The 72089-nt window shown below is 44.0% G+C and overlaps 1 protein-coding gene across 1 annotated transcript; it reads right to left on the bottom strand.

Annotated features, from left to right (window-relative positions):
• Positions 1-58240: 58240 nt before the first annotated feature.
• LOC100274226 (BTB/POZ and MATH domain-containing protein 3) lies at positions 58241-65669 on the bottom strand. The gene is given in 4 exon segments (NM_001148597.1): positions 58241-58851; positions 60749-61025; positions 61380-61728; positions 65260-65669. Coding segments are annotated over 4 exon segments (1200 nt in total). The 5' UTR covers positions 65646-65669; the 3' UTR covers positions 58241-58663.
• Between the last annotated feature and the right edge of the window lie 6420 nt (positions 65670-72089).

Raw genomic sequence — 72089 nt, 5'->3', positions numbered from 1 at the left:
ATTTGTGCTAACCTTGTAGGACCCAACATGAGTTGGGTACCTAAAACCCAAGCCTAAATTTGCCTTGCAGGTTTATGCATCCGGGGGTTCAAGCTGGATTATTGACAGCGGATGCACAAACCATATGACGGGGGAGAAGAAGATGTTCACATCCTACGTCAAGAATAAGGATTCCCAAGATTCAATCATATTCGGTGATGGGAATCAAGGCAAGGTAAAAGGGTTAGGTAAAATTGCAATTTCTAATGAGCATTCTATCTCTAATGTGTTTTTAGTAGAGTCTCTAGGATATAATTTACTATCTGTTAGTCAATTATGCAATATGGGATATAACTGTCTATTTACAAATGTAGATGTGTCTGTCTTTAGAAGAAGTGATGGTTCACTAGCTTTTAAGGGTGTATTAGACGGCAAACTTTATTTAGTTGATTTTGCAAAAGAAGAAGCCGGTCTAGATGCATGCTTAATAGCTAAGACTAGCATGGGCTGGCTGTGGCATCGCCGCTTAGCACATGTGGGGATGAAGAACCTTCACAAGCTTCTAAAGGGAGAACACGTGATAGGTTTAACTAACGTACAATTCGAAAAAGATAGACCTTGTGCAGCTTGTCAGGCAGGTAAACAGGTGGGAGGAACACATCACAGCAAGAATGTGATGACCACATCAAGACCCCTGGAGCTGCTACATATGGATCTCTTCGGACCCGTCGCCTATCTAAGCATAGGGGGAAGTAAGTATGGTTTAGTTATTGTTGATGACTTTTCCCGCTTCACTTGGGTGTTCTTCTTGCAGGATAAGTCTGAAACCCAAGGGACCCTCAAGCGCTTCCTCAGGAGAGCTCAAAATGAGTTTGAGCTCAAGGTGAAGAAGATAAGGAGCGACAACGGGTCCGAGTTCAAGAACCTTCAAGTGGAGGAGTTCCTTGAAGAGGAAGGGATCAAGCACGAGTTCTCCGCTCCCTACACACCACAGCAAAATGGTGTGGTAGAGAGGAAGAACAGGACGCTCATCGACATGGCGAGGACGATGCTAGGAGAGTTCAAGACCCCCGAGTACTTTTGGACGGAAGCCGTGAATACGGCTTGCCACGCCATCAACAGGGTCTACCTTCATCGCCTCCTCAAGAAGACGTCGTATGAGCTACTAACCGGTAACAAACCCAATGTATTTTACTTTCGTGTATTTGGGAGCAAGTGCTACATTCTAGTGAAGAAAGGTAGAAATTCTACGTTTGCTCCCAAAGCTGTAGAAGGGTTTTTATTAGGTTATGACTCAAATACAAAGGCGTATAGAGTCTTCAACAAATCATCGGGTTTGGTTGAAGTCTCTAGCGACGTTGTATTTGATGAGACTAATGGCTCTCCAAGAGAGCAAGTTGTTGATCTTGATGATGTAGATGAAGAAGATGTTCCAACGGCCGCTATGCGCACCATGGCGATTGGTGATGTGCGACCACAGGAACACTTGGGGCAAGATCAACCTTCTTCCTCAACAATGGTGCATCCCCCAACTCAAGACGATGAACAAGGTCATAAACAGGAGGCGTGTGATCAAGGGGGAGCACAAGATGATCATGTGATGGAGGAAGAAGCGCAACCGGCACCTCCAACCCAAGTTCGAGCGATGATTCAAAGGGATCATCCCGTCGACCAAATTCTGGGTGACATTAGCAAGGGAGTAACTACTCGATCTCGATTAGCTAATTTTTGTGAGCATTACTCCTTTGTCTCTTCTATTGAGCCTTTCAGGGTAGAGGAGGCCTTGCTAGATCCGGACTGGGTGTTGGCCATGCAGGAGGAACTCAACAACTTCAAGCGCAATGAAGTTTGGACACTGGTGCCTCGTCCGAAGCAAAATGTTGTGGGAACCAAGTGGGTGTTCCGCAACAAACAGGACGAGCACGGGGTGGTGACGAGGAACAAGGCTCGACTTGTGGCAAAAGGTTATGCCCAAGTCGCAGGTTTGGACTTTGAGGAGACTTTCGCTCCTATGGCTAGGCTAGAGTCCATTCGTATCTTGCTAGCATATGCCGCTCACCATTCTTTCAGGTTGTACCAAATGGATGTGAAGAGCGCTTTCCTCAACGGGCCAATCAAGGAGGAGGTGTACGTGGAGCAACCCCCTGGCTTCGAGGATGAACGGTACCCCGACCACGTGTGTAAGCTCTCTAAGGCGCTCTATGGACTTAAGCAAGCCCCAAGAGCATGGTATGAATGCCTTAGAGACTTTCTAATTGCTAATGCTTTCAAGGTTGGGAAAGCCGATCCAACTCTTTTTACAAAGACATGTGATGGTGATTTGTTTGTGTGCCAAATTTATGTCGATGACATAATATTTGGTTCTACTAACCAAAAGTCTTGTGAAGAGTTTAGCAGAGTGATGACGCAGAAATTCGAGATGTCGATGATGGGCGAGTTGAACTACTTCCTTGGGTTCCAAGTGAAGCAACTCAAGGACGGCACCTTCATCTCCCAAACGAAGTACACGCAAGATCTGCTAAAGCGGTTTGGGATGAAGGACGCCAAGCCCGCAAAGACTCCAATGGGGACCGACGGACACACCGACCTCAACAAAGGAGGTAAGTCCGTTGATCAAAAAGCATACCGGTCAATGATAGGTTCTTTGCTTTACTTATGTGCTAGTAGACCGGATATTATGCTTAGCGTATGCATGTGTGCTAGATTTCAATCCGATCCTAAGGAGTGTCACTTAGTGGCGGTGAAGCGAATTCTTAGATATTTGGTTGCTACGCCTTGCTTCGGGCTCTGGTATCCAAAGGGGTCTACCTTTGACTTAGTTGGATACTCAGACTCCGACTATGCCGGATGTAAGGTCGATAGGAAGAGTACATCGGGGACGTGCCAATTCTTAGGAAGGTCCCTGGTGTCATGGAACTCTAAGAAACAAACCTCCGTTGCCCTATCCACCGCTGAGGCCGAGTACGTTGCCGCAGGTCAGTGTTGCGCGCAACTACTTTGGATGAGGCAAACCCTCCGGGACTTTGGCTACAATCTGAGCAAAGTCCCACTCCTATGTGATAATGAGAGTGCTATCCGCATGGCGGAAAATCCTGTTGAGCACAGCCGCACAAAGCACATAGACATCCGGCATCACTTTTTGAGAGACCACCAGCAAAAGGGGGATATCGAAGTGTTTCATGTTAGCACCGAGAACCAGCTAGCCGATATCTTTACCAAACCTCTAGATGAGAAGACTTTTTGCAGGCTGCGTAGTGAGCTAAATGTCTTAGATTCACGGAACTTGGATTGAATTGTAGCATACATGTGTTTATGCCTTTGATCATGTTCATTCTGCATTTTGTTGCTTATAGTGGTGCTCAAGTTGTACAAACACTCCCTGGACCTCACAAGTCCGTTGCAAAGTGATGCACAGTTTTAGGGGGAGATGTGTTACAACTTGACCCTTTGAGACTAACCATATGCTTGAGTTTGTTTGACTTAGTCTCGAAGGAGAATTGAAAGGGAAAAGGTGGACTTGGACCATGAAAGACTTCCACTGCACTCCAATGAGAGGGTAACTATTTCCAAGTTCATCTCATAAACTCTTATTGCCATTTGATCTTAATTGAAGACTTTGGAGAGGCAATGGGGTTAAGGGGCCAAGATTGATCCTGTTTTGGTGCTTGATGCCAAAGGGGGAGAAAATAAAGGCCAAAGCAATAAATGGATCAGCTACCACTTGAGAGATTTGAAAATAGTAGGGTAGAGCTTTTGTTTTGTCAAAACTCTTATTGTCTCTTTTGTGAAAAGTTGGCTTCTTGTGGGGAGAAGTAGTAATTATGGGAAAAAGGGGGAGTTTTTGAAATCCTTGATCAATCTCTTTTGGAATGACTCTCTTTATGCTTCAACATGTGTGTTTGACTTAGAGATAGAGATTTGAGTTCGATTTGCAAAAACAAACCAAGTGGTGGCAAAGGATGATCCATATATGCCAAAATTGAATCAAAATTAATTTGAGTTTTATTTGAAGTGATTTTGCACTTGTTCTAGTTGCTTTATGTTGTGTTGGCATAAATCACCAAAAAGGGGGAGATTGAAAGGGAAATGTGCCCTTGGGCCATTTCTAAGTATTTTGGTGATTAAGTGCCAACACAAGTGCTTAAATGTGAATCTATACCCATGGATGAACAAAGTGCAAATCTAGAGCAAAGGTATGTTTCTAAGCCTTAGTACATTGGTTTTGTGTACTAATATATTTGTCTAAGTGTTAGAAATAGAAAGAAGAAGAGAAGAGAAGACTTGGCTGTGTACAGCCAAGAGGCTGTTTCGGTCTGGGGCACCGGACTGTCCGGTGGTGCACCGGACAGTGTCCGGTGGTGCACCGGACAGTGTCCGGTGCGCCAGGCTGCCTCGGCCGAAGAGGCCGCTCTCGGGAATTTGCTGACGGCGTACGGCTAAAATTCACCGGACTGTCCGGTGTGCACCGGACTGTCCGGTGAGCCAACGGTCGGCCGGGCCAACAGTCGGCCGCGCGATCTGCGCGGGACACGTGGCCAAGCCAACGGTCGGAAGGGGGCACCGGACATGTCCGGTGCGCCATTGGCTCCCAGATCTCCAACGGTCTGCAACGGTCGACTGCGCTGTTAAGGAAAGAAATCGGGCACCGGACAGTGTCCGGTGTGCACCGGACTGTCCGGTGCACCCGACGACAGAAGGCAGGGATGGCCTTCCAGATTTGTTCTCAACGGCTCCGAGCTGCCTTGGGGCTATAAAAGGGACCCCTAGGCGCATGGAGGAGAAAACCAAGCATTCCTTGAGCACTCTTGATCACTCACACATCAATCTTGCGCACTTGTTCGACATTCTAGTGATTTGAGCTCCGTTCTAGTGTGCTAGTCTCTTGAGCTCAAGTCTGGGTCTTGTGTGTGCGTATTTGCTGTGATCTTTTGTCGTGTGTGAGTTGCTAATCCCTCCCTTGCTCCGTGATTCTCTGTGAACATCTTTTTGTAAGGGCGAGAGGCTCCAAGTTGTGGAGATTCCTCGCAAACGGGATTGAGAAAAGAAAAGCAAGAACACCGTGGTATTCAAGTTGATCATTGGATCACTTGAGAGGAGTTGAGTGCAACTCTCGTCCGTTGGGACGCCACAACGTGGAGTAGGCAAGTTTTGTACTTGGCCGAACCACGGGATAACCACCGTGTCATCTCTGTGATTGATTTCTTGTGGTTATTGTGTTTTGACTCCTCTCTAGCCACTTGGCCATAATTGTGCTAACACTTAATAAGTTTTTGTGGCTTAAGTTTTGAAGTTTTACAGGATCACCTATTCACCCCCCCTCTAGGTGCTCTCAACTTGATCTTTGAAGTCTTGAGTTGATGCTTATCTTTCTTTGACGTGGTTGGTCTCCTTTGGCCTTTATTTCTTGGAGTTGTCATCCGAGTTAAGGACATATGGCTAGGACATATGTGAGTAGGATGGATTGTATGGTGTAGGTAGGTTAGAATCTCTTGCTAGGTTAAAATTGTGGGGTTATGCAACTATTGGATGGTTAAGGTAGTTGCATATGGCCAAGTCGATCTGTCATTCTTAATTTAGTGCAGGGTGAACTAAGTTAAGACCCGTTCTATAGGAGTAGAGTCTAATCTATTTCATCAGTATTATCTAACATGTTTGATAAGTCACTTTAGATTAGATCAGATCTAGGTTAGATTGGTGTGACTAGTTTGACTAGATAAGATCTTATTTATTTTAGGCTAGATCATGGTTGTTACACTAGCGTGGGATAAATATGCTTATTGGGGTAAGGTGAATCCATAAGGATAAGGTAGAATCTTTTGAGGTCAGATAGATCTATTAGGATAAGATAAATCTTTTCAAGATAAGATGAGAATCTTTTTTTTAGGATAAGATGGATCTATGAGTGTAGGATAGACTTTTTCAAGATAAGATGGATTTTGCTAGGCTAGATTCTTTGATGAGGGATAACCTAGTTCATTTAGATATTTTTATAACCGTTTTTTTCTATATGTATATGCAGATGTGATTGTGGACATTACTCCACAACTAATCACACTCAATCAAAGATCCAAATCAAACAAGTATCATAAGAACAAACATTCAAGCATACAAATACCTATAAAAATAGTTTTGTTTTTGTTCCTAAGAATAGGTCTCCTATTCCTAAAGGTCACTTTAGGTACAGGATTTCAAAGTGTGAAATCCACATTTGTCTTTAGAATGAAAAGGTAAGAATAATCAGAGTAAAGCGGAAATAGATGAGAAAAGATTAAGAAAAGTTTAGAAAAGAATCAGAGTAGCAAGGGTAAGTAAAGAATGGTTGTCCAGTTCTATCTAGATTTCGTCCTACAGTCAACATTCCTCTGATACCACTTCTGTCACACCCGGATTTTAGGGTCCAAAACCCGGGCGCGAACATAATCACCAGGTGTGCTGGGACCAAGCCTCACACATATGATGAATCATGGCACATGATCGAATGGCACATCTTTACTACATAACAGGAGTTCTGTACAAAATAAATAAATAATTACATTATAAGGAGACAACGGTCCAGCAACCAAAAGTTGACTGGGAGACGACGACCTAGACCTCTCACGAACTCGCCACAGCATCCTCCATGCGCCTCATCCTGTGGTACCTGTTCTTGACCTGTGGGGGGGGTGTGAGACAGCAAGAGTGAGCTCACATACGTTCATCGCTCAACAAGTTGTGGGGAACAATGTGCATGAACTCGCCAAAGGTGGGAGCTCACGTGAAGTGTAAGGCTTACCAAAGAGGATGGTTAGAGCTGAGCATTGCTTTTAAATTTGGTCAAAATTTTATTAGCAATTACTAAGTATAAGTAAATACCAGCCCAATTAAGTAGTAGAACAAAAGTAACAACCTCACCTGCGATGCAATGCATATGACAAATTGAGTTTAAGTTCCATAATTTAATCATGTGAGTGTCCGAGCCGCTCATGACCGTGAGCACGGCTAGTATACCAGTTTTACACTCTGCAGAGGTTGCGCATCTTTACCCACAAGTCGTGTTACCCATTTGCCACGGAGTTGATCAGACTCCATACACCTCTACCAAGGAAGCTAGGCAGGGTACCACTACGAGGCCTTTACAAAGTTCCACTAGCTTCAGACTACCCGCTACAGTTTATAGGAAGCTCCAGTGCAGGGTTCTTGTCTGACCGCCATCGCAGCAAAATCAACCCAAGGACCTCCCTACACTGACCACTCCCCTACTGCCCTTGCCCCTTTCGGGTAAGGTAGCCATCCAATAGCTTTCCTAGTTAATCAGCCAAGGGCGTCCCATAAACCCTTGTGGTAGCACTGTTTTCTCGGGTGGTTCTCCATGTTCCAATTAACATAATGATCTTATCATGAACAGTAAATAACAACTGATAATAAAAGTATAATCATGAATAAAATGTATCTCCATACCCATAACCACATAAAGCAATAGCAGGTACTACCCAGAAAGTTCAGTGGTAAACAAGGTATAAAGATAGACAAACTAGGGTATCCTATTGGGTCCCATCAAAATTAATCTATGCAGATCATTATGATTAATTAGAACATGAGTGGGTAAAAGAAGTGATCAAGGGCACAACTTGCCTTCAACGAGCTCCTGCTCAGCTATCTCTACTTGTTGAACCTCAGATTCCACAATGGCTTGCTCGTCTACTCGCATCAACACAATATATACATAGTATAGCATAAATTAAAATCACAACAAACATAATAATACACTGCGTAAAAATAATCTATGCGTTGCTACGAGACTAACGGAACTTGAACGGATCAAATCGGAGTTAAAACGAAGGAGATACGAATTTCCTAGGGTTTATGTATTTGGTACGAGATTAATTAAGAGATAAATTTTTAATACCATTTTCATGTTTAAAACAGAGACACAGGGTGATAAACAACATTATTACAAAATTATAGGAATTGGAATGGATCAATTTGGAGTTCATATGAATTTTCTAGGGTTTAAACAAGTTTCTGCAATTATTTATATACTAAAAATACATTTCTGGTTTATTTTCTCTGGTTTTATAATTCCCTGGAGTGGGTGTCAATTTCTGGTAAGCGCAGGGGCCAACGTGCAAGAGTACCTATGACTCAATGCACTGCACAGGGTGGATTGCGAGTTCTATTCTTCAGAACCCCGAGGGTTCATATGCAAAAGAGCACTGCGAAGCGGTATCGGCCACGATGGGCCGTTGGATCAGACGTGGATGTCTCAGATTGAATCTAAGTCTTTATGAAATCCAACGCGCGCTAAGTCGTTGGATCACCGGTGAACGGCCCGGATTTAATGAGTTGCGAATCAACTCCGCGCCATTGGATCTCGCATCTACTGTCTCAGTTCGATCGAGTGAAGGGGTATGCTTGATCTAATCGGTACCGTCCATAGAGGATCGGACGGCGATGATTTCGTCTTTCCCCCAACGGAGCACGCCGGCGAGGCTGCCAATCGCCCGTTCCCGAGCGCCAAACCTAAATTGGATCGAGCTACGCGTAGAGGAGGTCAAGGCGAATCAGTTGGTGGGCGCATTACCTCGGTATGAAGCGGTGACGGCCCTGCCCACACGTTCAGGCGGCTCGGCGGTAACCCTCGGACTCTGGTGAGCAATTTCCCACACCCCACGACCATCTTCTCTTTCCCGGGGACACGAGCGTCTTCCCAATGTCTCAGCGATGCACTCAGGAAGCAAACCAGGGACGCGGCGTGGGCGAGGTAAGGGTTCCACCGCCGGCGGCCGCGAGGGGCAATCTCCCCCACTCTCTGTTTCGCTCTCGACTCTATCTCCACTACGGTGGCGGTCGCAAGAGTAGGAAGGCAAGAGGGAGAGGTAAGCCCGGTCCTGCTACCTATAAGGGCGCGGACGTGGCCGGGATGCCACAACGGATTGCGCGAAATCCGCGCGCCCGCCATGCTTGGACGTACGTTGACGGAGATGGAGCTGACACAGGGGGGTCCACCAGCCAGCGGCAGAAGGCGCGAGTCCGCGTTTCATGTGAGGGAGACGGAGCGAGCGCGGGTGGTGATCGGCCAGTGGGCCCAGTGAGCCAGGTGCCGGGTCCGAGCGCGTTTGTCTGCCCGGTGGGGCCCTAATGTCGGCGCGCGCGGGATGTAAAAATGGGCCGCGCAGATCAGCTTTGAGAGTGGGCCGAATTGGGTGTTTTCAGCCCAGTTAGGTTCTTTTCCCATTTTCTTTTGTTTTTATTTTTCTGTTTTCTTTTATTTACAATTCTTTTGAATCCCAATTTTGAATGCAATCTCAAATGCAAATTTAAACTCCTTTGAATTAAGCATATTGGTCATACCAAATTATGAGGGTTTTATTTAATTATCATATTATTTTATATTGGATATTACTTCCTTCTTTCCTCTAATCCTCTTCTCGTTATTATTTTATTTTTGTTCATATTATTATGGTTTTAAATGCACAAACAAAGATCCAATATGATGCAAAGGTTTATTTTAGGTGTTATTAATTATTCAATCCCCCTTTTGATGGTGTTTATTCACATGTGATATTAACTAGAGATGGTACACACATATAGATAAAGGAAATATTCTCTCTTCATATGAGTTACAAATTTAGGTATTACATAATTTCAGCAGTGCTAATAGCAAGAGCCCGGAGCTCGGCTTCAGCACTAGAACGAGATATGACCGCTTGCTTCTTAGATTTTCAGGCAATAGGTGAGGATCCAAGAAGAATACAATAACCTGTAGTAGAAGAACGGTCAACATGATCACTTGCCCATGTGGCATCGGAATATGCATGAAGCTGAAGTGGGCTATCAGGGGCATAGAGTAAAATCTTGATCTTGTCCCCCGTAAGTATCTAAGCACACGAAGCAAATGACCATAATGAACTGAGGTCGGTGTGGATACAAATTAGCTCAAAATATGAACGACATGAGCAATATCAGGTCTGGTGATGGTGAGATAAACAAGGCTACCCACAATATGGCGATATCGAGTTGGGTCTGCTAGTGGTGTACCATCCTTTGGACGAAGTTGTAAATGAATATCCATTGGTGTCGCAACTGTGCGTGTATCAGTAAGTCCAGAGCGATCAAGAAGATCTTGTATATATTTGGACTGAATAGCTAAGAGGACCCAAATCAGACATCTGAAATTCCTTACTAAGATGCTTCTTGACATGAGAAATATGGTCTGAGTTGTCACCTGTAATCACTATATCATCCACATATAATAGAAGTAAAGTGCGGCCTTTTGGAGAGACATGAACAAACAATACAGGATCATGTTCACTCGAAGAAAAACCAGCAGCTGTGATGACAGAGATGAATCTCTGAAACCAAGCACGAGGAGCTTGTTTCAGACCATACAATGCGCGACGAAGACGACAAACATGCCATGAGGGGGTATTAACCCCCGGAGGGGGATGCATATAAACTTCTTCATGTAGATCACCATTGAGAAAAGCATTCTTGACATCCATCTGGGAGATAGTCCAAGAAGATGAGGCTGCAACTGCAATCAAGGTTCGTACAGTGGTCATATGGGCAACTGGTGCAAAAGTCTCATCATAGTCAAGTCCTTGAGTCTGTTGGAAACCACGAGCCACAAGACGAGCTTTATACCTCTCAATAGAACCATCTGATTTTTTCTTAACTTTGAAGACCCATTTACAAGTGATAGGAACAACATGCGAGGGTAAAGGAACTATATCCCATGTGCCAGTGCGTTCAAGAGCAGCCAATTCATCAATCATAGCAAGCTGCCACTCAAGAATCCCAGAAGCTTCCTGATAAGTAGTTGGTTCAACAATTGCCACACTAGCTCGTGGAAAACCATAGCGATCTGGAGGTTCAATGGTACCACGGTCACGAAGACGATATCCCTGATTAAAAACATCATTAGACTCAGTATTGTTAGTACAAGAATTAGGTACAGGATCAGTATCAGGAATAGCTGTAGGAATAGAGCAGGAACGACGAATGCAGGTTTGGGTGATAGGTGGTTTGGAAGAGTAAGATGACGTGGAGATGAAGGTGGTGTTATGAGAATAAGAACATCAGATGTGGATGTGAAAGATGATGGTTTAGATGAAAAATCAGGAATGGAAGGAAGACACATGAAAGAAGTGGATTCTGTGGGATAATGAGGGGTGAGTGGACTTGTTGTAAAAAAAGGGCGATTTTCATTGAAACTCACATCTCTAGAAATTCGAATACGACGAGTAGATGGATCATAACAAAGATAGCCTTTGTGTTCAACACTCTATCCAAGAAAGACACACTCAACAGATTGAGCAGTCAATTTAGTCTGTTCACGTGGTGGTAACAGGACATAACATAGACAGCCAAACACACGAAGATGGTCATATAGTGGAGATGTACCAAAAAGAACTTCCCGGTATTTTGCCAGAAAGTTTTGAGGATGGTTGTCTATTAATGAGATACACGGCAGTGGAAATAGCTTCACTCCAAAAATGTGAAGGAACAAAAGAAGATATCAAAAGAGTACGAGCACTCTCAATAATATGACGGTGTTTGCGTTCAGCAACACCATTTTGGGCATGAGCACCAGGACAAGAAAGTTGAACTAAAGTGCCCTCTAAGGTCAATATCTAGCGAAAATTATCAGATAAAAATTCACCACCAGAATCAGAACGAAAAATTTTAATAGTGGCAGAAAACTGGGTGTGAATCATGCGAGAAAAAGACTTGTAAATAGAAGGCAATTCTGAGCGGCGTTTCATGAAGTAAATCCAAGTATAACGAGAATGATCATCAATAAAAATGACATAATATTTATGACCACCATTGGAAACAAAAGGAGCTGGACCCCAAACATCAGAGTGAATAAGATCAAAAGGTTTAGCAGAATGAGAATCACTAGTAAAGTATGAAAGTTGTACTTGTTTGCCAAGATGACAACCTTTATAATGAAAACTAGACTCAACATGTGTAGGACCTAAACATCCTGACTTTATTAGAGTAGACAGACGAGACCCACATAAATGACCAAGACGATGATGCCACTGGGCAAACGACAGTGTGGGATCGGAAGCGGCAAGCACACGAGCTGTAGAGGCATGGTGGGAAGGGAGACACAATGTGTCCAAGATGTAGAGGCGAGGCGAAGATTTACGGCGACGGCCAGTCCCAATCACATCCCCTGTGAGTCGATCCTGTATAAAACAAGATGAGTCATCAAATCCAACAAAGCAATTGTGATCAGTAATTTGACCAACTGATAAAAGATCCATAGATAATTCAGGTAATATTTGGGACAATAAAGTTTGAATTGGAAAGAGAACCCTTGTGGGTGACATGACATAATGTACCATCAGCAGTCTGAATAGAAGTACCCTCGGTGACAGGTGCAGTAGAAGCCAGGCGTGACTGAGAGCACCTAGAGGGGGGGGTGAATAGGTGATCCTGTAGAACTTAGAAGTTAACACCACAAAGTTGATTAAGAGTTAGAATAATAAAATCAAGTGAGTAGAGAGGAGAACTCTTGTGAAGCACAATAGACACAATAAAGACAAGCACAAGAGACACGAGGATTTATCCCGTGGTTCGGCCAAGTACAAAACTTGCCTACTCCACGTTGTGGCGTCCCAACGGACGAGAGTTGCACTCAACTCCTCTCAAGTGATCCAAAGATCAACTTGAATACCACGGTGTTCTTCTTTACTTTGCTCTTTTCCCGTTTGCGAGGAATCTCCACAACTTGGAGTCTCTCGCCCTTACAATAAGAATCAATATGAAGCACAAGAGTAAGGGAGGGAAGCAACACACGCAAATCCACAGCAAATGCGCACACACAAGACCAAGATTTGAGCTCAAGACAATATCTCGAGGTTCTCACTAGAACAGAGCTCAAATCACTAAGAATGTCGAACAAGTGCGCAAGAATGAAGTGTGAGTGATCAACAAGGCTCAAAGGTTGCTTGGTGTTCTCCTCCATGCGCCTAGGGGTCCCTTTTATAGCCCCAAGGCAGCTAGGAGCCGTTGAGAGCATTCTGGGAAGGCAATTCTTGCCTTCTGTCGCTGGCGCACCGGACAGTCCGGTGCACCACCGGACACTGTCCGGTGCGGATTTCTTTCCTTCTTTGGCGAAGCCAACCGTTGGCGCTTTGGAGCCGTTGGCGCACCGGACACTGTCTGGTGCCCCTTCTGACCGTTGGCTCTTGCCACGCGTCGCGTGCGGATTCTGCGGCCGACCGTTGGCCCGGCTGACTGTTGGCTCACCGGATAGTCCAGTGATTTATAGCCGTACGCCGTTAATTGCTTTCCGAGAGCAGCCAGTTGACAGCCACTAGCCTGGCGCACCGGACACTGTCCGGTGCACCCAGACCGAGCTGTCTTTGGCTGAACAGAGCCATCTCTTTTCCAACTTGATTTCTCCTGTTTCCAGCACTTAGACACAATACATTAGTCTCCAAAACAATGTACTAAGTCTTAGAAACATACCTTTTTACTTGATTTGCACTTTATCCGTAGATTAACATGAGTCCACTTGTGTTGGCACTCAATCACCAAAATACTTAGAAATGGCCCAAGGGCACATTTCTCTTTCAATCTCCCCCTTTTTGGTGATTTATGCCAACACAATAAAAAGCAACTAAAGGAAGTGCAACATCAATACAAATGAGAACCCAAAATTGTTTTGATTCAAATTTGGCATATATGGATCATTCTTTGCCACCACTTGGTTTGTTTTTGCGAATCAAACTCAATTTCCTATCTCTAAGTCAAACACACTTGTTGAAACATAAAGAGAGATATTTCAAGAGAATTTGATCAAGGATTCAAAAACTCCCCCTTTTTCCCATAATCAAGCCTTCTCCCCACAAGAGACCAACTTTTGACAAAAGAGTCAACAAAGAGACAATTAAAAATTTTGATAAACAAAAACTCTAACTCTACTTTTTCAAAATCCTCAAGTGGTAGCTGATCCATTTCTTGCTTTGGCCTTATTTTCTCCCCCTTTGTCATCAAGCACCAAAACGGGATCAATTTTGGCCCTTTAACCCCATTGCCTCACCAAAATCTTCAACTAAGAGTAAAAAGGCAATAAGAGTACATAGATGAACTTGGAATTAGTTACTCTTTCATCGGAGTGCAGTGGAAGTCTTGCATTGTCCAAGTCCACCTTTTCCCTTTAAAACTTCCTTTGAGACTAAGTTAAGCAAACTCAAGCACACAGTTAGTCTCAAAGGGTCAAGTTGTAGCACATCTCCCCTAAATATGTGCATCACTTGCAATTGGACTTGTGAGGTCCGGGGAGTGCTTGTACAACTTGAGCACCATAAATAAACAACAAAATGCATTAAAACACATGTATGCTATAAATCAATCCAAGTTCTGCGAATCTAAGACATTTACCTCACTACGCAGCTTGCAAAAGGTCGACTCATCTAGAGGCTTGGTAAAGATATCGGCTAGCTGGTTCTCGGTGCTAACATGAAACACTTCGATATCTCTCTTTTGCTGGTGGTCTCTCAAAAAGTGATGCCGGATGTCTATGTGCTTTGTGCGGCTGTGTTCAACAGGATTATCCGCCATGCGGATAGCACTCTCATTATCACATAGGAGTGGGACTTTGCTCAGATTGTAGCCAAAGTCCCTAAGGGTTTGCCTCATCCAAAGTAGTTGCCTTGGATCGGATTGAAATCTAGCACACATGCATACGCTAAGCATAATATCCGGTCTACTAGCACATAAATAAAGTAAAGACTCTATCATAGACCGGTATGCCTTTTGATCAACAGACTTACCTCCTTTGTTGAGGTCGGTGTGTCCGTCGGTTCCCATTGAAGTCTTTGCGGGCTTCGCGTCCTTCATCCCAAACCGCTTGATCAAGTCTTGCGTGTACTTCGTTTGGGAGATGAAGGTCCCATCCTTGAGTTGCTTCACTTGGAACCCAAGGAAATAGCTTAGCTCGCCCATCATCGACATCTCAAACTTTTGAGTCATCACCCTGCTAAACTCTTCACAAGACTTTTGGTTAGTAGAACCAAATATTATGTCATCGACATAAATTTGGCACACAAAAAGATCACCATCACAAGTCTTAGTAATAAGAGTTGGATCGGCTTTCCCAACCTTGAAAGCATTAGCAATTAAAAAGTCTCTAAGGCATTCATACCATGCTCTTGGGGCTTGCTTAAGTCCATAGAGCGCCTTAGAGAGCTTACACACGTGGTCGGGGTACCGTTCATCCTCAAAGCCAGGGGGTTGCTCCACGTACACCTCCTCCTTGATTGGCCCGTTGAGGAAAGCGCTCTTCACATCCATTTGGAACAACATGAAAGAATGGTGAGTAGCATAGGCTAACAATATGTGAATTGACTCTAGCATAGCCACAGGAGCAAAAGTCTCCTCAAAGTCCAAACCTGCGACTTGGGCATAACCTTTTGCCACAAGTTGTGCCTTGTTCCTTGTCACCACCCCGTGCTCATCTTGTTTGTTGCGGAACACCCACTTGGTTCCCACAACGTTTTGCTTGGGACGAGGTACCAGTGTCCAGACTTCATTTCTCTTGAAGTTGTTGAGCTCCTCTTGCATGGCCAACACCCAGTCCGGATCTAGCAAGGCCTCTTCTACCCTGAAAGGCTCAATAGAAGAGACAAAGGAGTAATGCTCACAAAAATTAACTAATCTAGAACGAGTAGTTACTCCCTTGCTTATGTCACCCAATATTTGGTCGACGGGATGATTCCTTTGAATCGTCGCTCGAACTTGGGTTGGAGGTGCCGGTTGCGCTTCTTCCTCTATCTCATGAACATCTTGTGCTCCCCCTTGATCACACGCCTCTTCTTGATGAACCTGTTCATCGTCTTGAGTTGGGGGATGCACCATTGTTGAGGAAGAAGGTTGATCTTGCTCCTTTTGTTTCAGTGGCCTCACATCTCCAATCGCCATGGTGCGCATTGCGGCCGTTGGAATGTCTTCTTCATCTACATCATCAAGATCAACAACTTGCTCTCTAGGAGAGCCATTAGTCTCATCAAATACAACGTCGCTAGAGACTTCAACCAAACCCGATGATTTGTTGAAGACCCTATACGCCTTTGTATTTGAGTCATAACCTAACAAAAACCTTTCTACAGCTTTGGGAGCAAATTTAGAATTCATACCTTTCTTCACTAGAATGTAACATTTGCTCCCAAATACACGAAAGTATGATACATTGGGTTTGTTACCGGTTAGTAGCTCATATGAAGTCTTCTTGAGGAGGCGATGAAGATAGACCCGGTTTATGGCGTGGCAAGCCGTGCTCACGGCTTCCGTCCAAAACCGTTCGGGCGTCTTAAATTTACCAAGCATCGTCCTCGCCATGTCTAGTAGCGTCCTGTTCTTCCTCTCTACCACACCATTTTGCTGTGGTGTATAGGGAGCGGAGAACTCATGCTTGATTCCTTCCTCCTCAAGATACTCCTCCACTTGAAGGTTCTTGAACTCGGACCTATTGTCGCTCCTTATCTTCTTCACTTTGAGCTCAAACTCGTTTTGGGCTCTCCTTAGGAAGCGCTTGAGGGTCCCTTGGGTTTCAGATTTATCCTGCAAAAAGAATACCCAAGTGAAGCGGGAAAAATCATCAACTATAACAAGACCATACTTACTTCCTCCTATACTTAGATAGGCGACGGGTTCGAAGAGGTCCATATGAAGTAACTCCAGGGGTCTTGATGTTGTCATCACGTTTTTGGCATGATGAGAGCTTCCCACCTGTTTACCTGCTTGACAAGCTGCACAAGGTCAATCTTTTTCGAAAGTTACATTAGTTAGACCTATCACGTGTTCTCCCTTTAGAAGCTTGTGAAGATTCTTCATCCCCACATGTGCTAAACGGCGATGCCACAGCCAGCGCATGCTAGTCTTAGCAATTAAGCATGCATCTAGACCGGCCTCCTCTTTTGCAAAATCAACTAAATAAAGTTTGTCGTCTAGTACACCCTTAAAAGCTAATGAACCGTCACTTCTTCTAAAGACAGACACATCTACATTTGTGAATAAACAGTTATATCCCATATTACATAGTTGACTCACAGACAGCAAGTTATAACCAAGCGACTCAACTAAGAACACATTAGAAATAGAGTGCTCGGATGAAATAGCAATTTTTCCTAACCCTTTCACCTTGCCTTGGTTCCCATCACCGAATATGATTGAATCTTGGGGATACTTGTTCTTGACGTAGGAAGAGAACATCCTCTTTTCCCCCGTCATGTGGTTTGTGCATCCGCTGTCGATAATCCAGCTTGAGCCCCCGGATGCATAAACCTGCAAGGCAAATTTAGGCTTGGGTCTTAGGTACCCAACTCATGTTGGGTCCTACAAGGTTAGTTACAATAGTCTTAGGGACCCAAATGCAAGTCTTGTCTCCCTTACATTTGGCCCCTAATTTCCTAGCAATTACCTTCTTATCCTTTCTACAAATAGCAAAGGAAGCATTGCAAGCGTAATAAATTGTAGAAGGTTCATTCATTATTTTCCTAGGAACATGAACAATATTTCTTCTAGGCATAGCATTTTTTCTAGCCAAATTTCTATCACGCATAGAAGAACTAGAAGCAAACATTGCATTTGAATCATAAGCATGTGAAACAACATCATTGCAACTCCTATCATGATGAACATTCCTAGAATATCTCCTATCATGGTATAAGAATGCATGGTTCTTTTGAATACTATTTGCCATAGGGGCCTTACCTTTCTCCTTGATGGAGATGGAAGCCTTATGGCTTGTTAAGTTCTTGACTTCCCTCTTGAAGCCAAGACCATCCTTAATTGAGGGGTGTCTACCAACCGTGTAGGCATCCCTTGCAAATTTTAGTTTATCAAAATCATTTTTGCTAGTCTTAAGTTGGGCATTAAGACTAGCGACTTCATCATTCAATTTAGAAATTGAAGCTAGGTGTTCACTACAAGCATCAATATTAAAATCTTTACACCTATTGCAAATTGCAACATGTTCTACACAAGATGTTGATTTATTGGCTATTTCTAACTTAGCATTCAAATCATCATTTATGCTATTTAAGCTAGAAATAGAGTCATGGCATGTAGACAATTCACAAGAAAGCATTTCATTTCTTTTAATTTCTAACGCAAGGGATTTTTGTGCCTCTACAAACTTATCATGCTCATCATATAAGAGATCCTCTTGCTTTTCTAACAATCTATTCTTATCATTCAAAGCATCAATCAATTCATTTATTTTATCAATCTTAGTTCTATCTAGGCCCTTGAATAAACTAGCGTAGTCTATTTCATCATCATCACTAGACTCATCCTCACTAGAAGAAGCATAAGTGGATTTTCGAGAGTTTACCTTCTTCTCCTTTGCCATGAGGCAGGTGTGATGCTCATTGGGGAAGAGGGACGCTTTGTTGAAGGCGGTGGCGGCAAGTTCTTTGTTGTTGGAGTCGGACGACGAACAATCCGAGTCCCACTCCTTTCCAAGGTGTGCCTCGCCCTTAGCTTTCTTGTAAGCCTTCTTCTTTTCCCTCTTGTTTCCTTGTTCTTGGTCACTATCATTATCGGGACAATTAGCGATAAAATGACCAATCTTACCACATTTGAAGCATGAGCGCTTCCCCTTTGTCTTGGTCTTGTTGGGATGCTCCTTGCGACCTCTTAGCGCCGTCTTGAAGCGCTTGATGATGAGGGCCATCTCTTCCTCATTGAGTCCCGCCGCCTCAACTTGTGCCACCTTGCTAGGTAGCGCCTCCTTGCTCCTCGTTGCTTTGAGAGCAACGGTTTGAGGCTCATGGACTGGACCATTCAAAGCATCATCAACGTATCTAGCCTCCTTGATCATCATCCGCCCGCTCACGAACTTTCCAAGTATCTCCTCGCGCGTCATCTTGGTGTACCTAAGATTTTCACGAATATTGTTCACAAGATGCGGATCAAGGACAGTAAAAGACCTTAGCATTAGGCGGACGACGTCATGGTCCGTCCATCGCGTGCTTCCATAGCTCCTTATTTTGTTGACGAGGGTCTTGAGCCGATTGTACGTTTGGGTTGGCTCCTCGCCCCTGATCATTGCGAATCTCCCAAGTTCACCCTCCAATAACTCCATCTTGGTGAGCATGGTGACGTCATTTCCCTCATGAGAGATCTTGAGGGTGTCCCAAATTTTCTTGGCGTTATCCAAGCCGCTCACCTTATGGTATTCATCCCTGCACAAAGATGCTAGATGAACAGTAGTAACTTATGCATTTTTGTGAATTTACTCATTGATAAATGTGGGACTATCAGTACTATCAAATTGCATTCCACTCTCTACTATCTCCCATATGCTTGGATGGAGAGAGAACAAGTGACTACGCATTTTGTGACTCCAAAATCCGTAGTCCTCTCCATCAAAGTGAGGAGGTTTATCAAGTGGAATGGAGAGTAAATGAGCATTTGTATTTTGCGGAATACGAGAATAATCAAAAGAAAAGTTCAAATTAACCGTTTTCTTTTTCTCGTAGTTGTCGTCGTCCTTTTGGGAAGAAGAGGACTCGTCGACGTCGTTGTAGTAGACGATCTCCTTGATGCGCCTTGTTTTCTTCTTCTTCCCGTCTTTTCTCTTGTGGCTTGAGCCCGAGTCAGTAGGCTTGTCATCTTTTGGATCATTGACGAAGGACTCCTTCTCCTTATCATTGACCACCATCCCCTTGCCCCTAGGATCTATCCCTCCGGGCGATTAGTCCCTTTCTTGAAGAGAACGACTCCGATACCAATTGAGCGCACCTAGAGGGGGGGTGAATAGGTGATCCTGTAGAACTTAGAAGTTAACACCACAAACTTGATTAAGAGTTAGAATAATAAAATCAAGTGAGTAGAGAGGAGAACTCTTGTGAAGCACAATAGACACAATAAGGACAAACACAAGAGACACGAGGATTTATCCCATGGTTCGGCCAAGTACAAAACTTGCCTACTCCACGTTGTGGCGTCCCAACGGACGAGAGTTGCACTCAACTCCTCTCAAGTGATCCAAAGATCAACTTGAATACCACAGTGTTCTTCTTTACTTTGCTCTTTTCCTGTTTGCAAGGAATCTCCACAACTTGGAGTCTCTCGCCCTTACAATAAGAATCAATATGAAGCACAAGAGTAAGGGAGGGAAGCAACACACGCAAATCCACAGCAAATGCGCACACACAAGACCAAGATTTGAGCTCAAGACAATATCTCGAGGTTCTCACTAGAACAGAGCTCAAATCACTAAGAATGTCGAACAAGTGCGCAAGAATGAAGTGTGAGTGATCAACAAGGCTCAAAGGTTGCTTGGTGTTCTCCTCCATGCGCCTAAGGGTCCCTTTTATAGCCCCAAGGCAGCTAGGAGCCGTTGAGAGCATTCCAGGAAGGCAATTCTTGCCTTCTGTCGCCTGGCGCACCGGACAGTCCGGTGCACCACCGGACACTGTCCGGTGCGGATTTCTTTCCTTCTTTGGCGAAGCCGACCGTTGGCGCTTTGGAGCCGTTGGCGCACCGAACACTGTCCGGTGCACACCGGATAGTCCGGTGCCCCTTCTGACCGTTGGCTCTTGCCACGCGTCGCGTGCGGATTCTGCGACCGACCGTTGGCCCGGCTGACTGTTGGCTCAACGACAGTCCGGTGCACCACCGGACAGTCCGGTGATTTATAGCCGTACGCCGTTAATTGCTTTCCGAGAGCAGCCAGTTGACAGCCACCGGCCTGGCGCACCGGACATTGTCCGGTGCACCACCGGACAGTCCGGTGCACCCAGACCGAGCTGTCTTTGGCTGAACAGAGCCATCTCTTTTCCAACTTGATTTCTCCTGTTTCCAGCACTTAGACACAATACATTAGTCTCCAAAACAATGTACTAAGTCTTAGAAACATACCTTTTTACTTGATTTGCACTTTATCCATAGATTAACATGAGTCCACTTGTGTTGGCACTCAATCACCAAAATACTTAGAAATGGCCCAAGGGCACATTTCCCTTTCAGTGACTGATCAGATGTCACATGAAATGAAGCTCCAGAGTCAAGAACCCAAGTAGATGACAAAGCACCAGCAGATGAAGTAGCAGCAACAACAACTGAGCCTCTAGGAGATGGTCCTGTACCACGACCACGAGTAGCACGACGGACACGAAAATCAGCTAGCTTCTCTGGATACTTAGTAAAGCAGTTCTCATACCGATTAGTGGTCTTCTTACAATGCTCACAAGGCTAGAAGGAGGTCCTCCTGGACTTCTGAGCAGTGGCCAATACAATGTGCGAACTCACACCAGTAATAGAAGACATGGACTTAAGGCGAGTCTCTTCAGCAAGTAATTCAGACAATGCCTGAGCCATGGTGAGAGTATCAGAAGTGTGTAGTAACCTTGCACGAAGAGAATCAAATTCAAGTCGAACGCCCATAACAAATCTGTAGGTAAAGAACTTCTCAATGAACTTATGGGCTGGACAAGGCACAGCTGTACAAGCAGGCACCATGGAGGTCAAAGCACTCATAAGATGATCAAAAGTTGAATAGTAATCATCAATGGACATATCATGTTGCTCAATGACATGAGTTTGCTGCATAAGAGTATGTAAAAGAGCCCCACTGTCCTGAACAAACCGATCCTTCAGATGAGACCAGATAGCCCTAGCAATGGTGAATTTGGACAGACTCATAATCATAGTTGGTTTAGTACTATTGACCATTGCAACCATTACTTTGCCATCATTGATTTGCCAAGTCTTGATTGCAGCTGTGTTGCTTCTATCAGCTACTAAAACTGATAGAAGGCGGACGAGGAAGGCGGACGAGGAAGGGGAGGGCCGCGACGGTGGCAAAAAAACACTAATCTAAACCTCCTCTATACCATGTTACTAACTTGAGAAATGACAGTCAATTACTCAGTCCCTAAGGACTATTATATATATATAGACAGTGGGTCGGGCCTAATGGGCCTTAACAAACCAATCAATTCCCGCTCATACGCTGGTAATTTCTGATGATGTGGTGCTACAACACGGCTGAAATATGCAATGGCCCCATCTCCTTGATGAAAGACTGCTCCAAAACTAGTCCCTGATGCATCACAGTCCACCATAAACTGTTTAAAAAAATCTGGCATCTGTAACAGTGGTGCTGATATAAGGGCTTGCTTGAGTTGAAGAAATGCCTCCTCTGCCCTTTCCGACCAACGGAACGCCTCACGCTTGATAAGAGCCGTGAGGGGTGCAGCTATGGTCCCATAATTCGCTATAAACTTGCGGTAATAGCCAGTGAGACTGAAAGGGAAATAGGCTTACACCTTTTCCTAAATAATTTTGGTGGTTGAATTGTTCAACACAAACAATTGGACTAACTAGTTTGCTCTAGATTATAAGTTCTACAGGTGCCAAAGGTTCAACATAAACCAATAAAAAGTCCAAGAAAGAGTTTAAATAAAAAGAGCAAAAGACAACCGCAGGCTGCCCTGGTCTGGCGCACCGGACTGTCCGGTGCACCAGGGTGGATTTCCTCCAACTCGCTAGCTTCGGAAATTTGGGGAGCCACTCCGCTATAATTCACCGGACTGTCCGGTGTTGCACCGGACTGTCCAGTGTGCCAAGCAGAGTAACGGCTAACAGCGCCAACGGTCGTCTGCAAAAGGTGAACAGTGATCAACAGTGCGCGACTACGCGCGCAGAAGTCAGAGCAGGCGCAGAAGGCGCACCGGACAGTGAACAGTGGTTGTCTGGTGCACCATCGGACTGTCCGGTGGCCCCACTTGTCAGAGCTCCAACGGTCGGAACCCAACGGCTGGGTGACGTGGCTGGCGCACCGGACAGTGTCCGGTGGCGCACCAGACTGTCCGGTGCGCCATACGACAGAAGCCCTCACCAACGGCCATATTGGTGGTTGGGGCTATAAATACCCCCAACCACCACACTTCATTGCATCCAAGTTTTCAGCCATCAAACCTCATACAAGAGCTCTAGACTTCATTCCAAAACACAAACAAAGAGATCAAATCCTCTCCAAAGTCCGAAATCACTCCAAACAAATTAGTGACTAGAGAGAGAGACTTTTGTGTTCTTTTGAGCTCTTGCGCTTGGATCGCTTTTCTTCTTACTCTATTATTGTTTCCAACTCACTTGTAATCAAAGCAAGAGACACCAATTGTGTGGTGGTCCTTGCGGGGACTAAGTGTCCCGATTGATTGAGAAGAGAAGCTCACTCGGTCTAAGTGACCGTTTGAGAGAGGGAAAGGGTTGAAAGAGACCCGGTCTTTGTGACCACCTCAACGGGGAGTAGGTTTGCAAGAACTGAACCTCGATAAAACAAATCACTGTGTTCATCTGCTTTATTTCTTTGTTGATTTGTTTTCCCTCTCTTTTGGACTCGATTATATTTCTAACGCTAACCCCGGCTTGTAGTTGTGCTTAAACTTTATAAATTTCAGATTTGCCTATTCACCCCCCTCTAGGCGACTTTCAATTGGTATCAAAGCCCGGTACTTCATTAGAGCCTAACCGCTCGAAGTTATGTCGGGAGCTCACGCCAAGAAGGAGATGGTGACTAGCGAGAAGCCCGCCACAAGCCACGAGAAGGCTCCATCGGGGGAGTCCGGCAAAAAGAGGGAGGAATCACATCCCCGCGTCAAGTCGCACCGGAGTGGCGACAAGAAGAAGAATATGAAGAAGGTGGTCTACTATGAGACCGATTCTTCGTCGCCATCCACCTCCGGGTCCGATGCAGCGTCCGTCACTTCTAAGCGCCATGAGCGCAAGAAGTTTAGTAAGATTCCCTTACGCTATCCTCGCATTTCCAAACGCACCCCTTTACTTTCCGTCCCACTAAGCAAACCACCGGTTTTTGACGGTGAAGATTATTGTATGTGGAGTGATAAAATGAGGCACCATCTAACCTCACTCCACGCTAGTATTTGGGACATTGTTGAGTTTGGTGCACAGGAACCATCCGTGGGGGATGAAGGCTATGACTCGGACGAGGTAGCCCAAATCCGGCACTTCAACTCCCAAGCCACTAATATACTCCTCGCCTCTCTAAGTCGAGAGGAGTATAATAATGTGCAAGGGTTGAAGAGTACCAAAGAAATTTGGGACGTGCTCAAGACCGCGCACGAAGGAGACGAGGTGACCAAGATCACCAAGAGGGAAACGATCGAAGGGGAGCTCGGTCGCTTCATGCTTCACCAAGGAGAGGAGCCACAAGCCATGTACAACCGGGTCAAGACCTTGGTGAACCAAATGCGCAACCTCGGGAGCACCAAATGGGATGACCATGAAATGGTCAAGGTTATTCTAAGATCACTTGTATTTCTTAATCCTACACAAGTTCAATTAATTCGTGGTGATCCTAGATACAAGCTAATGTCTCCCGAGGAGGTTATAGGAAAATTTGTGAGTTTTGAATTGATGATAAAAAGCTCCAAGAAAATCATCGAGCAAGGCGCCTCCTCCACACCCGAGATGCAACCCGTCGCATTCAAGGCGACGGAGGAGAAGAAATAAGAGTCTACATCAAGTAGACTCCCCATCGACGCCTCCAAGCTCGACAACGAGGAGATAGTGCTCATCATCAAGAGCTTTCGCCAAATCATCAAGCAAAGGAGGGGGAAGGACTACAAGCCCTGCTCCAAGAAAGTTTGCTACAAATGTGGTAAGCCCGGTCATTTTATTGCTAAATGTCCTTTATCTAGTGATAGTGACAGGGGCGACGACAAGAAGGGAAAGAGAAGAGAAAAGAAGAAGTATTACAAGAAGAAGGGCGTCGATGCCCATGTTTGCCGGGAATGGGACTCCGACGAGAGCTCCACCGACTCCTCCTCCGACGAGGACGCCGCAAACATTGCCGTCACCAAAGGGCTTCTCTTCCCCAACGTCGGCCACAAGTGCCTCATGGCAAGGGACGGCAAAATGAAGGTAAAATCTAGAGCCTCCACTAAATACGCAACATCTAGTGATGAGGAAAACTCTAGTGATGATGAGGATAACTTGCTAGCCCTTTTTGCCAACCTCAACATGCAACAAAAGGAAAAACTAAATGAATTGATATGTGCTATTCATGAAAAGGATGAACTCTTGGATAGCCAAGAGGACTTTCTTATTAAAGAAAACAAAAAGCATGTTAAGATAAAAAATGCTTATGCTCAGGAAGTTGAAAATGTGAGAAATTAACTAGTGAGCTAAGTACTTGCCATGATATTATCTCAAACCTTAGAAATGAAAATGCTAAATTAATTACTAAGGTTGAGAAGTTAGATATTTGTGATGATTCAATTTTTAGTCTTAGAAATGGTAATGCAAGTTTGATTACTAAGATTGACAAGTTGAATGCATCTCTCTCTAGCCTTAAAATTGAGAATGAAAAATTAATTGACAAGGCTAAAGATTTAAATGTTTGCAATGTTTTTATTTCCAATCTTAGAGATGAGAACGCTATTTTACATGCTAAGATTGTTGAATTAAATACTTGCAAACCCTCTACATCTACCGTTGAGCATATTACTATTTGTACTAGATGTAGAGATGTTAATATTGATGCTATTCATGATCACATTGCTATGATTAAACAACAAAATGATCATATAGCAAAATTAGATGCTAAAATTGCCGAGCATGTATTAGAGAATGAAAATTTTAAATTTGCTTGTAGTATGCTTTATAGTGGGAGACGCCCTGGCATTAAGGATGGCATTGGCTTCCAACAGGGAGGCAATGTCAAACTCAATGCCCCTAAGAAATTGTCCAACTTTGTTAAGGGCAAGGCTCCCATGGTTCAGGATAACGAGGGTTACATTTTATACCCTGCTGGTTATCCCGAACACAAAACTAGGAGAATTCACTCTAGGAAGTCTCACTCTGGCTCTAATCATGCTTTTATGTATAAGAGTGAGGCATCTATCTCTAGGCAATCAACCCATGCTAAATTACCTAAGAAGAAAACTCCTATTGCATCAAATGAACCTAATATTTCATTTAAGACTTTTGATGCATCTTATGTTTTAACTAACAAATCAGGCAAAGTAGTTGCCAAATATGTTGGGGGAAAACACAAGGGATCAAAGACTTGTGTTTGGGTACACAAGGTGCTTGTTTCTAATGTCAAAGGACCCAAGACCGTTTGGGTACCTAAGAACAAGGCCTAAATTTGTTTTATAGGTTTATGCATCCGGGAGCTCAAGTTGGATCATTGATAGCAGGTGCACAAACCACATGACACGGGAGAAGAAGATGTTCTCCTCCTACGAGAAAAACCATGATCCCCAACGAGCTATCACATTCGGGGATGGAAATCAAGGTTTGGTCAAAGGACTTGGTAAAATTGCTATATCTCCTGACCATTCTATTTCAAATGTTTTTATTGTAGATTCTTTAGATTACAATTTGCTTTCTGTTTCTCAATTGTGCAAAAATGGGTTACAACTGTCTTTTTACGGATATAGGTGTTACTGTCTTTAGAAGAAGTGATGATTCAGTAGCATTTAAGGGAGTGTTAGAGGGTCAGCTATACTTAGTTGATTTTAATAGAGCTGAACTCGACACCTGCTTAATTGTTAAGACTAACATGGGTTGGCTCTAGCACCGCCGACTAGCCCACGTTGGGATGAAGAATCTTCATAAGCTTCTAAAGGGAGAACACATTTTGGGACTAACAAATGTTCATTTTGAGAAAGACAGGATTTGTAGCGCATGTCAAGCAGGAAAGCAAGTTGGTGTTCATCATCCACACAAGAACATCATAACGACTGACAGGCCACTTGAGCTACTCCACATAGACCTATTCGGCACGATAGCTTACATAAGCATCAGCGGGAGTAAGTACTGTCTAGTTATTGTGGATGATTATTCTCGCTTCACTTGGATATTCTTTTTGCAGGATAAATCTCAAACCCAAGAGACCTTGAAGGGATTCTTGAGACGGGCTCAAAATGAGTTCGGCTTAAGGATCAAAATGATTAGAAGCGACAACGGGACGGAGTTCAAGAACTCTCAAATTGAAGGCTTTCTTGAGGATGAGGGAATCAAGTATGAGTTCTCTTCTCTCTACACGCCACAACAAAATGGTGTAGCGGAGAGGAAGAATAGAACTCTACTTGACATGGCGAGGACCATGCTTGATGAGTACAAGACTTCAGACCGGTTTTGGACGGAAGCAGTCAACACCGCTTGCTACGCCATCAACCGTCTCTACCTTCATCGAATCCTCAAGAAGACATCGTATGAAATCCTAACCGGTAAAAAGCCCAATGTTTCATATTTTAGAGTCTTTGGTAGCAAATGCTTTATTCTTGTTAAAAGAGGTAGAAAATCTAAATTTGCTCCTAAGGCTGTAGAAGGCTTTTTACTAGGATATGATTCAAACACAAGGGCATATAGAGTCTTTAATAAGTCCACTAGACTAGTTGAAGTTTCTTGTGACATTGTGTTTGATGAGACTAACGGCTCTCAAGTAGAGCAAGTTGATCTTGATGAGCTAGATGATGAAGAGGCTCCGTGCGTCACGCTAAGGAACATGTCCATTGAGGATGTGTGTCCTAAGGAATCCGAAGAGCCTCCACATACACAAGATCAACCATCATCTTCAAATCAAGCATCTCCACCAACTCAATATGAGGATCAAGCTCAAAAGGATGAAAATGAAGATCAAGAAGATGAGCCACCTCAGGAGGAGGACAATGATCAAGGGGGAGATGCTAATGATCAAGACAAGGAAGATGACGAAGGTCCAAGACCGCCACACCCAAGAGTCCACCAAGCAATACAACGAGATCACCCCGTGAACACCATCCTCGGCGATATTCAAAAGGGGGTAACCACTCGATCTCGTGTTGCTCATTTTTGTGAACATTACTCTTTTGTGTCTTCTATTGAGCCATACAGGGTGGAAGACGCATTAAGGGATTCGGATTGGGTGTTGGCGATGCAAGAGGAACTCAACAACTTCACGAGGAATAAGGTATGGCATTTAGTTCCACGTCCTAATCAAAATGTTGTAGGAACCAAGTGGATCTTCCACAATAAGCAAGATGAGCATGGTGTGGTGACAAGGAACAAAGCCCGACTTGTGGCCAAGGGATATTCACAAGTCGAAGGTTTGGATTTCGGTGAAACCTATGCACCCGTAGCTAGGCTTGAGTCAATTCGTATATTACTTGCCTATGCTACTTACCATGACTTTAAGCTTTATCAAATGGAAGTGAAAAGTGCCTTCCTCAATGGACCAATCAAGGAGGAGGTCTATGTTGAGCAACCTCCCGGCTTTAAAGATAGTGAGTACCCTAACCATGTCTATAAACTCTCTAAGGCACTTTATGGGCTCAAGCAAGCCCCAAGAGCATGGTATGAATGCCTAAGAGACTTTCTTATCACTAATGGCTTCAAAGTCGGAAAAGTCGATCCTACTCTATTTACTAAAACTATTGCAAATGATTTGTTTGTATGCCAAATTTATGTTGATGATATCATATTTGGGTCTACTAACAAATCTACATGTGAAGAGTTTAGTAGGATCATGGTTCAAAAATTCGAGATGTCTATGATGGGGGAGTTGAAGTATTTCTTAGGATTTCAAGTCAAGCAACTCCAAGAGGGCACCTTCATCAGCCAAACGAAGTACATTCAAGACATACTCACCAAGTTTGGGATGAAGGATGCCAAGCGTATCAAGACACCCATGGGAACCAATGGGCATCTCGACCTCGACACGGGAGGTAAATCCGTAGATCAAAAGGTATACCAGTCGATGATAAGATCTTTACTCTATTTATGTGCATCTCGGCCAGATATTATGCTTTCCGTATGCATGTGTGCAAGATTCCAAGCCGATCCTAAGGAAGTTCACCTTAGGGCCGTGAAACGAATCTTGAGATATTTAGTTTATACTCGTAAGTTTGGTCTTTGGTACCCCAAGGGATCCACATTTGATTTAATAGGATATTAGATGCTGATTGGGCAGGGTGTAAAATTGATAGAAAGAGCACATCAGGGACTTGCCAGTTCTTGGGAAGATCTCTGGTGTCTTGGGCTTCTAAGAAACACAATTTTGTAGCTCTTTCTACCGCCAAAGCCGAGTACATTGCCGCAGGCCATTGTTGCGCACAATTGCTTTGGATGAGGCAAACCCTTAGGGACTATAGTTACAAATTAACCAAAGTTCCTCTTCTATGTGATAATGAGAGTGCAATCTGTATGGCGGATAATCCTGTTGAGCACAGCAGCACTAAGCACATAGCTATTTGGTATCACTTTTTGAGGGATCACCAACAAAGGGGGGATATCGAGATTGCTTATATTAACACCAAAGAACAATTAGCCGATATCTTTACCAAGCCACTAGATGAGAAAACATTTACCAAACTTAGGCATGAGCTAAACATTCTTGATTCTAGGAACTTTGATTGATCCCTTGCACACATAGCTTATTTCAATACATTTGATCATATCTCTTTCATGTACTATGACTAATGTGGTTTTCAAGTATATTTCATGATAAGTCATAGATTGAAAGGGAAATGTAGTCTTCGATGAAGATAAGGCTTCCACTCCACTCCATCGAATTATTCATCCTTCGCCGACACTCCGCATCGCTCTCCAATTTGGTATAATCTTCACTCCTACATTATTTACCAAAGGAGGAGAAAGTTTGAAAGAGGGCTTATATTTCACTCACAAGTATCCGTTTTTGGCGATTCATGCCAAAGGGGGAGAAAGTATTAGCCCAAAGCAAAAGGACCGCACCACCACCAATTTCAAAATGAAGTCTTTCAAATTTGTATTAAAAGAAGGTTTTTCAATTGGTATCTTATTTTTGATAAAATTTTCAAATTGGTATAACCCCTTTCAAAATTGATATCTAAAACCATCTTGAACACTAAGAGGAGAATTTCATTGAGGGGGAGTTTTATTTAGTCAAAGGAAAAGCATTTGAAACAGGGGGGAGAAAATTTCAAATCTTGAAAATGCTTCTCAAAATCTTATTCATTTACCTTTGACTATTTGCAAAAAGACTTTGAAAAGAATTTCCAAAAGAGTTTGCAAAAACAAAACAAGTGGTGCAAGCGTGGTCCAAAATGTTAAAAATGAAGAAAGCATCCATGCATATCTTATAAAATGTATATTGGTTTAATTACAAGTAACCTTTACACTTTCATTATGCAAACTAGTTCAATTCTGCAATTATATATTTGCTTTGGTTTGTGTTGGCATCAATCACCAAAAAGGGGGAGATTGAAAGGGAAATAGGCTTACACCTTTTCCTAAATGATTTTGGTGGTTGAATTGTTCAACACAAACAATTGGACTAACTAGTTTGCTCTAGATTATAAGTTCTACAGGTGCCAAAGGTTCAACACAAACCAATAAAAAGTCCAAGAAAGGGTTCAAATAAAAAGAGCAAAAGACAACCGCAGGCTGCCCTGGTCTGGCGCACCGGACTGTCCGGTGTGTCACCGGACAGTGTCCGGTGCACCACGGTGGATTTCCTCCAACTCGCTAGATTCGGGAATTTGGGGAGCCACTCCGCTATAATTCACCGGACTGTCCGGTGTTGCCAAGCGAAGTAACGGCTAACAGCGCCAACGGTCGTCTGCAAAAGGTGAACAGTGATCAGCAGTGCGCGACTGCTCGCGACTGTGCGCGCAGAAGTCAGAGCAGGCGCAGAAGGCGCACCGGACAGTGAACAGTGACTGTCCGGTGGCCCCACTTGTTGGAGCTCCAACGATCGGAACCCAACGGCTGGGTGACGTGGCTGGCGCACTGGACAGTGTTCGGTGGCGCACCGGACTGTCCGGTGCGCCATACGTCAGAAGCCCTCACCAACGGCCATATTGGTGTTTGGGGCTATAAATACCCCCCAACCACCACACTTCATTGCATCCAAGTTTTCAGCCATCAAACCTCATACAAGAGCTCTAGACTTCATTCCAAAACACAAACAAAGAGATCAAATCCTCTCCTAAGTCCGGAATCACTCCAAACAAATTAGTGACTAGAGAGAGAGACTTTTGTGTTCTTTTGAGCTCTTGCGCTTGGATCGCTTTTCTTCTTCCTCTATTCTTGTTTCCAACTCACTTGTAATCAAAGCAAGAGACACCAATTGTGTGGTGGTCCTTGCGGGGACTAAGTGTCCCGATTGATTGAGAAGAGAAGCTCACTTGGTCTAAGTGACCGTTTGAGAGAGGGAAAGGGTTGAAAGAGACCCGATCTTTGTGACCACCTCAACGGGGAGTAGGTTTGCAAGAACCGAACCTCGGTAAAACAAATCACCGTGTTCATCTGCTTTATTTCTTTGTTGATTTGTTTTCCCTCCCTTTTGGACTCGATTATATTTCTAACGCTAACCCCGGCTTGTAGTTGTGCTTAAACTTTATAAATTTCAGATTTGCCTATTCACCTCCCCCCCTCTAGGCGACTTTCAGAGATCCAAGAAACCTCGAAGCGCCCTAATAGACCGAGGGCGCGGCCAAACTTCTACTGCTACCACCTTATCCAAATCCATAGAAACGCCCTGAGCTGAGATAACATGACCCAAGTAAGTGACTGATGTTTTGCCAAAGGAACACTTGGACTGTTTGACTAATAACTTGTTTGCTCGGAGTGTTGTAAATACTTCCCTGACATGCTGTAAGTGCGCTGCCCAGGCAGAGTTGAATACCAAAATATCATCGAAGAAGACCAGGACAAACTTCTGGATGAAGGGTTTCAGGACATCATTCATGAGGGGCTGAAATGTGGACGGTGCGTTGGTGAGGCCGAAGGGCATGACTAGAAATTCGAAGTGACCTCGATGAGTGCGGAACGTTGTCTTCTCAATATCATCTGGATGCATGCGTACTTGGTGATATCCACTGCGGAGGTCCAACTTTGTGAAGAAGCAGACACCGTGTAACTCATCCAAGAGTTCGTTGACCACCGGAATGGGAAACTTGTCCTTGACTGTTTTGGTATTGAGGGCCCGATAGTCAATGCAGAAATGCTAGGATTTATCAGCTTTCTTCACAAGTAACACTGGAGAAGAGTAGGCCGATGGGCACTTCCGAATGATGCCTTGCTGCAACATGTCTTCGCACTGGCGTTCGATCTCGTCTTTCAACAATTGGGGGTATCTGTAGGGCCGAACTGCAACCGGTGGCATCCCTGGCAGCAACCTGATGTGATGGTCGTGACGCCGAGGTGGCGGAAGGCCACATGGTTCAGCGAAGATGTCAGCGTAGGACGCAGTAATGCCTGTAGTAGTTCGTGGGGTTCGGACAGGACTACGCACTGAGTATGTGGCGCACCCAGTCCTACCCAACGCACCTTGCGTCCCAAGCGCCAGAACTCCATGGATAAGGCGTTGAAGTTCCACAATATGGGTCCCAATGACCAAAGCCACTGGACCCCCAGGACAACGTCAAAGCCGGCCAGAGGAAGACCGTAGCAGGTGATGTGGAAGGTCTCCTCGGCAATAGCAATAGCAATTCAGAGCTTGGAATATATCCTGTTGCTAGCGATGTCGTCCCCGTTTGCTACCTTAACGGAGAGACCCAGTCTTGGTGTGACTTGGAGGCCCAGCTGGGTGGCCATAGCTTCCCGGATGAATGTGTGGGTAGAGCATGTGTCCACCAGCGCCACCAATGTCCGATCCTTGACCCTGACCTAGAGCTTCATGGTGCTGCGGATGTCAATGCCCGTGAGGGCATGAAGAGAAATGCCCAGGTCCTCCGCTGATGTATCTTCCTCCATGTCGTTGTCCATTTCCAGCAAGAATACCCCCTCGGCGGTGCACTTGTGATCAGCCGAGTACTTCTCATTGCAGTGGTAACATTCTCCACTTGCCTGTTTCGCTGCTAATTCTTCTGGTGTTAGACGTCTGAAACGCGGCCGATTTGTAGCAGCCGGCCTGGCCCCCGGTCCTGAACCTGTCCCTTTGATGGCGGACGAGTTCCGGTGACTTTGTCTATCTCTGAGTGCTACAATGTTCTCCTCCTTGCACTCATAAGCACGAGCCAGACTCATTGCGGTCTGCAAGTTTGTCGGGGCCAGCAGCTCGACATCGGTGCGGAGGGGATCTCCGAGACCTGCTGCATAGGAGACAAGTCATCACAGCGACAAAGCAAGACTGAAAACTGTCGCTGATATGCCTCCACGGTGCCTGTCCTATAAAGGGCTTTCAGTTCTGCCAGGCCATTGGATCGGATGGGTGGTCCAAACCTCATGTGGATGTAGTCAACAAATCGCGCCCACGACAGAATGCCATGATCACGTTCCAGGGCATAGTACCACTCGTCTGCTGCTCCCTCCAAGTGTAATGATGCTAGCCAAACTTTTTCTTCCGCCATGGTTCGCATCCCTCGGAAATAGGTGTTGCACTTGTTGATCCATGTCAATGGATCTGATTCGCCGTCGAAGGACGGAAAGTTGGGTCGCGGTGGACGGTCGCCGCCCTCCTTGTCATGACCTCGACCGCGACCATAGCCATCTGGTCGGCCATAACGATCCGAGCGGCTGTAGAATTTGCCGCCCCCATCACTGCGCCCGCGACGTGGGGCCTGACGGCCACCATTGTTGTGTGGTGGTCCCTCGGCGTCGTCAATCTCCATGATTTCCTCCAGCTGGACGCCGCCGGGTGGAACCGTTTCCACCCGCGCCGATCGATGATCATGGGTGTCCAGCCTGAGAGCACCTAGAGGGGGGGTGAATAGGTGATCCTGTAAAACTTGAAACTTAATCCACAAAACTTGATTAGGAGTTAACACAATTAAGCCAAGTGGCTAGGTAGGAGTTCTTGCAAGACACGATAACCACAAGAAGATCAATCACAGATAGACACAGTGGTTTATCTCGTGGTTCGACCAAGTTCAACACTTGCCTACTCCACGTTGTGGCGTACCAACGGACGAGGGTTGCAATCAACCCCTCTCAAGCGGTCCAAAGACCCACTTGAATACCACGATGTTTTGCTTTGTTTACTATATCCCGCTTGCGAGGAATCTCCACAACTTGGAGCCTCTCGCCCTTACACTTTGATGTTCACAAAGAAGCACGGAATAAGGGAGGGATGAGCAACGCACACAAGACACAAAATCAGAGCGACAATACGCACACAAGTCACAACAAGAGCTCTCAACACAACTCAAAGAGTTCTCTACTCAAATGGAGCTCTAGTTGCTATCACAAAGAATCGAATGCGCGGAATTGAAGTCTTGTTGCTTAGGAATGCTTAGAGAATGCTTGGTGTAGTCCTCCATGCGCCTAGGGGTCCCTTTTATAGCCCCAAGGCTGCTAGGAGCCGTTGAGAGCATTCCAGGAAGGCAATTCTTGCCTTCTATCGCCTGGCGCACCGGACAGTCCGGTGCACCACCGGACACTGTCCGGTGCGGATTTCTTTCCTTCTTTGGCGAAGCCGACCGTTGGCGCTTTAGAGCCGTTGGCGCACCGGACACTGTCCGGTGCCCCTTCTGACCGTTGGCTCTTGCCACGCGTCGCGCGCGGATTATGCGGCCGACCGTTGGCCCGGCCGACTGTTGGCTCACCGGACAGTCTGGTGCACCACCGGACAGTCCGGTGAATTACAGCCGTACGCCGTTAATTGCTTCCCGAGAGCAGCCAGTTGACAGACGCTGGCCTGGCGCACCGGACAGTCCGGTGCACCCAGACCGAGCTGTCTTTGGCTGAACAAAGTCATCTCTTTTCCAACTTGATTTCTCCTGCTTCCAGCACTTAGACATAATACATTAGTCTCCAAAACAATGTACTAAGTCTTAGAAACATACCTTTTTACTTGATTTGCACTTTATACATCACTTTGCATAGATTAACATGAGTCCACTTGTGTTGGCACTCAATCACCAGAATACTTAGAAATGGCCCAACGACACATTTCCCTTTCAATCTCTCCCTTTTTGGTGATTTATGCCAACACAACAAAAAGCAACTAATAGAAGTGCAATATCAATGCAAATGAAAACACAAATTTCTTTTGATTCAAATTTGGCATATATGGATCATTCTTTGCCACCACTTGGTTTTGTTTTTGCAAATCAAACTCAATTTCCTATCTCTAAGTCAAACACACTTGTTGAGGCATAAAGAGAGTTGTTCAAAGACAAATTGATTCAAAGATTTCAAAAACTCCTTCCCATAACCAACTACTCTCCCCACAAGAGACCAACTTTTGACAAAAGAGACAATAAAAGATTTTTGACAAACCAAAAGCTCTATTCTACTATTTTCAAAATTCTCAAGTGGTAGCTGATCCATATGTTGCTTTAGCCTTATTTTCTCCCCCTTTGGCATCAAGCACCAAAACGGGATCAATCTTGGCCCTTTTAACCCCATTTCCTCACCAAAATCTTCAACTAAGAGTAAAAAGGCAATAAGAGTACAAAGATGAACTTGGAATCAGTTACTCTTTCATCGGAGTGCAGTGGAAGTCTTGCATGGTCCAAGTCCACCTTTTCCCTTTCAAACTTCCTTTGAGACTAAATTAAGCAAACTCAAGCACACAGTTAGTCTCAAAGGGTCAAGTTGTAGCACATCTCCCCCTAATTATGTGCATCACTTGCAAATAGACTTGTGAGGTCCGGGGAGTGCTTGTACAACTTGAACACCATAAATAAATAACAAAATGCATTAAGGAACATGATCAAGGCATAAAACACATGTATGCTATAAATTAATCTAGGTTCCGCGAATCTAAGACATTTAGCTCACTATGTAGCTTGCAAAAGGTCGACTCATCTAGAGGCTTGGTAAAGATATCGGCTAGCTGGTTCTCGGTGCTAACATGAAACACTTCGATATCTCCCTTTTGCTGGTGGTCTCTCAAAAAGTGATGCCGGATGTCAACGTGCTTTGTGCGGCTGTGTTCAACAGGATTTTCCGCCATACGGATAGCACTCTCATTATCACATAGGAGTGGGACTTTACTCAGATTGTAGCCAAAGTCCCGGAGGGTTTGCCTCATCCAAAGTAGTTGCGCGCAACACTGTCCTGCGGCAACATACTCGGCCTCAGCGGTGGATAGGGCAACGGAAGTTTGTTTCTTAGAACTCCACGACACCAGGGACCTTCCTAAGAATTGGCACGTCCCCGATGTACTCTTCCTATCGACCTTACATCCAGCATAGTCGGAGTCTGAATATCCAATCAAGTCAAAGGTAGACCCCTTTGGATACCAGATTCTGAAGCAAGGCGTAGCGACTAAATATCTAAGAATTCGCTTCACGGCCACTAAGTGACGCTCCCTTGGATCGGATTGAAATCTAGCACACATGCATACACTAAGCATAATATCCGGTCTACTAGCACATAAATAAAGTAAAGACCCTATCATAGACTGGTATGCTTTTTGATCAACGGACTTACCTCCTTTGTTGAGGTCGGTGTGTCCGTCGGTTCCCATTGGAGTCTTTGCGGGCTTGGCGTCCTTCATCCCAAACCGCTTGATCAAGTCTTGCGTGTACTTTGTTTGGGAGATGAAGGTGCCATCCTTGAGTTGCTTCACTTGGAACCCAAGGAAATAGCTTAACTCGCCCATCGACATCTCAAACTTTTGAGTCATCACCCTGCTAAACTCTTCATAAGACTTTTGGTTAGTAGAACCAAATATTATGTCATCGACATAAATTTGGCACACAAAAAGATCACCATCACAAGTCTTAGTAAACAGAGTTGGATCGGCTTTCCCAACCTTGAAAGCATTTGCAATTAAAAAGTCTCTAAGGCATTCATGCCATGCTCTTGGGGCTTGCTTAAGTCCATAGAGCGCCTTAGAGAGCTTACACACGTGGTCGGGGTACCGTTCATCCTCAAAGCCAGGGGGTTGCTCCACGTACACCTCCTTCTTGATTGGCCCGTTGAGGAAAGCGCTCTTCACATCCATTTGGAACAACCTGAAAGAATGGTTAGTGGCATAGGCTAACAATATGCGAATTAACTCTAGCCTAGCCACAGGAGCAAAAGTCTCCTCAAAGTCCAAACCTGCGACTTGGGCATAACCTTTTGCCACAAGTCGTGCCTTGTTCCTTATCACCACCCCGTGCTCGTCTTGTTTGTTGCGGAACACCCACTTGGTTCCCACAACATTTTGCTTGGGACGAGGCACCAGTGTCCAAACTTCATTTCTCTTGAAGTTGTTGAGCTCTTCCTGCATGGCCAACACCCAGTCTGGATCTAGCAAGGCCTCTTCTACCCTGAAAGGCTCAATAGAAGAGACAAAGGAGTAATGCTCACAAAAATTAACTAATCTAGAACGAGTTGTTACTCCCTTGCTTATGTCACCCAATATTTGGTCGACGGGATGATTCCTTTGAATCGTCGCTCGAACTTGGGTTGGAGGTGTCGGTTGTGCTTCTTCCTCCATTAAATGATCATCTTGTGCTCCCCCTTGATCACATGCCTCCTCTTGATGAACATGTTCATCTTTTTGAGTTGGGGATGCACCGTTGTTGAGGAAGAAGGTTGATCTTGCTCCTTTTGTTCCAGTGGCCTCACATCTCCAATCGCCATGGTGCGCATTGCGACCGTTGGAACGTCTTATTCATCTACATCATCAAGATCAACAACTTGCTCTCTTGAAGAGCCATTAGTCTCATCAAATACAACGTCGCTAGAGACTTCAACCAAACCCGATGATTTGTTGAAGACCCTATACGCCTTTGTATTTGAGTCATAACCTAACAAAAACCCTTCTACAGCTTTGGGAGCAAACTTAGAATTCCTACCTTTCTTCACTAGAATGTAACATTTGCTCCCAAATACACGAAAGTAAGATACATTGGGTTTGTTACCGATTAGAAGCTCATATGAAGTCTTCTTGAGGAGGCGATGAAGGTAGACCCGGTTTATGGCGTGGCAAGCCGTGCTCACGGCTTCCGTCCAAAACCTTTCGAGCGTCTTGAATTCACCAAGCATTGTCCTCGCCATGTCTAGTAGCGTCCTGTTCTTCCTCTCTACCACACCATTTTGCTGTGGTGTGTAGGGAGCGGAGAACTTGTGCTTGATTCCTTCCTCCTCAAGATACTCCTCCACTTGAAGGTTCTTGAACTCGGACCCATTGTCGCTCCTTGTCTTCATCACTTTGAGCTCAAACTCGTTTTGGGCTCTCCTTAGGAAGTGCTTGAGGGTCCCTTGGGTTTCAGATTTATCCTGCAAAAAGAATACCCAAGTGAAGCGGGAAAAATCATCAACTATAACAAGACCATACTTACTTCCTCCTATGCTTAGATAGGCGACGGGTCCGAAGAGGTCCATATGAAGTAACTCCAGGGGTCTTGATGTTGTCATCACATTTTTGGCATGAAGAGAGCTTCCCACCTGTTTACCTGCTTGACAAGCTGCACAAGGTCTATCTTTTTCGAAAGTTACATTAGTTAGACCTATCACGTGTTCTCCCTTTAGAAGCTTGTGAAGATTCTTCATCCCCACATGTGCTAAACGGCGATGCCACAACCAGCCCATGCTAGTCTTAGCAATTAAGCATGCATCTAGACCGACCTCCTCTTTTGCAAAATCAACTAAATAAAGTTTGCCGTCTAGTACACCCTTAAAAGCTAATGAACTATCACTTCTTCTAAAGACAGACACATCTATATTTGTGAATAAACAGTTATATCCCTTATTACACAGTTGACTCATAGACAACAAGTTATATCCAAGCGACTCAACTAAGAACACATTAGAAATAGAGTGCTCGGATGAAATAGCAATTTTTCCTAACCCTTTCACCTTGCCTTGGTTCCCATCATCGAATATGATTGAATCTTGGGGATCCTTGTTCTTGACGTAGGAAGAGAACATCTTCTTTTCCCCTTCATGTGGTTTGTGCATCTGTTGTCGATAATCCAGCTTGAGCCCCCGGATGCATAAACCTGCAAGGCAAATTTAGGCTTCGGTCTTAGGTACCCAACTCTTGTTGGGTCCTACAAGGTTAGTACAAATAGCCTTAGGGACCCAAATGCAAGTTTTATCTCCTTTGCATTTTGCCCCTAATTTTCTAGCAACTACCTTCTTATCCTTTCTACAAATAGCAAAGGAAGCATTTAAAGCATGATAAATTGCAGAAGGTTCATTACTTGTTTTCCTAGGTACATGAGCATTTCTACTAGGCACATAATGAATGACATTTTTCCTAGCCAAACTTCTATCATACATCATAGAAGAACTAGAAGCAATCATGGCATGAGAATCAAAAGCATCATAACTTCTATCACCATTCCTAGAATGTCTCCTATCGTGATACATGAAAGCATGGTTCTTTTGAACACTGCTAGCCATAGGGGCCTTCCCTTTCTCCTTGGCAGAGATGGAAGCCTTATGGCTCGTTAAGTTCTTGACTTCCCTCTTGAAGCCAAGACCATCCTTAATTGAGGGGTGTCTACCAATCGTGTAGGCATCCCTTGCAAATTTCAGTTTGTCAAATTCACTCTTGCTAGTCTTAAGTTGGGCATTAAGACTAGCCACTTCATCATTCAAATTAGAAATTGAAGCTAGATGTTCACTACAAGCATCAATATTAAAATCTTTACACCTATTGCAAATTGCAACATGTTCTACACAAGATGTTGATTTATTAGCTATTTCTAACTTAGCATTTAAATCATCATTTATGCTCTTTAAGCTAGAAATAGAGTCATGGCATGTAGACAATTCACAAGAAAGTATTTCATTCCTTTTAATTTCTAAAGCGAGGGATTTTTGTGCCTCTACAAACTTATCATGTTATTCATACAAAAGATCCTCTTGCTTTTCTAATAACCTATTTTTATCATTCAAGGCATCAATTAATTCATTAATTTTATCAACCTTAGTTCTATCTAGGCCCTTGAATAAACATGAATAGTCTATTTCATCATCGCTAGATTCTTCATCACTTGAGGAAGCGTAAGTACTAGTATCACGAGTGCTTACCTTCTTTTCCCTTGCCATGAGGCAGGTGTGATGCTCGTTGGGGAAGAGGGCCGACCTGTTGAAGGCGGTGGCGGCGAGTCCTTCGTTGTCGGAGTCGGACGATGAACAATCCGAGTCCCACTCCTTTCCAAGGTGTGCCTCACCCTTAGCCTTCTTGTAAGCCTTCTTCTTTTCCCTCTTGTTCCCTTGTTCCTGGTCACTATCATTATCGGGGCAGTTAGCGATAAAATGACCAATCTTACCACATTTGAAGCATGAGCGCTTCCCCTTCGTCTTGGTCTTGTTTGGATGCTCCTTGCGACCCCTTAGCGCCGTCTTGAAACGCTTGATGATGAGGGTCATTTCTTCATCATTAAGCCCGGTCGCCTCAATTTGTGCCACCTTGCTAGGTAGCGCCTCCTTGCTCCTCGTTGCTTTGAGAGCAATGGTTTGAGGCTCTTGGATTGGGCCGTTCAACGCATCGTCAACGTATCTTGCCTCCTTGATCATCATCCGCCCACTTACGAACTTTCCAAGTATATCCTCGGGCGTCATCTTGGTGTACCTAGGATTCTCACGAATATTGTTCACAAGATGTGGATCAAGGACAGTAAAAGACCTTAGCATTAGGCGGACGACATCGTGGTCCGTCCATCGCGTGCTTCCATAGCTCCTTATTTTGTTGACGAGGGTCTTGAGCTGGTTGTACGTTTGGGTTGGCTCCTCGCCCCTGATCATCGCGAATCTCCCAAGTTCGCCCTCCACCAACTCCATCTTGGTGAGCATGGTGACATCGTTCCCCTCATGTGAGATTTTGAGGGTGTCCCAAATCTGCTTGGCGTTATCCAAGCCGCTCACCTTATGGTATTCATCCCTGCACAAAGAAGCTATAAGAACAGTAGTAGCTTGTGCATTTTTGTGAATTTGTTCATTAATGAACATGGGACTATTCGTACTATCAAAGTGCATTCCATTTTCTACTATCTCCCATATACTTGGATGGAGAGAGAACAAGTGGCTACGCATTTTGTGACTCCAAAATCCGTAGTCCTCTCCATCAAAGTGGGGGGTTTACCGAGGGGAATGGAAAGAAAATGAGTATTGGAACTTTGCGGAATACGAGAATAATCAAAGGAAAAGTTTGAATTAACTATCTTCCTTTTCTCGTAGTCGTTGTCGTCATCCTTTTGGGAAGAGGAAGATTCGTCGCTGTCGTAGTAGACTATCTCCTTGATGCGCCTTGTCTTCTTCTTCCTCCCGTATTTTCTTTTGTGGCTCGAGCCTGAGTCAGTAGGCTTGTCATCCTTTGGATCATTGACGAAGGACTCCTTCTCCTTATCATTGACCACCATCCCCTTGCCCTTAGGATCCATCTCTTCGGGCGATTAGTCCCTTTCTTGAAGAGAACGGCTCTGATACCAATTGAGAGCACCTAGAGGGGGGTGAATAGGTGATCCTGTAAAACTTGAAACTTAATCCACAAAACTTGATTAGGAGTTAACACAATTAAGCCAAGTGGCTAGATAGGAGTTCTTGCAAGACACGATAACCACAAGAAGATCAATCACAGATAGACACAGTGGTTTATCCCGTGGTTCGGCCAAGTTCAACACTTGCCTACTCCACGTTGTGGCGTCCCAACGGACGAGGGTTGCAATCAACCCCTCTCAAGCGGTCCAAAGACCCACTTGAATATCACGGTGTTTTGCTTTGTAAACTATACCCCGCTTGCGAGGAATCTCCACAACTTGGAGCCTCTCGCCCTTACACTTTGATGTTCACAAAGAAGCACGGAATAAGGGAAGGATGAGCAACGCACACAAGACACAAAATCAGAGCGACAATACGCACACAAGTCATAACAAGAGCTCTCAACACAACTCAAAGAGTTCTCTACTCAAATGGAGCTCTAGTTGCTATCACAAAGAATCGAATGCGCGGAATTGAAGTCTTGTTGCTTAGGAATGCTTAGAGAATGCTTGGTGTACTCCTCCATGCGCCTAGGGGTCCCTTTTATAGCCCCAAGGCAGCTAGGAGCCGTTGAGAGCATTCCAGGAAGGCAATTCTTGCCTTCTGTCGCCTGGCGCACCGGACAGTCCGGTGCACCACCGGACAGTCCGGTGCGGATTTCTTTCCTTCTTTGGCGAAGCCGACCGTTGGAACTTTGGAGCCGTTGGCGCACCGGACAGTCCGGTGCCCCTTCTGACTGTTGGCTCTTGCCACGCGTCGCGCGCGGATTATGCGACCGACCGTTGGACCGGCCGACTGTTGGCTCACCGAACAGTCCGGTGCACTACCGGACAGTCCGGTGCACCACCGGACAGTCCGGTGAATTATAGCCGTACGCCGTTAATTGCTTCCCGAGAGCAGCCAGTTGACAGACGCCGGCCTGGCGCACCGGACACTGTCCGGTACACCACCGGACAGTCCGGTGCACCCAGACCGAGCTGTCTTTGGCTGAACAAAGCCATCTCTTTTCCAACTTGATTTCTCCTGCTTCCAGCACTTAGACACAATACATTAGTCTCCAAAACAATGTACTAAGTCTTAGAAACATACATTTTTACTTGATTTGCACTTTATCCATCACTTTACATAGATTAACATGAGTCCACTTGTGTTGGCACTCAATCACCAAAATACTTAGAAATGGCCTAAGGGCACATTTCCCTTTCACAGCCGACCATTCATGGTTGTCAGCTGACCCAACATCCTGTTCATTGCATCCATGAGGAAGTCCAGCTTTTGTTCCGTGCTTTTGTCTTCAGGATCGGGCATGACGCCGGACATGATTGTCGATGCGTCTGCTGAATCTGATACCAAATTGTTACCGACTCCTAGCTGGTGAGTCTATAACCTTGGTTTCCTGGTGTCCTTCAATGGGGAGTGGAGAGGGAGATTAGAGTGGCGCAAGGTGTATGGAAGAAGAGGGCGCTGATCACCCAGATCTCCTGCGCCGGCGTCGTGCCTGGCCAGGATGATCCCAGGTGATCTCGCCCAAACAAAAGGGAGATCTTATTCCTGGTTGATCATTACAGCTAATGCCCAGCCGCCTTTATAGCCATAGGTGGTCTAGATCATCTCAGGATAGACATATCTACTGCTACTATTTAGCCACATAAAAAAGAACTAACCTACTATTTAGGAACTGCTACTATTTAGCCACATAAAAAGGAACTAACCTATTATTTAGGAACTGATTAAACAGAAACTATTCCTGACTTATCTCTTCTCCTTATTAGGCGATGGTCTCTTTTCCTGGCGCCTCTTTCTTATTTCTGCGCCTTGTGAATTGGCGGCCCACAAAAGCATCTATAACACGTGGTCACCTGAGCTACAACACCGGAGGGTGCCACCGACCTTCGCCAAGCGCAGGGAGCCCTCTGCGCTACCGCAGCCATGTCCGTCTTCGGTCGATCTGGCCGCCGACGCGTCCTCCTTCGGCAGATCCGGCCACTGATGTGGTTCAAATTTTTTCTAGGTGAATAAAATACTAAGTCGAGATGTAAAAGACTTAGCATTGAGTCATTAAGTGCTAGTTTAGTATGGATCAATTCTTCTTGACTACAGTTGGCGGACGAGCTGTTTTTAAGGAAGGATGGAATGTTATGGGCTTTTATGGGCCTTAAATCATTAGCTAGGTCATTAGGGTTAGGTTAGCCGCGGCCACTGTTCACGCACGGTTACTTTATAGCTATTAAGTTAGGGTTATCTCTCTATATAAGGAGGGGCAGGGTGTTTGTAATATCCAAAGTGTATATAATGAGAATATAGTTGATCTCCTTATTTGTGTTTCATCTACTCACTATAACAAGAGAATAACTATGATTAAGAAATCAGTAAATAAAACAAATGACATCTAAACAATGTATGCATCACTTTGGAGTTTCTTTGACTGTGCATTATTAAGTAATGGGAATAATCATACAAATAAGAACATGTTAATACCTAAAGTGGGTATTAAGACTTCATTTACAACTTAGACTTGGGAGAAAAGAGGAAAAAAAATACTAAACAAAATAAAACCAAAATATATAAATGAATAAAATTCTGCCATAATGGAAGGATCAAATTGTACAGTTAATATGAGCACAAGTTCACAACATGGTTTAAATTCAAATTTGAATTTTAAATAAAGAGAGAAGAAATCAAAAGAAAAAGAAAATAAAAAAAGATAAAACCGTCGTTTGGGCCCAAACCCCTCAGCCCACCAGCCTTTTCTCTTCGCGCGCTCGCACGGCCCTGAAACCAGTTACGCAGACGCAGCGGGCCCACTGCTCAGTCTCTCACTCTCTATACGGCCTCGTTCCGTTGAAGCACGTCATTGACTGGTGGGTCCGCCTGGACAGGTCCGTCTTCCTCGGACCACTACCGGCCGTGGGCCGTTCAGCCATGCCGCGATCTCCGGCCTTCGACCTGCACCTAGACCCCGATGCACACAGCATAAAACAATGTCGTAACTGTCCTTTGCGGAACCCGGCTCCTAATTCCTCTCGTGGCGCCAGATCTTGAAAATCACCATGCCGTGGGCGAAGGGTGGAGACCGCTGTCGACAGTCCACTCGCGCGCACGCTAGTCGGGGCCTTGCTGTTGGCGCCAGACCTTCTTAGGGTCCCCTGGAACCGTTGCGTGGCAACCTTGGGCGCGGGGCGACTGGGGATCACGGCGAATTCCTAGCCGGAGTGCCATCACCGTCGTGGGATCCGCATCGCCGTGGGCACCGCTTCTGAAGTCGCATCCGCCTCCAGTATGTCATTGATCGTGTTCGACCAACTCCTCTATCCGTGTAGCCTCGTTCGGTTAGGGGATTATAGTACTGGCTCGTGTAATCTGCGGTCACCGGTGGAATCTCGCCACCGCGACACCACCGTCCACAGTACTGGCGAGCTCCTGGGGGAAGAAAGCGCGCGGGCCGTTGATGCGCTGCGCGACGACCGAGATTAGATGGTCGCGCACCTTTTCGCGCGATCGATTAGGGTCGTGGATCTAAAATCCGATGAGCACGAGTCGATTCCGGTTATGAAGAACTCTGACCGTAGATCTTGGATCCGATGCCCTGCACCGTGTACCGCTTTTTCCTCTTGGCGATCTAATCCTGGCGCTCCGTTTGGGATCGGACGGTTTGCTCTGGATGATAACGCTTCGTCGAGGCGAATTTGCTAAAGAAACCCCGAGAAAAGCAGTAACTAACTCGCAGTCCACATCAGGGGTGCTCTGAGTCTTGGGAATTCTTGCGCAGGGACCCCCGAGCTTCGGTTTAATTGGTGCACAGTCCAGCCAGTAGTAAAACCTGAGAAATTCATTTTTAAAATGATTTTTAATGTAAAATAATTGCTAAGACTTGTTTAATCCCTAGAAAATTCATATTAAGTCCAAAATGGTCCGTTCCAATTCACATAATTTTGTATTAATATTGTCTATAACTCAGTAACACTGTTTTAACATGAAAATTGTATTAAAATTGATCTCTTAATTAATCTTGTACCAAACACATAAAACCTTTGGAAATTCATAACTTAAAATTTGTAACTCCGAATTTAGTGATTCTTTTTCCTATGATATCATTTTAATGTGTAGATTATTAATATGTATTTTGTATACATGTTTGGTGTGATATTAATTTCTCCTTTGCACTATGCTTGTTTGTATTGTGGCGAGTAGAAGAGTAAGTGGTCGAGGATCCCGGTGTTCAGCAGGTAGAAGTTGATGACCAGGAGCTCATTGAAGGCAACTTGTGCCCTTGACCACTTTTATTACCCAATAATATTCTTTATTATCACTTATTCATGCATAGGCTTAATTTTGATGGACCCAATAGGTCACCCTAGTCTGGTTATCTTGTTACCTTGTTTACCCCTGAACTAATTGGGTAGATTTGCTATTGCTCTATATGGTTTTGGGTTTAATACTACATTATGTTAATGTTCCAATTATACTGTTATTTTATTATTTACGTCAAGATCATTATTTTTAATTGGAACGTGGATCTTAACTTGAGAAACATGTGCCACCACAAGGGTGGAATGGGACACCCTTGGCTGACTAATTAGGAAAGCTAGTGGACAACTACCTTATCCTATAGGGGCAAGGGCAGTAGGGGAGTAGGCTTGTAGGGAGGTCCCCGGGTTGATTTTGCTGTGATGGCGGTCAGACGGGGGATTCCTGCATTGCTCTTCCTAGAAACTATAGCGGGTTTTCTGAAGCTAGTGGAACTTTGTAAAGGCCTCGTAGTGTTACCCTGCCTCGCCTCCTCGGTACAAGTGTATGGGATTCATGACCCCTTGGCAAATGGGTAACATGACTTGTGGGTACATGGTACAACCTCTACATAGTGTAAAACTAGTATACTAGTTGTGCTTGCGGTCATGAGCAGTTCAGGACTCTCGAATGATTAAATTGTGGAACTAAATTCAATTTGTCATTTGCATTGCATGGAATTTATTATTAATTTTGTTCTATTATTATTATGGTTTGGTATTTACTTACATCTAGTAATTGCTAATAAAATTTATTAAAAGCAATGCTCAGCTTTAACCCCTATTGTTGATCAGCCTTACACATCACATGAACTCCCACCTTTGGTGAGTTCATGCACATTATTCCCCATGACTTGTTGAGCTATGATCTTTTGTAAGCTCACACTTGCGATATATAACCCCCCCCACAGGAGAAGAACAGGTCGTTCAGGAGGAGCCGTACAACGAGGAGTACGATTTGATCTAGGTGGCGTCTCTCAGTCAGCTTTATGGTGCCTTGGATGGACTCTTAGTTTGTTTTATATTTATCATTTATTTTTGTAAGACTTCCGCTATGTAATAATTACTTTCATGATATTGTGACATTTATTTCTATACACTCTGTTATTATATGTGTTGTTCTTCCTTGGCGCACATATGAGACGCACTCGTCTTTATCCCTTAAATCCGGGTGTGACAGTGTTAGTAGAGACAAACAAGAAGAATAGATCTAGTTTACTCCTAGGGCCTCCTATGGGAGGACTGAGTATCAGGACTATATTGCGAGTGCATCGCAGTTCACAACACATACTGATAGGGAGAAGAAGGCTTAAACTTTGTTGATGTTTCCCAAGACCTACCTAGCCACCTTTTAATAAGGTTGTGCCAGTTGATCCTTATCAGCTTATGTCATGCTAGCAGAAAAGAGAAGAGACACTCAAAGGAAGAGAGCACCATATTCCGCGTGATTCGTTGCGTTGCTCACCGTGCCTAGGCTCTCAGCGTGTGTTGACCGCACCCAAACCTGTGATTGGTTGCATGTGTTGTCATCCGCGGGCCTGGATGGGCGCGTGCAACTTTTAGTTCTTTTTCCATCGGTCTTGCACGCGTGAAGCAGGTGAGGGTGCTTCGCTGGCGATGCAGACTCACGTGAGGCAGGCGCTCGTGGACACGGCAACCAATCAGGTGTATTATGTAGTCAACCATCACAACTCACCTACCATATGTGTACCTTTACCAATAAAAATTGAGTAGTCAATGTAACATCGTTATATTCAGAACAATACCTACTATATATGTATATGTACTACTTGTCTTGTGCATTAGTAGTATTCAGTGCATAGTGATGCTACTACCTATTGATGTAGACTTTTGGCCTCAACCAACCATTGTGATGGCAAGGAAAATTTTAAGGACATGGTAGGAGAGAGGGAGAGTGGGGAAGGGGTCGTCGGCGGAGGAGGGAGGTGGAGGTGGCGGCTGTAGGGAGGTAGAGAGAAGACCTAAGGCTGAGATACCATGTGAGAGTGTGTAGTACACAGGAAAACCCTAGCTACAGGGATACAAATACAGAGAACTCTAATGGGCCAGGCCCATATGCATAAGCACTCTAACACTTCTCACTCTGAAGTTATAAATTTTGGTAGGTAATTTGTCCCGCATGTGTTACGATTTGTCTAAACAGTAGTCATAAACCTGCAGCCTCAGGCCTTCAGGTTCAAAGCTTCACTCTCCAGACTTAAGGAGCTGCTTTCAGGATGTTGCCTCTTGAAAATGGGATTGGCCACTGAAGTTGTTTTATTTTATTCTTGGAAGGAGGTTGAGTGAGGGGAATTAAGGAGAATTAGGAGAGTTATGGGAGTTGTGCTTCTGGGTTTCTTGAGCCAGCTAATCAAACGGCGAGCTTCTCTGCGATGGAAGCAAGCGGGGAGAGCATCTTACCGCTGCAGCTAGAGCCACCTGATCTTTCATACTCCCTATTACTTTATATACATAATTTTCCTAGTTTATTCATGTACTTTTGTGCATGAAATTTTAACTGGGATGAGCACAAATGTCATACAATTGTTACAAGGTCTGTGTTCTGGTGGTCTATGGAAGTATGGTGTCTTCTGGTGATTCAAAAACGAGACGAATGAGTGGTAAGTCTATTTGTTTGTTATCTGTCAGAACACTATTGAACTAGAATTCATGAAAAAACAAAGAAAATAAAGTATCTCCGATTCTTATATCAAGCCAAAGAGTAACTAGTCCCCAGTATATGATCTTCAAGTATGCTCAAGTAACTTTCCACAACAGAGAATATTATCCAAAAGTCTATACTAAAAGTTGGCATGGATGAGCACAAACTTAGTATGGAAAATTTGTTCTTTATAGTATATCTACATCTCACACTTTTACAATTGGTAAATATGTTTTTGTAGGATCTTGACTTGGGGTGATGGATATGTCGATAAAATATTAGAAGACAAATAAATGGAGGACCTATCTGCTGGCCCCACTGTTTGTAAGGATCAGATAATACCTTCTTTGTGCTGCAACAAAAGCTATCCATTTTGCCCCATTGAGGCAGCAATGATGAGAAGGCCTAGCCATTTGTACCCTCTTGGGGAAGGGTAAGCATGCTTGCGTACTACCAAGTTTCTTTAAGTTAATGTTGAACGCACATGTTTGTGACTAATTATATTTTTCCAAGTTCTGTGGTTATTGTTATTGTAACATTTCCAAGTTCCAACTTTGTCAGGATTTTTGGTAAAGTGGCACTTACAGCACAACATTTTTGGATTCCTGCTAATGAGCTTTGTTCAACAACTATGCACATGTGAGTTGATTTAAAGTTTGTTTATAATGGAAAAATCATCCGACCTTGGCCTCAAATAAGGTTACGGCCATTTATTACAAGAGACGGTAGCATATTGCCAAAACTCCTCCTATGACCACATCAGAGAACCCAAACTAGCCAAACCAAAGAACTTCAGCTACCAAACCACAGCTACTACATAGTTAAACGCAACGCAGACCCCCATCCAAAATTGCTGAAGAACTGTAGTAGCACCCTCTCCAAATTACGACATGAAGACTTTATAAACTCTTGGTCCTCCCTTCTAGGCTGAAGCTGAGACCAGAAGTGGCACCAATATGTTGCTCTGAAGGTTACCTGCACACATGATTTAGGAGATGAATTATTGAACACCACATCATTCCTACTTAACCAAATAGCCCAACAAATTGTCGATGCAACGGTTAATAGTAAGTTGTGAACTCTAGGAAGCCTCCCACTCGCCCAAACCCCAAACAAATCATTAACATCCCGAGGAGGTCTCAACCCCGTGCTTATCTAAATCAACCGCCAAATGAATGACGCATACAAACAACTTAAAAACAGGTGCTTTATTGTCTCCGGTCTGCTACAAAAGCAACATATCTTATTACCATTCCAATGCCTCCTAGCCAAGTTATCCTTTGTTAATGTTACCCCTCTTTTGAGGTACCACATAAAAATCTTAATTTTCAGAGGAAGCCTAAGTTTCCAAAGGTCCTTATTGTGCACCCCCATCCCATTGTTGAGAGATGCCAGATACAGAGACTTAACCGTAAACATCCCGTTGGCGGTCAAGTTCCATCTGAACGAGTCCCTGTTTGAATTCAATTCGGTATGTGCTACAAGTGAGACCAAATGAAACCATTGGACCCTCAACTGTTGAGCCAAACCCCTACGAAAGGATATATTTAAGGGCACCGTGGAGAACACACAGGCAACAGTTGAGTTCTTCCTCCTCGCTAGGTTATAAAGAGACGGAAAATGAAGTTTTAACGTTCCCGACCCAAGCCAATCATCCTCCCAGAAACGCACCTGGGACCCATCATGAATCACAAAGGGTTCTTTACTAATGAATGTATCCTTAACTTTCATAAGTCCACTCCAGAAGTGTGAATCTGTGGCCCTACGCTGCGCCTGGGATAAGGTTTGATTGGCCAGATATTTACTTCTCAATAATGATTGCCACATCCCTTCTTCATTGAGAAGTTTATACAACCATTTGCTTAAGAGGCATTTATTATGAACCTCTAAATTCAAAATGCCTAGCCCGCCAACCTCCTTAGGTTGACAAATTACATCCCATCTAGCCAGCCTATATTTTTTCTTATGGCCCTCCCCTTGCCAGAAAAAACACGATCTGAAATAATCTATCTTCTCTAGCACACCTTTTGGTACCTTAAAGAAAGACATCATAAACATCGCTAGACCGGTCAACATAGAATTAATTAATACGAGACGCCCTCCTACTGACATAAGTTTTCCTTTCCAGCTACTGAGCTTTTTCTCCAATTTGGCCTCCACTGTTTTCCACTCACCAATTGTCAACCTACGGTGGTGCATAGGAATCCCAAGATATCTGAAGGGGAGACCTCCACAACTACAACTAAACAACCGTGTGTACCTCCCTTCATCCTCTTTTGCCTTCCCATAACAGAATACCTCACTCTTGTGAAAGTTTATTTTAAGACCAGATAACTTCTCAAAGGCACATAATATGAGCTTCATATTCGTTGCCTTTTCCAGATCGTGATCCATAATCAAAATTGTATCATCGGCGTATTGCAGAATGGAAAGCCCCCCATCTACCAAATGCGGCACCAAGCCCTTGATCTGGCCATTTTCCTTTGCTCTATTAATCAGGGTAGCAAGCATGTCCACTACCAAGTTAAAGAGAATAGGAGACAGCGGGTCACCCTGCCTCACCCCTCTTTGAGTCTGGAAAAAAGGACCCATGTGATCATTAACTCTAACCGCAACATGGCCCCCCTTCATGAAAGACTCGATCCAACTACACCAGGTACTTGAAAACCATTCATACGAAGGGATTGTTGAACAAAGCTCCACTTCACCTTATCATAAGCTTTCTCGAAGTCAATTTTGAAAATGACTCCATCCCTTTTCTTCGTATGTAGCTCATGAATAGTCTCATGTAAGACCACCACCCCTCCATGATATCTCTTCCTGGTAGGAACGCAGTCTGCAGTGGACTGATTACATTCTGCGCAACCTCCATGATCCTCTTAGTTGCCACCTTTGTGAAGATTTTGAAACTGACATTTAGGAGACATATTAGTCGGTAATGTTGAACCGAGATCACCTCCCGACTCTTAGGAAGCAAAATGATAGTCCCAAAGTTGAGACTATACAAAGGGAGATTCCCTGTGTGGAACTCACGAAACAAAGCCATAAGATCATCTTTAATAACATCCCAACAGATTTGATAAAATTCCACCGGGAATCCATCAGGACCTGGAGCCTTGTTATGTTCCATACTGAAAACCACCGCTTTTATTTCATCTTCAGAAAATGACTGAGTGAGCTTCTCGTTCTCATCTTGAGTAACTTGTATTATATCATCTCTAAGATCCTCATCCAGAGTAAAAGACGTGCTTTCTGGGGGGCCAAAGAGATTTTTATAATAACCAGTTATATGACTTTTTAATTCTCCCTCGTCGTATAACATACGAGCTCCATTCGTCATCTGGAAGATTCGATTCTTCCTAAATTTTCCATTGGCTATCATCTGAAAATATTTAGTATTACTATCCCCCTCTAGGAGCTCCTTGACCTTCGCTCTTTGATACCACTTTATTTCCTCCTCCCAGAGTAGCTGAGCAAGCCTATTCTGTAAGTAGTTGCGTAGATCCAGCTCCGAAGTACTCAACAGAATTACTTCAGCTCTCTTATCTAAATCATCAAGCTTAGATATGATCTCCTTTTTTCCTTTTTCAACAACCCCAAAGTGTGCTTTGCCCAACCCCTTAAGTGTTGGCGTACCTTCCTAATCCTGGCTTGCCATTTCTCCAAAGGAGTAGAACCTCTTGTCTCATTTACCCAAATATCTTTTACCATATCCACAAAACCATCCCGCAGAAACCAGCCTAGTTCTAACTTGAACGGAGGAATTGTTTGGGCGGTTACAACTCCTGTGCTAAGAAGCAGAGGAGTATGATCGGATATATTTCTCGACAAGGCATGTACCGAAGCTCTAGGGAATTTTTCCTCCCATTCTGTAGCTACCAAAATCCGATCCAACTTCTCATAAGTCGGATTATCCCTAGTATTAGCCCAAGTGTACCTTCGCACCGACATATGCAATTCTCTCATATCAAGACCATCAATTACCGCATTGAATAGGAACGGCCAACGATGATCAAATCTATCATTATTTTTCTCAGATGGAGATCATAAAATATTAAAGTCTCCCCCAATGAGAATAGGTAAAGTTTCTGTATTGCTCAAACGGACTAGCTCAGAAAGGAATTCTTGTTTGAAGCAGTCCTGGGTAGGGCCATACACCGAGACAAGAGCCCATTTAAAACCATCTGCCTTATCATGCAAATTAAACTTAATAAAGAAATCCCCTTCCGTGATGGCACCAACATCAAAGACATCAACGTCAATTCCTAACAACATCCCCCCAGATCTACCATGAGGTTCTTTGCAATGCCAGATAAAGTTTTTCCCAGCACACAAATTCCTTAGTAGATGATCTGGGAAGGATTTGCGGTCTGTTTCGGAGAGGGCAATAAAATTGAGACCGTGTTCTTTGGTCAGATCCAAAACGTATCTAAGTTTTTTTAAATCCTTGAACCCATTGCTGTTCCAAAAGATTCCTTTCATTGGTAAACAGTTAATTAATAATCAAGCCCGACCTTTTTTTAGAACACAACGAACCGTGACTAGATTGTTTTGTACAGACTGACTTAATCAGCCCATCAGTGCCATCCATCTCTTCATGCATAATATCCCCACACAAATGATTTAAAATGAAATGATCAAACTCTTCGTCCTCTACTACTCCCTTTCCCATAAAATCAGATAAATCAGCCTTGTTCTTACCCACTAGCTGATCCTGAACTCTATTAATCTCTAATTTTTTTCAACTGACCAATAGAGGAAGCAACTGAACTAGGATTAGAACCCGCTAAAATGCCAATATTTTTAAAAGAATCAAGAATATAATTATCAGGTAAACTAATAAAGGAAACATTGTTACCTTTAGTCGGCTGGTCGTCCAGGTTATATCCCGCTTTCAGCCTTTCTGCTCGAACAAGCGAGTCTTCACTCACCGAATCTGAGCGGCGCGTGCTACGACGCAGTGCTTGCACTTTTCCTGTCACTGCCTCCGGGATACTGCCCAACATTTCAATACTAGCAGCATTGACCGAGGGACTGGTGCCCTGAGATTGTTCTAGATCCAGCTGTGTAGGGCCAGCGCACACCGATTTCCCACTGGTCGTGTTGCTGTTCAGCACAGAATCTGACACCTTGTTAACTGCCCCTGCTGAATCCTTTGATGTTCCCTTCAAGCTTGACCCCTTATTCCCTCTTTCACCCATTTTGTGATCCTTGTTTTGATCCTAAAATTCATCATCATCATTTTTCCCGAAATGATCCATATCCATCGGCAAAGGCTGGTCACCTTCAGCTTCTGACTCCACCCTAAATTTCAGTTCATATAAGTAGTCTCCAATTACCACATCAACTACTTGCGGAATCAAATTCGGGTCAAGCACGGCCACCTTCTAACCTTGCCCTGTCAAACTTCCAAGTAAACAACATATCCACCTCTTTTGAGATGCCTAGCATAGAACCAACCGCCCAGATTACCGAGTACTCTCTAAGTTCCTTAGGTAAACCAGTGAAGTGCACCCAAGCCTTAGGCATCTCATATTTTATTTCCTCTCCAAGCCCCTCTTCCTTGACAAGCATCTGTGCACCAAATTTTGTATGAATTGTTCCCCACTCGATCATACGGTGAAGTTCACCCCTGGAAGGGAAACACGTCGAGAACACATTGTTCTCCACACACTTCACACACTAGTCCCAATCAGCAGCCACCAACCTTTTAAGCTCATTCAAAATCTGCTCTTCATTCATGGAACCCTCCACAATAGTCACTGTACCATTGCAGCCACCTTGCCTCTGCTTTACTGGATTGGGTTGGGGTATAAAGTAAAACCCCAATCCCTCCACCGCATACCCGCAAGGTATTGCAAAAGTTTTGCAGGCACGAGCCACCGCACATTTTGAAGTTAAGTGAGTTTTGACATCACAAATTTCACAAAATAGCTCAATATTACAGTCACTCCACTGATGTCCTTTAGTTTTGCACCTGAAACAAAACGACACTTTCTCTTTTGAAATTGAAATCATAGAAGAACCCACCTTGTCATCCAAGTGGGTCGGATTAGACAATTATTTGATGATCTCCAACTTTGAACTGTGTTGAGACCCAAGATTCGGACCTGCTGAATTCCCCCGCTGGCTCTTCCCCACAGACTGTTGCAGCAAGGAAACAATCTGTTCCACGGTGCTATCTGGGACAGGCCTGGTAGCGCTACCGTTGCCAATTGTTGTTGTAATTGCCTGTTGGAGCAAGTCCACAACATTTGATACTTCATGTGTCACCGAAGAAGCCCCTGATCCTCCTAGACCCTGTCCAGCGACCATCACAGAGGAAGCCCCTCCATTTGTAAACCTGCTGTGAACACCTCCACCCCTAGACTGAATTGGCAAAGTACGACCTCCGAAGAACCGGCCTCTGGCAGAACCACCACTTCCACCACGCCACGCACCAGGACGACCATGTCCGCCTCCCCGGCGTCCAAAAGGACGGCCTTCGCCACCATAACCAGGATGGAACACCGGTTGGGATCCACCACGTCCAAAGTCGGTGTTCAGTCCCATACCAGCGACATGTAATTACAGTTAGCTTTCTGTAACTATTTTATAGTTATTAATGATTATCACATGATGTGGTTTCAGCATTTATCTTTTCAGTACCAAGAAGACTGGCAGCTTCTGTTTGCAGCCGGAATCAAGGTAACGGACACTGACTTATATTTTTCAATTATCACAGAAAATTATGCCTGTATTTGCTCGGCCATCTTTAATTCTTTTATTTCCTTAAGAGAAACCTGTTTGTTGTTTTCCTTCTCTTATATAAACAAAAAAATTTCACAGTAGGTGCTTACTCTGCTGCTTTCACTCAAAAAAATTCCTGTATTGAACAGCTGCACCGCAAACATCCTGCTTGACTAAGCTGATGGTCATTGTTTCTTACCTATAGACTGTTCTGCTTGTACCAGTGGTTCCTCACGGGATTCTTCAGCTAGGGTCTTTAGACATGGTATGCTCAACTTGATTAATAATTTTTTGACATGGTTAGTTTTTTATAACCAATGTGTTGTCTCACTACATTGTCCTGCTCCCATCAAGTGAGGAATAACATTGCTTTAGAGAGTCTGAAATCTGAATCATTGCATTGCTGCATAATTATTATGTTTATTTCCTAATGTTTTTGCAAAAAGTGCAACGTTGGTGGCACTCATAAAGGACATGTTTCATAAGCTTTACAATGCTTCGGTTTCTCATGCCTCTATATCCACTGGGTCTGCCTACTACAGTAATTTGAGTCTACCAACTGCAACTCTATCAATCAATCATCCAAATGTTAACTTGATTGAATGTTCTGCTCAGATCTTGAATGTTGATCAGCACAGTTTCGTACATCCCTTCAGTACATCGGAAGTTCCAATATTAGAAGACATCAATATAGGTTCTTAGACCGTCTGCAGCAGTCTATCCAAAGTTTACCCAAAATGGGTATGAGGATGAGTAGTCCAATAGGTTCTCCTAATGGACTGTTGGGTGATAATGGAACTATTGGGCATGAATATTTCGAAGGCTTTTCTCTGACAGATATGGCATATTGGAATCAAGAGAATACTCATGGCAGCACTACTGTTCTAAATGATGGTGTGATGATTTCGAATACTTCAATTCATTTAGAGTTTCACAGAGAAGAACATGAGCTCTTCATGTGGCATTGTAGGTTGAAACAACTAGAACCTACAAGCCCTGCCCTCCCTCGAGTGAATGGCAACAATGCTGATTTCTATGTGCAGAACCAACAATTATGCGGAATTGTTACTAGATACAATGATCGACCAGATTGGCCATACATCAAACAGTGAATCTTGTCCCTCAGCTGATTCGCCATTTTCATGTGAAACACAAGTTAAAAAAGAAGATCACTTGTTGAGGGTGAATGAATTGTCAATTTCTGATATCCTGGGTGGTCAAGAACTTTGATGGAGAAATGAAAATCCCTTAGTAAAATGGGGTTTCCAAACTAGATCTAAGAGTTTAAGAGCTTAATCAGCAGCCTGGACATCTTCTCATTGAGGTAACTAACTGATCGAGTTGCCGTGCTGCTTGCATCTGTTTTGTAGTTGCATGATTCAAGGTGATTTGCTTCATCCAGATATTGTGCGAGGACTACGAGGTCTTTCTTGTGTTGAAGGGCCTCAAGGTGAGCATACTGAAAGGAGTGCTGGAGCATCATCGTTCTGACAAGCTTTGGGCTCGCTTTGTCATCGAGGTACATCTCCCTTTCGTTCCTCAACCCGTTATGGAGAATTTTATGTTGTTATATGTCAAGTAGGGTTCGGATGGTTTCAACCAGACACAAATTTTGTTCATGGCTTTGTGTTTGTATCGTTAAAATGTTTCCGAGACTGTTTGCTTGGTACAAATGTACAGCAAAATAATAGAATAATGGATGGGTGTATTCTTTTCAGATCCCACCACCCTGCCACCAGCAAGACTTGAATGAATGTTGTTGTATCCATATTCAATCGTATATATCTTCATATATCTTGTCTATATCACATTCCTATTAAACAGCATCCTTCGCAACAGCATTTCTGTATGTTAAATACATTGCATCAAGTTATGTTGTTATATGTCAAGCAGGGTTCGGATGGTTTCAACCAGACGCAGATTCTGTACATGGCTTTGAGTTTGTATCGTTAAAATGTTCCCGAAACTGTTTGCTTGGTACAAATGTACAGCAAAATAATGGAATAATGGATGGGTGTATTCTTTTCAGATCCCACCACCCTGCCATCAGCAAGATTGGAATGAATGTTGTTGTATCCATATTCAATAGTATATATCTTCATATCTCTTGTCTATATCACATTCCTATTAAACAGCATCCTTCGCAACAACATCTATGTATGTTAAATACATTGCATCAAGTTATGTTGTTATATGTCAAGCAGGGTTCAGATGGTTTCAACCAGACACAAATTCTGTGCATGGCTTTGTGTTTGTATCGTTGAAATGTTCCCGAGACTGTTTGCTTGGTACAAATGTACAACAAAACAATGGAATAATATAATGGATGGGTATATTCTTTTTAGATCCCACCACCCTGCCACCAGCAAGACTGGAATGAATGTTGTATCCATATTCAATCGTATATATCTTCATATCTCTTGCTTATATCACATTCCTATTAAACATCATCCTTCGCAACAGCATCTCTGTATGTTAAATACATTGCATCAAGTTATGTTGTTATATGTCAAGCAGGGTTGGGATGGTTTCAACTAGACGCAGATTCTGTGCATGGCTTTGTGTTTGTATCGTTAAAATGTTCCCGAGACTGTTTGCTTGGTACAAATGTACAGTAAAACAATGTAATAATGGATGGGTGTATTCTTTTCAGATCCCACCACCCTGCCACCAGTAAGACTGGAACGAATGTTGTTGTATCTATATTCAATCGTATATATCTTCATATCTCTTGTCTATATCACATTCCTATTAAACAGCATCTTTCGCAACAGCATCTCTGTATGTTAAATACATTGCATCAAGTTATGTTGTTATATGTCAAGCAGGGTTCGGATGGTTTCAACCAGACGCAGATTATGTGCATGGCTTCATATCTCTTGTCTATATCACATTCCTATTAAACAACATCTCTGTATGTTAAATACATTGCATCAAGTTATATTGTTATATGTCAAGCAGGGTTCGGATGGTTTCAACCAGACGCAGATTTTGTGCATGGCTTTGTGTTTGTATCGTTAAAATATTCCCGAGACTGTTTGCTTGGTACAAATGTACAGCAAAACAATGGAATAATGGATGGGTGTATTCTTTTCAGATCCCACCACCCTGCCACCAGCAAGACTAGAATGAATGTAGATCCCACCACCCTGCCACCAGCAAGACTAGAATGAATGTTGTTGTATCCATATTCAATCGTATATATCTTCATATCTCTTGTCTATATCACATTCCTATTAAACAGCATCCTCGTATATCTCACAACAGCATCTCTGTATGTTAAATACATATGTTAGGGACATATTTGCTCTAGTTTTTTGTACATATTTATTATCAATACCCTTAAATGTCCTATATATATAATATTAGTTTGACTTAATCCTCTTTTTAAAGTATTAAAATGGATAGAGAAAAAAAGAGAGAGAATCTGGACAGTGCTGCAGCTTAGAGAAGAATCTTCTCTAAATATAGGGTAGGGTAGGGGACAATTTAGGGTATTGAAAACAGTATAAAAGCTAGAACTTTACGTAAGGAAGGGTCCCAAACAGGAAAAAAAAAGGCATTCAATTCAAAAAATTTACAACTTCTGCTTCTGCAAAAAAAAAAAAAAAATCATCTGGATACGATATTATTCACAGCTACCAGCGTCCAAATCAAATCGTTGTCAACTACAGTCTCCCTCTAGGGAAGCCAGCTACTAAAGCTTCCTCCGGGTGCGCCTTTCAACGCTTCCCACTAGAGCCATGACTTGGTTCCCGCTGACTCCCCTTTTTCGGTTAAGGGATGCAAGATCGTCGTCCACGACTGCCACAGTAGCTAACAAGTCAGATAGTAGGGACGGGCATGTATCCTCCAGGTAATCAAAGCCTTCCGTCTCCATAACAGCTGCAGAAAAAGCAGCACAAAGCAACAGCCGAGCATGAGAACTTAAGCACACAACACAACTTATAATAACAAGAAGAAACCCAATAGGTTTGGACTGGATTGCAATCTTCAGACCAAACTTACAACCACATACAAAAAAAAAATTTTAAGGACCAATTGAGCAACCATTTGAAGTTACCAAAGGCAGAAAATAATGGAAGCGCAGATCTTGATGGACTGATGATTAAAAGACAAGCAAGCAAGGAAAAGGTCAATTCTTATGTTGGAACTAGAATTCACAATGAATTCCTTGAATGTCACAAGGATCACACCAGAATTATTAACCAAACCCATGGACAAACACACACCATGCAAACATAGAATGTGTATCATACCTGAGTGGCTACCAAGTGACCCACCCATACCCACTAGACAGGCACAGCACACTGATTTCAGGGGCTTACAGAGTTTTTAGAACCAGGGGAATGAATTAACTATAACCATTCCAAATTGTTTCAAACAAGGTCTGCTTTCTAATAGGAAGAAAATTAGAGGCTAGAAAGCATGGATTCATCCATCTTGACGCTTTACTCGAGGCCTTGAGCATAACATCATCATTGTTTCCAACATATAAAGATTGTTTTTCTAATTAAAAACCAAAAAAAGGAAGAATACGAATCATCTAATTATGCTATAAATAATGTACAATGTGACGACATACAAGAGTTTGATCATGCTTTTGGGTATTGGAATTAGATTCATGCATCAATATGTTATTTTTAATAAAGTGCAAAGAGTTGCAATATTTGCCAAATGAAAAGTCCACTGTTCAGATACACCAAAAGATGGTAGCTATATCCATCCTATTACTGCATCAAGTAAGTGCATAAAAGGTAGTAGCACCCATCTTAATTATATTTGGCAGAGCTCTGCTCCGTGATTCTCTAGCTCCGAGAGTCGATTCTCTAATAGAGTGATTCCGAGTGATTCTCTAGCAGAAGTGAATTTATTTGACAAAAACCGTTTGGCAAATAGGTTGTGAAGTGATTCCTGAGGGGTTAGATAGTGGAGAGTAGGTTGGGAGCGGTGAGAAGCAGATTTTTTTGGCTCCCACTTTCTAGTACAAAATAGAAACTAGATTCACTCCACTCCCACCATGGAACAGTTCAGATTTTTACCATTTGGCTCTACGGGAGTGATTCTCGTTGGGAGCGGAGCTGTGGGAGCTCTGCCAAACGCCCCCAAATGCTGCTTTCTAATAGTTCAGTCACGACAATCATAATTCATACTGCCTAAAATTATAAATACTGCATGTATATATTCTGCAAGCCTGACATTCCATCATGAGTTTCAGGGACAGCTTTCCTTCTCAAATATGTACACTGTATGCTAACTACACTTGTCTCAAAAACTGTCTTGCTGGCTATTGGTATTCAATTATTAGTTTGTTGCTGTGTCTAGATTAAAACTTAACCTATAAACAATGTGTTCTTAATCTAACCCCTTCAGTTTAGTGACCTAAACCATAAGAAAACATCAATCACATAGATCATCCTACAAAAACATCACATAGGATTCAAAATTATTTTTGTTGTTTTTCCTAAGTAGCTATGTTCTTTGAAACAGCTAAAAAACCCTCAATTGCGCAGAACTTTGAGCAGAACACACAATGCTGCGTACAACAAGCATATAGTATATGAATGTGGCTGGGTCCTTAGACATCTAGACCCTTGGTCTTGTTCTTTTTTTTTGTGTTGTTTTTCTTTTCCTTTTTGTTCTTTTGGCAGGATCTCTGCCTTGTAAGGCCCTTTGGGTTTGTCTCCTTCCCTTTTAATATAAAGATGTACAGTTATCCTGTGCGTTCGATAAAAAAAAACAAGCATATAGTATATTTCACATTCCAGGCAGAAAGAAGTACCTCCCAAATTTCCTCGCAAAGCAATGAACTTTAGACATGCAGACTTCAGCTCAGCACAATGGTGCTGTTCAGCAAGGGCTAAAGTTGTTGCGACAGTTTCAGGAGTCAGTTCATCACAGAGCTTTGATTCACACAGGATACGCAGACGGACCAGTCCATATCTATCAGCTGCTGCCAACAAATGCTGTACTACTACTGTTGATGTCCACGTTGAGGCAGACCCAGCTAGCTCAGGAATGCTGGGGAGTTCATCAGCGTAAATGAAGTTCACCATTGCCTGCATTTTGGGGGGTGGGGTTGTAAAATTACAGCAAGGTGATACCTTCAATCAAATAGCAATTTTGTTTTGTTTTTGAAGTAAGAGGTCCAAAATGGCAAGAACCTGACGCACATCATTGTACAGAAACATGCTTAGATTAGTTCATACTGATTACATGCTTAATTTATGGTGCAAAGGCACAATTCTAAAAGTTTCTGGTTTGAGCACCAAATCAACATTAAGAAAACTAATTCACCAAGCTTAAGCATCCCTTCCGAATATAAGTAAATTTACAGCTTCAGACAGGTCCCTTGAGCAGTAGAGTACAGAGAAAATATACGGGAAGTGGTGTGACCTGCATGTAGCAATTACCTTGAAGACAACAGGTTCCACATCCTCCACAACAACCGTGTGCAGGTCAGGCTTTCCAATAGGACCAAAGAACTGGGCTTTAAATACTGGGGAGCGAGCAGCAAGAATCCACTTGTGTGCCCTGACTTTCTCATCTCGCACTTCGAATGTTATGTCACATCCAATGCAGCGGCTGAGGAGCTCCTTGAAGCAGCGGCCCATGTCTGATCGTGGAACATGAATCTGGATGTCCTTTGGTGTTTCTATACGGTTCTTGACAACACCTACTGTGCAGTTCATCACTAGGCAATCATTCTTTAAGAAATCAGATTCTTCCAAGAGTGTTCTTTTGTAGAAGCGCTTGTAACCCCTGAAATGAGAGGTGATAACAAACGCAGTCAGGCCAGATAAGGTGGGGAGAAAGACATCATGAATCACAATATGAAGGATAAAGCCATTCTCAATGGGAGTTTCATAAGGGATTTCATGACATTAATTAGTATGGCACATAGGATTTTTTATGACATAGCACTACATTTATTATGAAATAGATGAAACTAGTTTCATCACCATTAAACTATGTCAACCCATTTTCAAGGTATTGGAAAGCGCGTGAAACCACCACTGAGAGCAATTTATTTCATCTCCATCTATTTCTATTGGCTATTTAGATGCAACATGTAAGTCAAATGTTAGCCTATGAAATTGTGTCATGAAGCTCTTCATTGAGAGAGCATATTTCATTCTTCATTTCATCTTACTCTTATTGACGTGGCAATATTACAAATGGTGTGATGAAACTACCACTGAGAATAGCCTGGTACAGCTAGCAGCAGTAAATAAACTGTGTCCATGGTATCTAGTTAACATGTGAATCCCCTTTCCTTTAGGGGGGGCGGGGGGGGGGGGGGGGGGGGGGGGGGGGGGCAGACCCAATACTAGAGGCTCCCACATGAGTGGGGTCTATGGCAGGGCTAAACTGGGACAAGCCTTCCCCCTACATATGCGAAGATGCTACTTTGAACCTGCGGCCTCGTGTGTGTGTGTGTGTGGGGGGGGGGGGACCCAATACTAGAGGCTCCCGCAGGAGTGGGGTCTATGGCAGGGCTAAACTGAGACAAGCCTTCCCCTCACATATGCGGAGATGCTACTTCGAATCTGCAGCCTTGTAATTCGGCGAGACAGCTCTCACCACTGCACTAGGTCTGCGCTTCATGACTTTCCTTTTCTTTCAGGCTGGAAAATGGCAACCCTGTCTATTGCCTAAATCCCACCTAGCCGTGTTATTTATTAGTTCTCTATAAAATGGGGGCTCCTTTCTTGCATGCCAAGAAATGCTACAATTTGTCGACACCAAAACCATGAAAATACAACTGCTTTTGTTTTCCAATTTCTTAGCCCACAATTGTTTAGGAAGTACTCCCTCTGTTCCTCCAAATTATAAGTCGTTCTGCCTTTTTTCCCCTACAAACATAGTAAAAGCTATGACATAGACATAGTGTATATATAGATGCATAGGCAAAACTAATGATATTCTGGGCCCTTATTTCACTACTCACAAAGGAGTTAGGCAAGGGGATCCTTTTTCTCCCCTTCTGTTCAATTTGGTTGCTGATGGTTTAGCTTGTATGATTAAGAAAGCTCAAGAGGAAGGTCTGATCCCTCATATCATTCAAAATGGTTGTTGTTGTTTACAATACGCTGATGACACCATTTTTCTTATTCAAGATTGCTTAGAAGGTGCCAGAAATCTTAAATTCATTCTATGTTTGTTTGAAAGCATGTCTGGTTTGAAAATAAATTTTCATAAAAGTGAAATATTTTGCTTTGGTGATGCTAAAGAGATAGATTTTTTGTATGCTGACATATTTACTTGCCCTATAGGAAATCTTCCTATGAAATATTTAGGAGTGCCTATTGATAAGAAGATCAATAAAAATCTTTGGATCCCCATGATTGAGAAGCTGGAAAAAAGATTAGCTGGGTGGCAGGGTAGATTCCTGAGTCTTGGTGGTAGACTTACTCTGCTAAATAGTTGCCTTTCTAATGTTCCTTTATATATGCTATCGATCTACCCTGCCCCTAAGACTGTTATCAAAAAAATTGATATGTTGAGAAGGAGGCTTCTTTGGCAGGGGGGAAAGCAGTCCAAAAAAATTCATTTAGCTGATTGGGTGTCAGTGTGCTCTCCCAAAAATCAGGGTGGTTTGGGTGTTTTAAATCTTGAAGTTATGAATGATTCCTTACTTTCTAAATGGCTTTGGAATATTGAGAATTCGAATGGCTTATGGCAAAAGATTATTGCTAGTAAGTACATTAAGGGAAAACCCCTTATTTTGGTTAAGCAAAAACAAAATGACTCTCATTTCTGGAAAAAACTCCTGAGTTTACGAGACATCTTTTACAAATATTGTAAAACTGAAGTTGGCAATGGTTTGAATACTAGTTTCTGGAAAAGCACTTGGTTGGGTAACCAACCATTGTCTATCCAGTTTCTTGTTCTTTTTGACTTGACCTATGATAAATATGTTTCTGTTAAAGAGGTTTTCACATCTAAATTTGAGTCTCTTACTTTCAGAAGAAGGATTGTGGGTAATTTGAGGTTGCTTTTTGATGAATTGATTAATTATTGTAATCAGGTAAGTCTATCTGATCAAGAGGATAAAATTGTGTGGACTCTGGGGAAAAAAGGCTTCTCAGTTAATTCTTTGTACAGAAAGAAAATGGAAAATCAAACTTTGATTCCATATAAGTTTTTGTGGAAATCTAAATTGCCTCATAAAATCAAGGTTTTCTTCTGGTTAGTGGTAAGAAATAAGATTCTTACTAAGGATAACCTGAAGAAAAGGTGCTGGATTGGTTCTTTAAACTGCTGCTTCTGTGGGGTGGACGAATCTATCGATCACCTGTTCTTTAAATGCCCCATTGCTCAATATATGTGGAGAGTTATTCAAGTTGCTTTGAATTTGAGATCAATCCCGAAAAATATCAAAGATATGTATGACAATTGGTTTTGTAAACCAAAAGAAAAGATGGCTCATCTTGTGTTATTTGGTTGCGGTGCTTTATTCTGGGCTATTTGGCGCACTAGAAATGATTGGTGCTTTGGAAAAAAATCATTTACTTGATCCGTCTAACATCATTTTTCTTTGCTGCTTCTGGTTGGATTCTTGGGCGATTCGTCAGAAAAAGAAGGAGCAAAGAATGGTGGTGCTAGGAAGCAAGTTAATCCGAAAGACAGCAAGTGAAGCTTTCGGAAGGGCCTTGGGGTGGTGCCCTCTCGACAGGCGTATTTCTGGATGATACGAAGCTGGAACTGGGAAGTTGATTTGGATAGTTGTTTGTCTTTTGCTGGCTAGACTGTTCAGTTCATTTTGTGGCTTCTGCCTGTCTTGTTGGGTTGTAAATAAGAAAGTCTTATGTAGTCCTTCGTAGGCTAAAACTTTTCCTGTTATCGTAGGCTCTTCACTGATCTCGTGATAGTGGTTAGAGTCTAGATAGGGTGCTGGTCGTGGTTGGTCTTTTGGAGGTTTTACCGCGTGGTGCGCGGTTGTTTCAAACTTGCCTATTTCTTAATGAAATAGGGGGCTTCGCCCCTTCGTCAAAAAAAAAGATGCATAGGCAAAGCTTTGTACCTAGAAAATCCAGAATGAGTTATAAATTGGAATGGGTGGAGAGTAGCTTGCAACAGGAAAGTCATGTACTCATGTTCAAAGGACTGTTATGGTTAACTAAGAGTAGCAGCGTTGGTTTAGTTGCAGTTCATATACGGAGATGGCATTGCAGTTCAATCTACTATCAAATCAAACGCACGGTGTACAATCAAAGGGACGGGCAAATTGCGAATGTAGCATAAACGCGTGATGATTGGAAGACGAAGATAGAAAGAAAGGGTTCATACCACATGGATCCCCTGTACTTGAGGGTGTATGGGCCGAACTTGAGCGAGCGGTCAAAGTGCGAGTGAACCTTGTGGCAGCCGCGGCCGGACTGGTCGAGGAGGGTGAGCTCGAAGAGGGCTCGGACGTCGATGCCGTCGGAAGCGAGGGCGACGAAAACGGAGACGTAGTTGGAGTTGTCCTCGGCGTTCTTGCCGTCGGGGTAGAGGTAGACGGCCCAGTGGTATCCTCCGACGGCGAAGACGTCGCTGGCGAGGTAGCGGCCGGGGCCCATGCCCTTGGCGAGGGAGTAGCCCCGTACGGTGAACTGGTGGGACCCCCGAACGGTCTCGGTTACAGAGCGCGACCACGATGGCGGCGGGGAAGGAGTCCGCGGCGGAATCGCCATCGCATCCGGCAGGAGCAGAGAGAGGGGGAAACCCTAAACAGGAAGAGCAGAGGAATCCTGGCTTTGGCGGAAAAAAATTATTTGCATCCGGGATGCAAAAGCCCCTAACATCCACCGTGGTCCATACAAATAGAAAAAAAATTATTCAAAAGTTAAATTGTAAATTTTGATCTGTTTTTATGAACCTCAAAAGTGATGGATATTAGGGGCTGTAAAAAAAATGTTTGAAGCTCGTTGGTATGCAAAATCTGGCCTGCAAATTCTCATCCATATGATCCAGCCATGTAACATCTACGATGATCTTCTGTAACACTATATAAATCCACTAGTTTAAATTTTACGGTACCCATCAGCCATCAAATCAAATCACATCATATCCATAACCTTTACTAAATCTAGCAAACAAATTATACCAAACATAACACACCATTAAAACCAACGTTCGGATTACCAGTTAACTTTTCTTGCTTAATTAAATCTAAGGGACAAAATATTATTTGGATCATCCCTCATTTTCCGCCCTCCTACACGTCATCGTCACCCCAGCCTCCCCCTTCAAATCCAATAAAAAATATTATTTACATCATCCATCATTCATCATCCTCCCCATGACATCGTAATCCATAACCTCCCCCTCCCCTGTGTCCCCGCTGCTCCCTAACTCGCGCCGCCATCGCCATTGACCTGTCCCCTCCCATCTATGAGATCGTAGTGTTAGCATAGGATATATGGTAATATACTTATTAAAAAATTGTGTTGGCTATGGCCTAGAGTGGTGGGGCGAGTTTAGAGATAGCAATGGAAACTCGATCCCTGATTTCTCGCAGGGATGGAGAAGTTTCTTTCCCAACAGGGACGTAAACAAGGAAAATTTCTTCCCCACATGTATATAGGGACGGGACGAGGAAGAGGAAGCATTCCTCGTCCCCGTTCCCCACGGTGACCCGTTAAGCTTACATATAACGACGTTTTCATGTAATAGTTAATGATAACAATAAATAATTATCTTATCAAGAGATCATTCATTGTACAAATATGTTTATTTTGATGTACACATAATAATTTTTTCTGACAACGTGTATAATTGACAATGTTTTGCATTAATAACATATGAAGTACATCTTAGTTATAATTTAAGCGGGGACGGAAATTTCTGATGGGAATTTATCCCCATGGGGAATGGGGATGGGAAAGCAATATCGTTCGCAAGCGTTTGTGGGGATCCCGTGGGAATTTTTTTTGTCGTGGGGACAGGGGTGAGGAGCTAAAACTCGACAGGGAATTTTCCATTGCAATTCCTAGGCGAGTGAGGCTCGCGCCCCTACTGCTCCGAGCCTTTTTCATCGTCCATTAATATTTTAATATAAAATTAATTTAAACTATTATATTTATATATTATGAGCGATTCAGTGATATTTTATTATTGTAGTGGTTTAGTTCAGTCTCTCAAAAAACTTTTTTCCATGGGTCAACTTCCAACGCATTTAAACCCTCTAGAATTTCACCTAATTAAAATTATCCTCTTACAACGGGGGAAGAGAAGAGAGGTGGTCGGGCCGGCTCGCCAAGCCATGGCCATGGCCGGCGGGCATGACGAGAGGGAGAAGGGAGAGGGGAGGGAAGAGACTCACCGCGGCGATGCATGGTGAACACGCGGCTTTCCTGGCACTATATGCTCGGGCAAGGGCAAGAGAGAGGGTAGAGGAGGGGGTGCCGGCGCATTTGGTGTGGAAATGGGGCGCGACCTCAGCCTCCTCCTGGCTTGACTGCTACGTGGGCGGCTGGCACACTCAACCTTTTTCTATTCTTTTTTCTCCACTATTTAAGTTTAACATCAAGCGCAAATCGCTGACCAAATAAAAGCTCAATTCAATCGCACATCAACACATAAATAAATCTATGCTTCGGCATGATGCAATAATTAAAGAAGGCTTTTTTTAGGGTTTTACATGGCATCAAAATAACTCCTACTACTTTGAAAGAGACAGAACAGAGCAAAAGGAAAGAGGAAAGAGAAGGTAGCATCTGAATTTGGTGGATATTGTAGAAGAAATTTTATACCCTCTAATTTAGGGTGTTACACGTTTATGGGGATCGACCCTCACTAGAAGTTGTGGCAGTACTTTTTCAGCGCACGAGTGACTCTGAGTCACGACGATCACCTGTATGTTGGTTCGACCAACATTCAACTTCACTCTAGCCGGAAGGTCAAGTACTTCAAGATCCCTCTTCCTTCCTCCTTGTGGTAACGAAGGCGAGTGGTTTTATGTCAGGAATGTCACTGGCAACGCCCCATAGTTTACCGGTCGGGAGCTGGTATCGATGGAAAAGTGGCACTATGGGGTGGAGGCGAGCTTCAGGAGCGAGGTGGAGCATCTTCTTGTAGCGGTCAAAACACTCAAACAACAAGGTCTCACCATGCGCGGCTGGTGCACACCATTACACACCACTGGGTTAAGCCTTTTTTATGGCTTGTTAGAGGCCAATGCACATTGTTGACACCTTTTTAGGGCACAAATCACTCAACACGAACCAGCGGCGGTGCTCTCTGCACAGGGGCGGACGGTCCGCGACCAGGGGCCAGACGGTCCGCGGCCTGACGCGAGGCTAAGGTTCCTGCCTGACGGCCGGACGGTCCGCGCCCTGGGGCCGGACGGTCCGCGCGTGCGCAGGGGCGGCGGAAGATCGGCGGCGGCGCCTGGATCTCGCTCCCGGGAGGGACCCCGTCAGGGAGGAGAGATCCTAGGTGATGTCTAGGCTCGGCAGGCCGACCTAGACTCCTCTAATCGACGTAGAGTCGAAGAGAAGCGAAGAATTTGGGGGATTGGAATGCTAAACTAGAACTAGACTAGAACTACTCCTAGGAAATAAATGCGAAATAGAAGTGTTATTGATTCGATTGATGATTACAAATAGGCCGTATACCTCTCTATTTATAGAGGAGGGGGGCTGGACCCTTTACAAACTAATCTCCTGAGCTAATCCTGCGAATCTAGCTAACAACCGTAGCACAAAACTCGGAACCCTAATCTGCTCTATGCACGCGTGGACCGTCCGGCCCACAGGCGCGGACCGTCCGCAGCTCATTTTGGAGCTCAACATATGCCCCTGCCTTTTGGTGGAGCTGAGCGAACCAAAAGCAACTAACTCGATGTGATCACATCGGTTTTCTTAGGCATCTTGCCACTTACTAGGATGGTACGCAGTGGCCTTGGTCTCGATGGTTGACTCAACGGACGTGACCCCTTTAGCATTGATCGAACTGTCAGTCCCAACACCGCCGAGCGTCATACTGGTTCTGACCAATTCGTCACCTTGCTAATTTTCTGAGTGCTCTGGCGTAGCTCCATAGTCGACCAGGTCTTCTCCTCGCAGGTCGTCTTCCTCCATGGGTGTTGGTACGTTGTTGGAGGTGTCTTGGTGTAGTGCGGATGGTTTGGCCTCAGGGGTTGGATGGTTTGCGTCCTGTGCGGATGATCCGACCTTTATAGTCGGACTGTCTACCATACCTGCATAGAGCTGTACAATTGTTGTTTTATTTTCTGTCTTTGTGGCCGTTTGATTTTTCTCAACGGCCTTTAGTCTCCATCTCTTTTGTGGTGGCGGATACTGTGGATGCGTGTCATTGAATATTTTTTCTGCCTCCTTTTCCTTGATCTCCTTTGCTCTTAGGCGCTGCAATTTTCGCTTTTGCGATCGTGTCAATCCCGATGGGCACCATCGGTGGATGGAGTATTTTGGATTGATTGTTTTGTTGACAGTCGTATTTTCTTTTTTGTTTGTGCTGGCCGATTCATCAAAAATCATTGACCCTTTGTCATCTTCCTATATAATGACATTTGTTGTTCCTATTTTGATGAAGTCTCCTTTTGTCGTCCTATTGGAGGCTGTAGCTGTATGTCCCCCTGCTGGATTAATCGGTCTTTGCGTCCGAGTGGTCCGACAATCTTGTTGGGCCCGTGCTCGCGAACCAGATTGAGGGGCTTTCAATCGGTCTTGTACTGGAGGTGTCAACCTGTCAAAAACAGATGATTGAGGTGCCCCCCAGGCGGGTTATTGTGGTATCCCGAATGGATATGGTGGCGCGCCCCACATCTGATTTGGGATATATGGTGGCAGTGGTATGTATGTATAATGACATGACATGGGTGTATGTGGAGGTGGAAGTGTCCACGCAGGTGCGTTAGGCCTTAATTGAACATTATGACCCCCTGTCCTTTCCGATTGGCGAGGTGGTCCAATCAGCCTAACATGCTGCCGCTCCTGGGTGGGTAAGTGAGGTCGCTTTAGTGGCCAGTCACTGGGGCCGGCCTTCTTTTTCACATATTTAGATAATAATTGATCAAAGGTCGGGCTGGATTTGACCAACTGACTAGCTGCCTTGAATGTGTTAGTTTTCCACGTACCTATTTCTGGTTGTCGTGGTTTGAAGGTACGTGGTCGCCGTGGCTCCTTGGCGTTGCCGGACCGTCTATTGGAATGACCCGGACTGTCTGGCGAGGTCTCGGACTGTCCACGTCTGTGTACCGAACCGTCTGTGATGCGCAGAACAGGTTCCCGCGTTCGGTCACCTGTTTACGATTGCCCCCCCCAGCGTTTGTGATGGTAACCTTCAGAGTCTCCCCACCATCAGGAGTCTTCTCGGCAACCACCTTCCTGCAAGAAATTTTATTATTTCCATCGGCCTTTCGTGCGTTGCCGATGATGACTTCCTTGTCTTCACCCTTATCGGTCGCACCGGGCCGAATTGGGACTTTCTTGCCCTCAAAGTCGATCACATTCATTGGGAAGGGCTCCATGTTCTCCTGAAATTTCAATCGTCCCTCATTAATGACCGATTGGATTTGTCGTCGAAACACATTACAATCATTAGTGGCATGTGAAAATGAGTTGTGCCACTTGCAATATGCGCGATGTCTTAGTTCATCGGCGGGTGGAACAATATAATCTATCTTAATGTTGCCATTTTTTAGTAATTCGTCGAATATCTTATCGCATTTGCCAACATTGAATGTAAACTTAACCTTCTCTTGCCATTTCTTTTGAACCGGCTGCAAGGAGGAACAAGCCGAAGATTTGGCTTGCTCGGGCCAAACTATTTCGGCAGTGTAAACTTCCTTTGGTTCATCGTCCGAACTACTCTGATTGTGTTCTACTATATGGACATTATGATGAACCGTTTTGACTAGTTCTTTGCTTTGGCTTTCACAAGCCAAATCTTTCTGATGTAATTGTGCTAGCGTAAAGAACTGGATGCCTTCTAATTTTCTCTTTTAAATAATAGCGCAATCCATCAAAGGCTATCCCCGCCAGTTATTTATTTGTTAAATGAATTTGAAAACATCAGTTTCTCATATCCCGGAATCTCCGGATGTAATCATTAACCGATTCATCCTTTTTCTTGTCGTAGGGCCACTAAGTCTACTAAATCTAGCTTGTAATCGCCAGAGAAGAAATGTTCATGAAATTTTTGTTCTAAGTCTCCCCATGACAAAATAGAATTAGGAGGGAGCGTGGCATACCATGTGAATGCAGTCCCTGTTAAAGATAATGAAAATAAACGCACACGGAATGCTTCGGTGTTGGCCAATTCTCCTAATTATGCTAAGAACTGGTCTATATGCTCACGCGTGCTCTTTCCTTGGTCACCCGAAAACTTTGCGAATTCGGGTATTCTGCTCCACTGTGGGTATGGGAGACGGTCAAAATGGCTACCATAAGGTCTCCGATATGACTGCCCCCCGGGGACTATACTAACTCCGAGCTTATCTCAGAACGCCCCAGCTATTTCCTCTCTTACTATATCGATGGCAGCCGGTGGGAGACCACCGGCTCTTTGATCCAATATGGGTGAGGTCGTTTGGATGTTGGTATGTTGTTTTCCTCCCCCATTGGTTTGGGTTTTGCGGTGCGTCAATACATGCCCTATGAGGCTTATAGGACTGGCCATTCCTTTCTGGCCTTCTGGAGGCCGGAAAGTACTCACTCTCACATGTTTGGTAGGTTATATTATGGTGCTGGTGTGTCGCATGGTGAGATGGGGAGTTTAGCTGGGACGGATGCGGAGTTGGAAATCCATCCTCCTTAAAAAAACTTTGTGCCGGACCATCCGGTTAAATGCGCGGACTGTCCGGTTACGTGCGCGGGCTATCCGGCCATGTGGTCGGACCGTCTGGCATTATATTCAGACTGTCTGGCGTCATACGCGGACGGTTCAAATGAGTTATCTAGGGTTTGCACGGTATGTGGCGGCTTGGGTGCAGGCCTCGGTAATTCGCTTCTAAAAATGGGATCGGTCGCCACTGGCCCAGACGGTCCGCGCTCACGTGCGGACGGTCTGGACATGCGCAGATCGACAAATTTATCGCCGATGTGCATGGGAGGCTATTGTTGCCTAGGGTACATGTCTATCGGCCTCCCATAAAGGGGTTGTGACTGGTCGTG

Source organism: Zea mays, chromosome 2, assembly GCF_902167145.1.
Source record: "Zea mays cultivar B73 chromosome 2, Zm-B73-REFERENCE-NAM-5.0, whole genome shotgun sequence".
Lineage (NCBI taxonomy): Eukaryota > Viridiplantae > Streptophyta > Magnoliopsida > Poales > Poaceae > Zea > Zea mays.
The sequence above is the reverse complement of the archived record's forward strand: the minus strand, read 5'-3'. Positions and strand labels throughout refer to the sequence as shown.